General features: G+C 39.4%; 2 protein-coding genes across 3 annotated transcripts; both read left to right on the top strand.

Moving 5' to 3' along the window:
- The first annotated feature begins 34,631 nt into the window (after positions 1–34,631).
- Positions 34,632–37,260, top strand: RIPPLY2 (ripply transcriptional repressor 2). Its single transcript, XM_058019501.1, has 3 exons — positions 34,632–35,072; positions 35,182–35,246; positions 36,978–37,260. The coding sequence occupies exons 1-3, from the start codon at positions 34,764–34,766 to the stop codon at positions 37,141–37,143; spliced, it is 540 nt and encodes a 179-aa protein (XP_057875484.1). The 5' UTR covers positions 34,632–34,763; the 3' UTR covers positions 37,144–37,260.
- A 1,012-nt stretch (positions 37,261–38,272) lies between these two features.
- Positions 38,273–68,865, top strand: LOC131080878 (cytochrome b5 reductase 4). Of its 2 annotated transcripts, none has more exons than XM_058019499.1 (16): positions 38,273–38,374; positions 39,630–39,783; positions 42,602–42,702; positions 44,713–44,797; positions 48,842–48,883; positions 51,152–51,206; positions 53,172–53,229; positions 53,338–53,431; positions 53,989–54,021; positions 54,789–54,911; positions 60,846–60,986; positions 62,171–62,323; positions 62,933–63,083; positions 65,694–65,780; positions 67,193–67,357; positions 68,258–68,865. In XM_058019499.1, the coding sequence occupies exons 1-16, from the start codon at positions 38,300–38,302 to the stop codon at positions 68,310–68,312; spliced, it is 1,572 nt and encodes a 523-aa protein (XP_057875482.1). In that variant the 5' UTR covers positions 38,273–38,299; the 3' UTR covers positions 68,313–68,865. The 2 variants fall into 2 exon arrangements, with proteins under 2 accessions (XP_057875482.1, XP_057875481.1); XM_058019498.1 differs by lacking the exon at positions 38,273–38,374 and adding an exon at positions 38,719–38,814.
- Positions 68,866–70,661: the final 1,796 nt, after the last annotated feature.

Here is a 70,661-nt window from a genome sequence, read left to right as displayed (position 1 = left end):
TGTTTTCACTGTCAGGGCATAAACTTTAATAAGTATTTTACCTTCTGGATTTTTTTTTTAAGTTTGAATCATTGACTAGTAAGGCACATATTTCAGTCCATGTTTCTATAATAAAACTGACTCGTATTTGATCACCAGCTAGCCAACATTCTTGCCACAGATTTTGAAGCCACGTCTAGACATAATACTAATTTTACTATCAAAACCAATTATGGAACAATTTACCACTCTAAACCTTTAACTCAGTCCCATCTGTGCACGAGTGGGAGAGGCTAATTTTTTTCCTTTTTTTTTTTTAATTAAAAATTTGTAAGGTCAAGGAACACAGTTAAATATGACATTTATTTTTTGTTCTTGTTCTCTTGCTCACTTGGGATGGCAGTGTTCAGAGCATGCCAGGCAATACTTGTTTAACATGATTCACATGTTGCTATTTTTTGCTGTAAAATCCAACTCATTCTGTCATTGGTAGGACTGAATATCAAAAATATAAATCAGTGCAGTAGTTAAGGGTATAATATATTTAAAGAGTTTTAAAATAAGCTATAATTTAATTCAGCAATCTAACAATCAGTAAAGGCTAAGTCTTATTTTCCTACTTATACGGGTTACTACATTGCAATGAGATTAGTCACCTAACATGAGTAGGAGTTGGTTCTGTAATAAATCTGCAAACACACGAAAAATTTGAGTTAATCCTGAAATACCATTTTTAGCTTGCTCTCATTGTGTCTCTTTAATATTGTAGAGGTCTCCTAGTAGTGACAGTTTTAACCTTGGCTCTCCTGCTTTTTGAGAGATGAAGCCAGCCCTTCATCTGAAAGGTTTTTTCATAGTTTAATATCCTCATCTGTTTAACTTGAAAGCTAGGCTAAAAAAATGAATAATAAATTTGATGAGAGCTGGTTAAAGAAAACATTGCATTGAATCTGGATTGCTCCCAGCCATCTTAATTGAACAAAGGGAAATTTTCCAAACACACCTTCTATATTGGCTGACTGCCTTAGAAATTCTCTGAAGCTAGAAGAAAAAGTCCTTCCTCTCAAAATTAAAACACATATTGTAAAAAAAAATCCCAATCTATTAAAATCTGCAGTATGAAGTTACACCAGAAGTAATATAAACCAGACTCTTTCATTACAAGCTGAAACTAGAATTAAGCTGTCTGGTTTGGTGCTGGAACAGATAACAGTTTTCTAGTTTTTAAGATTGTGTAATTTTGTATATTGATAAAAAAACTGGGTTTTGAAAGAAAAATTTCTCATTATATTTGTATAGGTGAAAATTCTTAAAAGTACCATCACTATTCCCTAGCAATGTGGAAGTTGCTCTGCAAGGTCTGACCCCAAACTGAAGCTGGGGAGCCAATACCTGAAAGCAGTTAAAGAGAGACGGCTGGTGGCATCAGAAGACTCAACTGGAGCATGGGTTATTTGAAGATTAACCCAAAATGCAGCGTTTCCTCAAGGCACATCATCCCTTTGGTATATTAGCCCATGGTCTGCTGTGGTCTGCACAGGCTGATTTTCCAGCAGCAGTTGGAGGGCAGTGCAATGGGTGAGCTGATGACTGTCAGTGAAAAAGTTCCAGCTTTGTTATACTGGTGCTTTCTGGCAGCAGGATGGGGTTTCTTCAACGTGAAGCTGCCAAGAAATTCCTTCTAGTAGTGGGAAGGGACTCTAGGAGAGGCAAAGCCAGGCTGGTGGTGGCAAAGCCTCTCAAGGGCTTTTTCTGGGGTGGAGGAACAGCAGCACAGGGCTTGTGAGCTTTGGCAGCATCCCTCGGCCGTGAGCACTTTGAAATACAACATCCATGCATCCTTTTGCAAAAATCCCTTTTAAATTAGCAGGTTCTGGTTTTTGCCTGTTATGGCACTCCCAGGATGGGGTCTACCAAACCCCATGTTGGTGGCATGTCCAGGACCTTACGCCTTGCTCTGTAATGCAGTGTTACAAGGCAGCACGTGTGGTATTGAAGGCAGTGGTTTGTATGTCGTGTCTAACAACAGCCTGTGCTCCCACCATGACACCAAAGGCTTTTTACACATGGAAAGTGTACCTGCTTCTCCTGCTTCTCAGGAGCAGCGGCAATATGTGATTTTCATAGCCTGAGCAGAGAAGGAGAGCAAAAATATATATATTTAAAATGAAGGGGAGTTATTGATTATTAGCTGTACGTGGTATTTCTGTCTGCTCACAACAGCAATCTGCCTTGTCCTCTCTAGACATAATTCCCTGTACTTGTCACATAAATTGCAAGTTCATGGAAGCTGCAATTTACCATCGGGTGTATGGCAATCACAGCCACATTATACTGAAAAATTAGTATACATAGAACTTAGCTTGCAGAGGCATGTAATAAAAGAATGCTTTAAAGAGCTATTCAGGGTCTTAAGAGTTAGGGAGTGCCAAATTTCAAAGACAAACTGGAATTCAGCTCAATTTTTGGTAATATCATACCAAATGGCACAGTCACATCCATTTCCCTCAGTGTTCCTGCCTTGTTTGTCTGAAGGATGGACAGACCTCACTGAGGGACAAGCAATCAAATGTTCCACTTTCAGTAAGCTCAGGCATTACTTACACATTTTTTAACACAATTATTCACATCCTCTATTGAATTATTAATCTCCTCATGAGATTTACTATGATGATCTCTTTGCAATATTATCACAGTTTACCAACATTATTTAATGCGTTCTTACAGCTCTGCTTTGAAGTTACTCTTCCCATAATTTTATGTCCAGGGACCTGAGACAGAGAGACCAGAAGAACAGATGTGAAACCCAGAATTATCAAGTATTATCTAAATTTGAGAATGCCCAATTTTAGAAACTCAGAGCCTGACTTTTTTTTTTTTTTTTAATCTGTTCAAGTTGCAGCTAGCAATTTTAAGTGCAGCTGTGAATGTTGAGCCTTTTTCTAATTTAGACCCAGATGTCTCCAATTGGGCCACAAGAAAATGAAAAATGACAGAAGCGGGGATAGCATCAATCTCTCCAGGGCAGCATTCAATTGCCTGCAGTCCCCTGCCTCATTTTCTGCACATTTTATAACTTCTGGAGCTTGTGAAGCAGGAGTCATGCTGAAAACAATGAGACCAGATATATGACCCTGAAACCCTCTTTAATTATTTGATTGCAGATAATTTTTTCCCAGCTTATTCAGTGCAGAAAAAGAATGAACTCCAGAAAAACACTTTAATGAAAACAGAGCAGGTTGCGTATGAGCCTCACATTTCAAACTCTGCCTTCTCTAATAAATCAATGGGGATATATTCATGCAAAATATTGAAATAGTTTCTTAATAAAATGACCTTTTATCTTTTTTTTTTTTTTCTTATCACTGCTCTGTTCTGGAGAGAAATGGCCATGTAGTGAAAGCCTAAGGCAAGAAAATAGGAAATTTATTTCCAGAATAAGTTCTGCCATAGACTTTCTTAGTGACCTTGGGCACTCCTCATCCTTGCTGTCATTCCCTTTCATCATCTTGAGGCTTGGACTAGCACAAGGGCTGCTTCAGGGTAGTTTTGTGGTGCTTGACTCATTATTCTTGGTAGAGGATCAGATTCTTAGGTGCTATGAAAGTGTGAAGTATTGTGCAACAGCATGCTGCAACAGAAGTGTCCAACACAAACTGTTGTTATGAAATACTAATAATGGCATAATTGCATTAGGAAATAAGCCCTTAAAATTGTTTGTACAAGATATCTTTATTAATATCACTATTTTGTCTTGGCTTGAGCATGATGGTTAGGTACCAAGGTCCATATGACAAATATAAAATGTGCAGCATCACTGCCTGGCTTCAGAGCTGTCCTACACAGAAATACAAGTAAATACACACTGTAGGATGTACTGGGCTGTCCTACTCATTGATCTGAAGTACTTGGTTACCTGCACCAAAATATATTTTGACATAGTCCAAAACAATCTTATACAAGGAGCAAAAGTACTCAAGCTTGAGTAACTCACTCAAGCTGTGTCTTTATGAGGGCCATGTGTTTGGGACAGGCAGCTCTCCAGGAGAGCCCAGCACCACAGGATGTGCTTGAATGGGGGTGCAGGCAGCAGAAGTGTGGGAAGATAATGCTGTAGGTGGAACTGATGAGATGGATATTGAAATACCACAGAGCTCTTTGATCATTTTAGAACATAGGGGAGAATGCAGGCAAAAAGCACAGAAGCAAAATTTCTGGCAAAGGGTCAGAAACCACAATTGTTAGTTTGGGTGGATGTTAAGATTTTACAAAGAGATTAAATTCCTCTAAAGTGGTATCTTTCTGGGGAAAATATGATAGGCGGGATAAGTCTCTTCAATTTGAGAAGGAAAGCTATAAGAAAAGTCAGTGCCTGGAATTTTAAACTGGGTAAGCTTAATAGGATAAAATTCAGGGGGTTTTTAGTGAGCTGATAACTAATAATGGGAATACATCCCCACCAAGGAGAGTGGTGGATTTTCTGTCCTTTAGGAGTCACAGTTTGGATGCCATCTGGAGGATAGGCAGTAGTCCAAGACAAAAACATCGATATCAATGATATGCAGGACAATCTAATGATCCCTTTTGGCCTGACACTCCAGAAACTGAAGTTCACAGTTCTGCCACTGACTTGAACGAAGGCAGGATTTCATCTTCTGTTCCCAAGGCTTTAATAATAGAAAAGGTATTAATTACCTCTGCTCAAATGAAAGGAGTCAGAGTGATGTGCAATACCATGAAGAAAAGCTGCCAATAGAAGCAGCAATGATGTAAATTGAAACCAACTTTTTTTTTTTTGTTTTGTTTTAAGTGAGTATTTTCTGCATTTCAGCTGCATAGTCTCTTGAAGCACATCTGTGTGGTCAGTTCTAATTATAGAGCTCTTCTGGGACATAACCCTGCACACAGTGGGAACCAGAGCTGCATCGGCGACTTTGAAAAGCAGCAGATGAGAGGGGAGATCCCAGTGATCCAGATTTTGCAAAAAGAATGGATGCAATTTTGGTAATTGAAGGCAAGGGAGGTTGTCAAAGATGGGTCAAATTGAAGGTCAACTACATTCTCAGTGATGAGAAGCAGGATTAACAGCACTGGATAATTCTGGACTCTGGAGATGACTGCATCTCTGTCAAAGAGCCAAGAGAAAAAGATAGATTCTTCTGCTTCAGTGGGGTTGACTATTGCTTCAACTTCAGAAACTGGCTTATTTGTGTAGCTGCATTTAGGTGCCTTGCCAGAAGTGAGGCTGCTGGCTGTGTACTAGTTTCTGTTAATAAGACATATTTGAATGTTACAAATCTTCACATTTTCTATTTCTTTCTGTCTCTGTTGAGGGCGTGGGGGTGATGCACCATGGCAGCAGCATACTCTGCTCATTAATGACTGATGAGTTATTTACCTTCTCCCATGGAAAGAAGAGCTAGAAAACTTTCTATAATAAAAAAATATGTCTGGTCTAAAAAAAGATTTGTTAAAGGTCAAATACAGGAAATACGCTGATGATACTGAAGATATTGAAGGAACACTTGTGATTTTCCTGTTTTCATTTAGATTTGTGTTTTGATGCACTGGTTAATGAAATGCAAGAGATCCCTCTAAGGTAACAGAATCCAGTAAAGCATGGATGTATATCCAGAGTGAGTGCACACCTACAAACAAAACCACAAACATGTAATTGATCAAAATGTCTGTGAAGTGTCCTGTAAAAGAATTTCAATATCAACTGTTTTTGATAGTGAGTATATACAGTGAAGCCATCAGCACAGTCAAAGAGTAATGGCTAATGCTACGCTTTAGATCTTTGAAAATGGAGAGAAAAGAAAAGCATAAATAAATGGGTTCCAGTTTATCAGCTCTGCCTGGTATATGCCTTTCTCAGAAAACCCTGAAATTCCAAGCTGAGTTTGTAACAACCTCCTTCTGGAACAAAGATTATGTGCCTGCTCCACTGAATCAGTGCTTCACTGAATCAGTGATTCACTATCACATTTTATTTGCATGAAGTTGCACTGTTTTTTTCATGATAGTTAGAACTAGGACATATGAATTTTGCCCTGCTCTTTTCTGACATGACCTATGAGCTAAATAATTCACGTAGTCTCAGTGCTTCTTGATCTCCTTATCCAAAAATACAATGCCAGTTAAGCCATACCAAGAATCACTTCAATGGAAATATTTGTATTTTTAAAGTTCCTTGCACCTTGCTTTTCCCTTTTCTGCTTTTTTTCCTTTCTCTCAGGTGGTAGGAAAATGACAGCATGTCAAAGAAATCTGGCTGGTCCAGCTGTACTTCTGCCTCTGGGCTAGATTGGAAAATAAGAAGATAATTGAGTAAAAGTCTTCTTAGGAAATGTCTATGATTACTAGATTATTACGGGATAGTTTTACCATCACTGACCAAATTCAGACATGACAGTGCCATATCCAATCCCATTTTCTGTTCTTTTGATATTACAAAAACCATCAAAGTCTTTATAGGTACTGCTGAAATGTTATATCAATTCACCATGAGAAGAAAAGGTCCCAGTACTGCAATGGTTTTTGTCATTTGACAGCTTCATCACATTAAAGTTTCTCTTTCAGTGTCCCTGCACCCATTTTTGCTGTATTCTCAGTTGGCTTTTGTTTCTCTTTAATAGTCTATATATTTTTCTTTTATGGTATGTTTTGGATATACATCCCTTTTCTTTTCCTCTCTTGTTTTTTTAATTCCTACTCCCCAGCTACACTTATTGCTTTCTATTACACATATATCTCTTACACAGCAACTAGCATTATTTCATTGCATTTGGTTCCTTCTGATCCTGGAATACTTGGAAGCCATAATTTTTGCTAAATATCATCATTTTCTAAAATCCAGAAAAGTAATTTAGGCCTTATTTGCAAAGCAAATGTCACAAATAGTGAGGAGCTTTCAAATGCTGAACCTTGAATCCCCAAGCTAGTGTTATTCTGGCTCTTGTGCAGTCTAAAGCAGTGTAACTCTCAATGTGACACAGCTGATCCTACTCAAAACACAGGAATGCATCTTCCATGCCCCTTCTCTGGTTCACACACAATATATGCAGATGTACAGCACCTTCACTTGAGTATTACCTCACTGATGTTGTCAGGAGATGTGCTGCATGGGTAAACATCGGATGACTGAAGCTATAGATTCAGATCTATAGACAATTTTTGAATAATTAGGCCATTTAAATAACCAGTTAAAATATCCCTCTTTTAAATTCAGTAGCAGTTCCCACAACCTAAACTGACTAACCATCATTGCAGCCATTAGTCATATCAGCAGAAATTATTGGTGCAATATTATGAGTAACTGGAGGAAATTCTGAAATCTGTTTAGTGTAGAGTGCACCGGCTGTTTGTGGTAGCTCAGAGAAGATGGCAACGCAGCCAGTGGGGTCCAGCTCAGGACAATACATCTGAATTCAAGCACCTATTGTTGCCCACACCCAGGCATCTAGAGCCTTTTGAACATCCCTTGGGCATCCTGCTGGGCCCTCAGCTCCAGCTGCAGGAGGGTTTGGATCTCCTGCGGGTCTCACTGTTGCACGTGGCAGCTCTGCGTGGATGAGTGAGATGCACAGGGGCACCTTGAGCAGCAAAAGCAGCTGGTGGGTGTGTGGGTGCTGCATCCCACTCCTGCCCTCTCCCAGGGGCTGTGGGAGTTTGGACAATGGTCTCACATGTGGACTTTGATATGCAGACATCTATGTGCAGGTGTTTGCCTCCTTCCCTGTATGCCATTGAGGGAGAGAGATTCATTTCAAGAGGTTGTTTAGACATACCTAGGGCTAGTCCTAGCTCTGATGATACTCCTAAAGTATCTGTGGAGCACATTTCTCCACAGATACTTTAGGAGGTCTCACAAATTCACAAGCTGTTCACAAATTCCGAGTCAGACCCTGGGACTGGACCAAGAGGGAGAAGAGAGAAGACACAGACTGTGGTGGTGTTCGCAGGGGTCCCAGGATGAGGGAAGAGATGAGAATCTTGACTCCATGTTTCCGAAGGCTGATTTATTATTTTATGATATATAATATAGTTAAAGAAAATTATATATTAAAACTATACTAAAAGAATAGAGAAAGGATTCATCAGAAGTCTAGCAAGGAATAGAAAGGAATGGAATGATAATAAAATCTTGTGACTGAGCAGAGAGTCCGAGACAGCTGGGCTGTGATTGGCCATTAATTAAAAGCAACCACACCAGACCAATCAAAGATGCATCTGTTACATTCCACAGCAGCAGATAATCATTGTTTGCATTTTGTTTCTGAGGCCCCTCAGCTTCTCAGGAGAAAAGATCCTAGCAAAAGGATTTTTCATAAAATATGCCTGTGACAACAGACCTGTGCCTCGGGCTGGGCAAGCTCTCCAGGCAGTGCTGGGCGGGTGCACATGCCCTGCCAGCACCACTGAGTGCTCCCCTCAGGGGAGCTGCTGCTGGGGCAGGGGTGCGTGGGGAGCAGTGCTTGCCATGGATGGATGTGCAAAGCACAGACACACTGCAGCACAGCTGGGGATGGGCTTGTCACCCCGTGGTTTCTGCATCTGGGAGCTGTCTTTGCAAAGCCAAGGGCATGGCCAGACAGCACCCCTAAAACTGCACAGGGGTCTCTGGCTGTGGCACTGAAGGCTGGCTGTCCTTGAGGATGCAGGGGAGGAAAAGGGGGATGACACAGCAGCTGCCATCTATAATGAACGCATCATTTGTGTCAGAGAACAAATGCTGTACCTTCTCTAGCACTCTGCTTCCTTTTTTCAGTAAAGAAGAAACTAACTTCCCAACTTCTGAGAAGTTTCCTAACTCCATACCCCAAATTCATGTTCTGTGCTTCGTATACAAAGGCCAATCTGAAATAATTTAGCCACTCCAGAAGGTACTGACAGCCTGTAGGAGCTCACATGTGGCATCAAACAGCTGGCAGAAAAGCGACACGTTAATATCCATGGACAGATACAAAAGTGCATTGTATATCAGTGTCATTGCTGGTCTCATTAAACTCATCCATAATGCATGCTTCTCTTCCTAAAATGATCCTGGGGTGTGGGAGCCAGTCTCCGGCCGTAGATGGCACCAAACAACCACGAGCGAAGCAATCCCCTCTTGCAGAGGGCGCCGCGGCTGAGGCTGCAGCCGGGACAGCCCCAGCAAACGCGCTGCCTGCCACGAGGGGCCAGGAACGGCTCGGCTTCCTCCAAGACACGGTTCTGTACATCCCCCCAAGTCAAATAACCTTTCTGAGTGTCATAATTACTTTTACCTGTTCAATTCTCCTCCCTACCCCCGGGTTATTTCTTTTTAAATACAGCAGCACATAGTAAGTCCTACTACAGTCACAGATAGAGAATATTGACACTTGGAAAAAGTGTGGAACAGGACCAGTGCTACCTTGAAGATCTAGCAGTCTGAATAGGTTTTTGCAAAGGGTTGAATGCCATGAAGCCTAATTTTTATATTTTTGTGCAATCTGGTAAAGTAATCCTATTAATGAAACGATGAAGCTGTATTTTAAAACCTAATCACTGGTTTTTATTCCAACAATAATTACTTGGATGTGTTACCTGTGTTTCTCCTGTGCCTCTCTGAAAATTAGAGAGTTTATAAATTCCAGCTCAAATTAATTTGTAATTATGCTCTTCTTTTTCATTTCTGCACCAATTTAGTCTTTTGGTTTAAAATGTTCTTCTCCCTACTCAGTATTTCCTCCTCAACAGAGCTTCCCACCGTTAGACAGTGTAACTTGCAGCCACGTAGCCACAGGCTTAGGAGGAAGACCTTTGCTCCTCTAGCCTTCTCTTCCATACCCTGAAGATATTTCCAAAGCTTTTCCCTCCTTGTCTCCCCACAAAATATCCGTCTGCCATTGGGGCTGGAGCATCACGGGCAAAGGGCTTATAAAGACACCAGCTCGATGAGGCCGTCTGGAGGGCAGGAGTCAGCTAAGGTCAGGGGAGGGATGAGTGAGGAATAATCAGGAAAGGGAAGAAGTGAGGGCATGGGATCTCTAAAGAAGAGGTGATGGGGTTGAACAGTGCTGCAGACAGCTTGGGCCAGACTCTCTTGACTAGCTTTGGAGGCTTCTGTCATTGCCTGCTGCAGGCATACCAGGGAGACTGGAAAACAGACATTTTGGGCCACATGTGAGGCCTTTCTTAGCTCACTATTATCTGTTGTCTGGAGTCTTGCCTTAGGGTCATCAGCCTCCTGCAGCTCACTGGCCTGCTGGTCCCCTGACCTGCTGGTGTCTCACAGCTCTGTGCACCTTGGAGCCCACCCGTTCCCCAAACCGGGCCAGCAAATGGATCCCAGCCTGATCCTCCATTATTTCTCAGAATACACTCCCTAATCATTTGCTTGCCTTCAAGCACGGTGTGCCATTATTCTCCATCCCTTCTCCTTCCCTCAGTTATGGCCACTTCCCTCACAGTGCCCTCCTTGCACAGCTGTGCTGACAGCTTTTTCCATTTGGGAGGCTTATTACAAACATTGCAAGGGCAGAGTCAGGCTTCTCTCCTCTCTGAAATAGGCCATTGATTTTGAAATTAGAAAAGTTGGATGAAAATTAAACAGCAATCTGATGAGCAGGCAAAACTGGGGACTCATTTACAATACTTACCCAGAGCTGGGCAATTTGTGCAGAGCTGCTGTATTTTGGTTAGCTCTCTTTGCAAACTTAATTGCATATATTGAGTGAAGCTTTGTGTATCCTTAGTTAAGAATGGAGGCTAGAAAGACTGCATATTGCTAAGTCTGAATGTCTGCTTTCATAATCCTCAACTTCGATGCCCAATATTATATTTGGGAAGACTCCTTTCATTTTAGTCCATTTCATTTTAGTCAATTAGTATTGACTGATACTGAATTATTGCTACTGGGACTAAAAAGGGGAAAGTACTACATGAATATGGAAACAGGATAAGCAAATTTTTTTTGCAAACACAAATTTGGATTTTTAAGACTTTGTTCAGGTATATCATTAAACAATAATAACAATAAGTTCCAGAGGTCAGGGGGTTTGTGTGTATTCTGTAGAACACCTTAGCTATGGAATCAATTATAGTGTCATTGTGAGTTTTGCCTTGGTACATGTGCAACACAAAGTGCAGAAGTAGAATATTAAAAAGGTCCAATTGGCTTAGCCCAAACATTTTGTATTAACAGTGACTCCCTCTGAATTAAGACAATATTTTCAGCTTCAGCTTGGAATTTATTTTCCATAAATTCCTTCACAGAAATTATGTCCATATCAGAGTACAAGATAAATTCCCCTGCAGATCCCAGGAAACCTAGGATCAAACTTCTGTATGTTAGATAGGCTGAATATTACCTGGTTTCCAACACCTAGGAGCAGGTTTTGTATGACCTCAGGCAGCAAAACCATCCCCACATGCACAGGCAGGTAGAGTGTTCCCAATGTCCTCAACATGCCCGAGCTCATAGAAGACGAAAAGACTCCCCTGTCAGGCCCCAGAGGTATTTGGAGCATGGAGGCATGGAGGGTGTTATTTATTCCTGACCCTGAAGCTTTCAAGCATGAGATTTGATTATAATCATTGTCCCATTGCAGAGCTGCAGAGAATTTATGAGTATGAAGAACATAGCAGGAAGTTTCCTTTTCTCTGTAGAAGACCACTGGTGGGTATATAGGGTGACCCTCACATTTCAAGTGCACACACACAGACACACACAGAGCTTTCCCTACCCCACCCACAGGCAGGAGGGGGACAGCTAATTCACCTGAAAGCGTGTAAGCAGCATCTCTTTCTCTCCTGGGTGAAGCATTCAGGCATTCACTCCCCTCTCTGTTCAGCTAAACCCAGAGGGAAATTCCTAAATAATATTTCTATTTCCAAGAGTGGAACCACTGTGTCTTCTGCATATGAGACATGGCTTTCCAAACACCTCCCACCTTTCTTTTGTGAAAGGTTTTTCCTAATCCCTGGATTACTTGTGGATCTCTTCCCAAGGCTGGTGCAGTGTGGGGCACTCTCCCAGCTGTGCTGAGTGGGGGACAGGTTTGCCCTCTCCCTTGCAGCCACCTTCATCCTGACATGGCCTCTCCTTCCTTACAGCCCCATGTCTTTCTCATTTTCTCATTTCTTCTCGTTGGAGCTGCTAATTTCCAGCATATTCTCTTACACTGAAAATGTGTAGAAATATGCTTTTCCCCCCAATAACTGGATCTTTCTTTTGTAGATGTTAGAGCAAACCCTGCTGCATTGGCACCGTGTACACCGCAGATCCAGAGTGCTAAGCAGCTGATTCCTGGTACACATTACCAATGCAATCTTCTGAGATCCAAAATCTTGCCAGCAAAGTCTTTGTGACTCATCCTGTGAACCATCAACATAAATGCTAAATAGCCTTGGACCAGAAACTGAGTATTGGGAGACCTATCAAAACCTGCCCAATTCATTAGAGATTTCCATTCTCATCTACCTTGGGACCTGTCTGTAAATTTCTGGATTTCTTGTCTTCTTTCACCAGATGAAAGCTTTTAGATCTAAACATATAAATAAATAATACAAATTAAATATGTTAATATATATTAGATACATATCAATATACTAAATATATAAAAATACTTTGCCAAAACCCAAGCAGATGCTATTGACATATTGTCACTATTGTCCAACCTGTAGTTAAGTCAAAGACTGTGAAATTTGATTTAAGATCTATCTTCCTTGAAACTGTGACATTGATTACCTGCATATTTCATGAAATCATAGAATCATTGAGATTGGAAGACACTTTCAAGATCATACAGTCCAACTGTTCACTCAGCAATGCCAGTGTAACCCCTAAACCACTAAATCACATCACCCAGCACATACAGACACATCTTGAACACATTTCTAGCCTCACCTCTTTGATACTACATCCTTAGAGAAACCATTCTGTTTGCTATCAGGTTCCGAATATTTTTCCATCTTTTTGATGTTGCAAATGAATATAATTAAATAGTTCAATATACTGAAATATTAGTGCTAGTAATGAAAAAATCTCTTTGTTTATTTCCTTTAAAATCCTAGGTGTGACATTTCTAGGATGGCATATTTGAAAGAGTGTAAATTTGATAGGCACTGCTTTGAATTTTCCCATGTTAATTTTATAAAAATGGAAAAGAAAACTTCTGAGGCAGTTGAAAGTTTGTTGCTGTGGTTTATATTTTTCTTTTTGCAAAAAGAGGACTGAGTAGAGAACTGGTCCTTTTATACCACCAAGGTATGCAAAGGAAATCTTTGCTTCATGTGAGAGCTTCACTCACAGGCTTTTAGGAAGTAGATTTGGGGACCCTCTCTGCCACTGTGGTGATGAGTGTTTGGGGCTGCCCTCAGTTCCTCAGTGCCTGCCACACCCACCAATGCCCAGAGCATCCCCCTGGCTATTTCATCTTCAGCTTCCTCTTGAGAAGCCAACACAAACTAAATACATTTCAGCTACATGGCTGGCAGGGTTTGTGTTTGCATCCTGATCGCATGTGGTTCAACAGATGATTTTTCTAAGCATTTAAAGAGCTGCAAAGAAAGCAACATTTCTGGGTTTAGTACTTTAATCACAGTTTAATGATGTACTGTGCTTTTACTGCTCCCTTGCTCTACAGTTTTTCTTCCCCAACACTTATTTCTGATCTTCAGGGTGTATTTAAGCACCACAAAATGTGGCAGATTGCAAAGCAGAAGTGTATCTTGGCACTAATTGCATTAGCAGTTCTGTTTTTCTCTCCACAGTTATTACTTATGATACTTATATGAGGCCTTCCCCCAGATATCTGAATTGATATTGATGTTATAGATGACTGTGGTTTGAGAACTCTTGCCTCTGTTGCTGTAGGGCATTTTGCTCTCAGATTGCACCAAATACTAGTTATCTTTTTTACCGTATAGTATTTTAAACCACATAGACGTTAGTGGATTATTTAAATAACTTTTCCTTCAGTGTGGAAATATGCTTCCTGCAGCTAGTTTGAGCTCATCACTCCAGAGAAGTCTGAGAAGATATCACAGTATGGCCACAGGAGCCCTGGGAAGGCGACTGGTGGGGAGGTTCAGGATTGCTCTGTGCACTCCAACATTTACCACAGGAGCCACAACCATCTTTGTTGTTTCTTGTCACATTGCACAATGACAATCAGCAGCTTTTTTCCTCTTAACTGTCACAACTAATGAAAAAATCCCAACAAAAATCTTGCTGCTTTATAGAATCACGTAACAATTTGCATTGAAAGGGACTTTTAAGGGTAGTCTAGTCCAACCCCCCTTCAATGAGCAGGAAAAGCTTCTACTAGATCAGGTTTCTCAGAACCCAATCCAACTCAACCTTGAATGTTTCCAGGGATGGAGTACACACAACTCCCTGGGTAACCTGTTCCAGAAGTTTGAGACAGCCTCACTTAACCTGATTAACAAAATTCATGCCATGATATAAAAGTTCCCAGAATTGCTTTGGTTTTGTTCTAGCCGAAGCACCAGCTGCTTCTACTGAAGTATTAAAATAAATTGTAGAGAATTTCTACAGTCAGTTGATTTTGTAAAACTTCTGATGCTTTACCAAAATTGTCCACAAGAGCTGAACATGCTGGAAAATTCATCTCCAGCTGAGATAAATTCAGATATGCTTAAATATTACATTATATTATTTTGGACTTCAGTTGCTTGACAATATGTTTCTAAGATAACAGAGCTTTGGAGGCAATTGTGTGTGAGTTTAACTCATTCTTCCTATGTTTGAACTTTTTGTGTGTAATCTCTTACTGCTGTTAATTGAGACAATCAGTTCTCAGGGAACTTACATAATACTAAGTAGAAAAACTAAAATAAATTAAAATGTGTCCCTGGTACACATCAGAAATGCTAAAATATGTTGATTAAATGCTGGTATGTGTGAGCCAAGCATGTGAATCAGGTGAAGAACAATGTAAGTATAAATATGTAATTAAAGGTGAATTCTTTTTCCTAAAGGAGCCAAGTCAGCCCTTCAAGAAACAGCAAAACCTGAGAAGTCTCCCCAATGCTGGAGCCATGCACGAGTTGAGAGCAGTTACAAATCCTCCATGAGAGACCAGACTTGGGAATTACTCCTCAGTGGCAGTTGAGGAATTAACCTGAATTAATGATTTGGTTTTAGTATTTAAAAAAAAAAAAAAGATGTTCACTTCTAACTTGTCTAAGCTAGTTGAGCAGAAAAATAGAATAAACATTAAAATACAGGACATGCTCAAATGAAATATTATCACTAAAAAGCTTTGTAAATCAAGTGCCCAATGTAACTAAATCTGCAGTAGAACAAGCTGAATGGGCATTTCTGAGACTTTCTGCATGGCTGAGAAGGTAAAAATATGGTTCTTTATTTGGGCCATTATGGAGTTTCAGCTTCAGTTTTTGTTGCCTTAGATGCTCCAATATCCCTGTGAGTACTGGTCTCCACTGAAGTTAAGTAGAGGAGATTTATTAAGGAGATTTAGTTACACATCTAAGACTTGTATTTTTTTACTTCTATCTTAGATTCAGTTACTAAGTTTCTGTTTTTCAGATTTCTTATTTCTACTTATTGATATAATAAAAATATTAAAATGTAAAAAGAAATTATAAAAATATAACACATATAGTTGCGTTTGCACAGCCTGCAAACCACAACTTTGATGCTTTAGTGATTGTCACAAATGTGAAATAAAAAAAATCTAGGATAAAATGTCTGTCAGGTACGCCTCAAATTGAAATTCTCAAGAGTTTGCTTTATTTTTTGGCTGTTAAAAGTAGCTGGAAGAAAACAGGACCTTTGTTTCCTAAGACTTTATTTCCTTCCACTATTTCTTTCCTATCCTAAGCCACAGATTGTAATCCTGTTGTCACCACAGTCTGTCGTGGGAATATGATATGATGCTGTTCTCACTGCTGGCAAAATGTGTCTCAACTCAGAAACACAGGGAACCACATTGTATAATCCCTTTCCTCAGTTTATATGACATAGAGTCTAGTCAGCCCTAACGTATCAAATGGGTAATGAGTAAAGTGTTGAGATAAGAAAAAGAATTAGAAAGAAGAATGTTCTGGGTGTATGAGAAATAATCTCAAATTAATTTCTTCAAAAGTGTCGGTACCTCTTAGTTACTGAAAACTAGCTTGTGCACCAGGCTCAATGGGTTCAAATATCTTACATAAGTCTCCTCAGGCTTGAGACACAAGGTCAGATATTATGAACAAAAATTTCATCCTGAGCTCTACCCTTTCTGCATAAAACTGTGCAAGTTGTCTTGCAGAATTACATGATGCGCAGTGGCAGGATCCCCCAGTCAGAAGGGCACCAGCACTGCTCAGCATGGCATGGTTCATGCCAATGCAAAGGGATGCTCTGCAAAAGGAATGAATCCTCAGGACCTGCCTTATGTCATCTGTTCTCTTGCCAGGGTGTGGCTCCAGGTTTTGTATTATTTCATCACAAAGAAGTCGTGACCTCTTTCAATCCCAGCTGCTGTTTTCCTCCACTTCCCTCTTGTTAAATCAATACTAGCACAGGAAGTGAAATTTGACTCGTGAATGCTCACATCTAATCCTAATCTGTTAAAATTTGAAAAGAAGAAAAAAACCATCAATAACTGTACAGATAATTTTTTTATTAGACACAAGGATCTTTATCAGAAAAGGAAGGTTATATGAGAAACAACATATAAGAAATTGGATGCACCACAATGATCTGCAGATTTCCCACTCAGCTTTTTGTGCACCTGGAACAAGGAATGTACTTAGAATCTATTTTTATTTTTCATTATGGAAATGTGAAAATTATGAAGAATGTTACACGAAATCTCCATGGGTTAGGACAGAAGATAAAGATCATCCTCTAAAGAACTGCTTACTTTGAATCTCTCCATAGGTTCTGGTCAACAGGAAGACAAGAAGTCTCAATACTTACAAGTAATCATAGCTGCAAACTCTGTATTTTACTTGCCTCATTTTGTGCACTGAGTTGATTGAAGGTAGAGCAAGATCTGCTCAGAGGATTGTCAAGGTTTTCAAAATACACTCCCAAGGTTTACAGCAAGGAAGGAAAATAATGAAAGATTTCATACTACCAGCACAGTTAATGAGGGAAGAGATACAGACAGCACACATCAGTTTCTTTTCTCTGCTGATCTCTGAAGAAAAGCCAGGCCATTCTCATCTTGATGAAATGCCAACAGGTGGAGTTAAAATTGGAACTCCAGGAAGAAGCAAGACATTGTTGGAAATAGATCTGCACAAGGAAGTCTTGAAAGCAAAGGAAAAATAGGTATACATATTTGAGTTACAAATTGCATTTTAACTACCTAATCTGTGAATGAGGATCTTGAGCATAGTGTGACTTTCCTACTCCTAGGATAACCCTTCCCCAGCTGCATGGCCTGGTGTTTCTTGAGAGGCCATTTTCTGGGGAAGCTGAAAACCTGAGCTTTAGTCCTTTCAGTCTGAGATAAGTCAAACAGACACATTCAGGTGCAAAACACAGCTGAGACCTCCCATATGGTTTATAAGGATCAATAATCCCTTTTCAACTGATAACTGTGGCAGATGAAATGGACATATCCCAGAGCAGATCACAGTCCACCCTGCCTTGTCCCTGAATTTAGCACTCCAAAGGCAGTGACTTGTTTGCCTACTCAGTTCAAAATACACAACTCTGTGAATATGAATAGGAAGTTCCTGTGCACGTTATGTCTAGAGCATTTCTAATTGTAATATAATTCTGAGTTTCAGGAAGGCTGGTCAGATGTGAAAATGTAAAGGGAACTGATCCTGATGATAACGATAAGGACAAAGGGGCGTTTGGTGTTTAGCTCATGTTTTCTTAGAACAAGGCCTGATAATAAAAAGGAACAAAAGAAATGTGATGAATGAGAGTGGGGCTCCTAAGAGGAAACAAAACACAGTTGCAAACAAAGATAGTGAAATAATAGGGATCCTTTAAAACAGTTGGTGCTTTCCCGCAGAACCTAAAAGACACAAAATTCACATAGGCCAAAAAGGCTGGTTGCTAAATATTTATGTGTTTGTAAAAGGTGTATTTTGGAGTCAGAAGGAGTCAGGGCTGGATGATGTGCTGACTGAATGGGACATTGATTTGGTCAATTGAAACTTCAGTGCTCATAAAACTTCAAAGGCTTGTTTAAATAATATAGCTATCCTGTATTTCAAAAGAAAAATAACCTTAGACATGAGCATTTCTCTGTTTTCAGATTTTGCAAAATGAAATTTGGCACTTAGCAGTAGAATACAAAATGGCAAGCATAAAAACTCATCAAGTGTATCTGCATTTTTTGGCATCCAGTTTAGATGAAATGGAAATAATAAAAAGTATTGAGGCAAGTAACCAGGTCAAGACCTGATGCCTTCCAGTGCAAAAAAATGCAGGTGCTTTGGTTTCCTTTTACAGAAATACTGACAGTATATAAACCCCTTCAGCTTTTTTTGTCTCCATTGTAGTCAAAGACATAAGAAGCAACAATAGAAATCACATTACCATATGTGCACTGCCAAGTTTAAACATGGATTAATTCAAAAGCAAAAATTTTTGCATTTCTGATGCATCACTGGGCCAGTGCGCAATTCATTCATCCCCACAGTGCCAAAGATGCCTGGCCTAAAATCCCTCAGGAAGCACCTCAGATACTCCAGCAGGCCCCCAGGACCTCAGCCGTGCTGCCACTGGTCAGGCAACACTTCACCACATTGTAGCTCCCAAATACTCCTCTCATGGATGAGTTCATGGCTGTGATGCTTTCCTCTCTGAGTCTGGCCTGAGCAGAGCCATTCTTTCACAGGAGATCCAGGAGCTCCAAACATGTGAGGTCATGGGAGACTTCCACAGAATGAGGATGGATAATTCCTGTACAGCTCCTCTGCACTCCCACCTCAAACACCAGTCAGCAGATAAAAGAACAACTCAAATGAAGGGAATTCTGGAGAGTGGAGTGTTACACAGCCCCTCAGATGGAGAGGAAGGACTACTGGGGCACACAGAGCAAGTGGCTGGCCTGGCACAGGGATGCAGTCAATGCCCATGTGCCAATGTTGGCCCCTATTGACCAATATCCAAACTCACATCTAACCATGCACATCTGCATATATGTGCCTTTTACTTCTCTGTGTAAGATGTAGATTGGGCTGATGCACACTTGGACAATAGTAACTTCACTTTTCTAGACTTTGGTGGTGAAGCTGTGAAAATCTGACCTTCTTCTTGCAGTGGGGAATAACTGCAGATATAATTCGAGTAACTTGAGGTTTTGGGATTTGTTATAACTATTTTTTTTAGCTATGGGAGGACTACCTAGAGCCCTCTTAGCACAGATTCCCCCCCTCCTGATCCATTTACAATAAGTAAATGGTTTCACTTATTGACAAGAAAGATTCTGCTCATAAGATACAGAATAACTTCTCCTAAGTGAGAAGTGTGATCAACACATGCTTGAAAGCACTTCAGGACCATTTGTAGAAATAGCTGTAGTTGTGTTGTTTGCATTAGCACTCTGAACTATTCCCAAGCTGAGACCAGATCTTGGTGTTTGCTCAGGCATAAGGGGAAGTGTTAATGTTTACTGAGACAGAATGCTGTTGCTTAAGGAGCTTAATTAAATTTATCTTTCTTGGCCTGTGGTGTCTCACACACAGAGCACCAGAGAAAGGCAGATAAGGACTACCCCATTTTCTGTGTTTTTCAAGTAACTGTGAGAAGTGGAAACATCAGTCTGAAAACAACCCTATGCTATTAACAGTTTTTCTTACCAAATCCTCATTATGGAAGAAGAATGTGGAAATGGAAATCACCAAATTATGCATTGAAATAGATATATTTCCTATGAATTAAAGATACTTATCTTCATTAAAATAACCTGACAGACAGCTGCTGTGCTTCATTCAGTTAGAAAGACTTGGTATTCATGTTTATTTTCTATTTACAAAAGAGAACCCCTGGGATATGATAACTTCGCTGGAGCTGTTCATCTTGAAATTTTTATTTGGAATCCAGCCTGGTTTGCAATAATCAAAAGTTATTATCTGATGGGTAGAAGTGGAGAAAAGAATATCTTAGAGTTTTTTTCTTGCAATTTTAAAATTACTTTGGTTAGAAGGTGAGAACAGCAACCTGCAGATAGGCAGGGCACTGGTCCAGCTCAGCCTCTGACACTGGATGGTGAGAAGGATGTGATGGATCTGCCTTATCTATGTCTGGTAGCTTTTAAGCTTCTCCATGCTTTTGGTCTCTGTGAAACCCTGTAGAAGTCCATCCGAAAATCCTTCATTTTTTTTTTGCCTCACAATTGTCATGAGAAAAGACTACCGAAGGGTTAAAGCTGCTGAGCCGGTTGGGAAAGAAAGTCTCCTGCTTATCTACTGTGTGCACAAGTGATGTTTGCAGAACACGCCATGCTGTACTCGAAGGGGGCATGCTGCCCTTTTCTGGACAATTGAACTGGACTTTCTTCCAAACTCCTGAGCTGGCTGGACTGAGCTCTGGGGTGGTTCCCCTCCGCTCCATGAGAAGACCCCTCTTGCCTGTCTTCAACCACCGTGACAGACCAACAGAGATGCGAATCCCCTTGTCAAGGAACCAAGAACCCCTCTGGCACCCTATTGACACCCCCATGGCACCCCCATGGCAACCTCCTTCCAGAGACTGGGACTGTTCTCCCTCCCAACTCAGGGAGGGGGAAAACTTAACGTACCTGTGAGCATTCGGCCATGAAAACAATGGACTTCTCCCCTCCATGGAAACCTAATTTCAGTTACCTTCCCCCAACCAAGAACAGTATATATATTGGGGTTCGGTCCGACTGTCCTTTGAGTACTCCCCAAGACGTGTACCAGCGAGTTTCGGCGGCGGGACCCCGAAGACATCACGTTTTGGTAGCTATACCCCATTCCCTGACCTTCTTTCCTCCCTTTTTCCTTGTCTTACCTTTCTCTTCCCCAGATCCCTTAACCAAATGCATATTTAGCTGTGGTTATAATCAATAAAACTGCACCTTGTTGATTTGTTACTGCAAAACCCCTGTGCCTTGTGTTGGCTATTTTTGCACCCAAAAATCATTCGTCAACCGTTTATTTCGGGCGGACCTTCACAAACCCTCTAGCAATAAGTTTGTAATTTTAATCACATATTATATGAAAAAGCATCTTCTGATAATTTTAAGCCTGGGATGCCCCCCAGCTACGTAAAAATAGCTATTTACATTCTATATCGTTAATGCTTTATGGATATCCAATAAAATTCTTTTGGCCACCTATTTTTTCTATGCTGAAGAGTAACATAAGAGAAAATAGTCTGTATTTTTTTCTCCCCTTGCCTAAGTGTGGTTCCCATCCTTTGATCCTAATAGCTACCTATCTGTACCTTCTTTTAGTTATAGTGTATCAGTGGAGCCAAAAGTCCCTGTAATACTCAAGATACAGTTTCACCAGTGGCTCAAAGGGTGGTATAATCATGGTTTCTGTTTCATTTTTATGCCTGCACTTAATGAGTTTGATAAACAATGTTCAGTTCATTGATGAAGTGTGACTTCATCCTCTACTCAGGCTTACACCCTCACTTATAAAGCCATATTAACTCATCTTTAATTTATTTTTTTTGATTCTTGTCATTAATTTTTGACTAATTTCACCATTTGCAAGAAGCTCCCTTTTTGAACTTGGGATGTTGGTGCCTTTTCCATTTTTTGTAGGAATACTGTATTTGAACACCTTAGACTGCTCCAGTGCTATCCTTCCATAGTCATATGTAGAAATGATTCCTTTAAACTGCTTAGGATTAAATCTAGAATGGCTTTTCTTCTTGTGGATCATCTGACTAGTTGGGCCAAGAGCTGAAACTATCTACACCGGTTGTCTCTGAATAATAGCGTGCTCTGAGCTCTTCCTAATCCCCCTGCAGACAGCTGCAGTCCCCCCTTGCACCTATGTGACCCTTGCAGCCTTTAATCTGAGGGTGCTTTGCAGCTGTTGTCACTCTCTGTGTGAGTCACCAGAAGCACAGCCTTGACTGTCAGCTGGATTTATCATGCTGAACTTTACCCACTGAACAGGTAAATATTTTGTCAGGCAGACTCCCACGCTTGTCATGGACAGAGAGGGACAGGCATGCACAGAGTGTAGCTGGTTCTACCAGGTTTGGGATGGAGGGGCTGTCCTCTACATTGTCCAGGCTGACTTCCCAGTATCTAAACAGAATAATTATTTTGTGTCTGAAGAAAAATCAGATGATTATAACTGGTTTTTAACTATTGTTCCTTTCTGGGTAGGGAATTCCAACCTGAATTGATTTTACAGCACATATTCTTTCTGTTACCAATGTGAAGCTGAGCTTTCTTTTAACAAACACTACTGCTCCTCTGATGGTGTAGGCTTCTCTGTTATTCAGATGCATTTGAGCTCCACTGTAGTACAGTATCACACTGATTATTTTCAATCAGATTCTTACTACTATAAACATTTAAAATGAAATGTTCCTGTTCACTAATCTCCATCCCAGCAGTCACACAGAGCACTTCCATGTGGAGCGCTGATCTAACCCATTTATATGTCTGACTCCTTTTGAGTGTTTGCACCAATCTTTGTTCTCTGCTGTTTGGATTTTGTCATCTTCTCTCAGGCATGCAGAGTGTTTTCAGATTTGCCCTTTCAATAATGAGTCACTCCAACTGGCGTGCTCTCCTGCATCTGTCACCTTGTCTTCAATCCTCCATTTTAAAGCACTTCTACATTCTCTTTTTTCTTTTAATCCTGAATGCTAGCAGACCCTTTCCCTTCTCCACTGAAAGCTGGGGTTTTCACACATTCTGCATTTGCCTTTATTATATTTACTGGAACGATAATATAATATCTTATATAATATAATATGATATGATATGATATATGATATGATATGATATGATATGATATGATATGATATGATATAATATAATATAATATAATATAATATAATATAATATAATACAATACAATATAATATAATATAATATAATATAATATAATATAATATAATATAATATAATATAATATAATATAATATAATATAATATGGAAAGATGGGTTATGGAAATAAAGACTGTTAAACACAATACTTGAGATGTTCAGGGAATAGAAATCTTAAATTATAAATATGAATCTGTGTAGTGTCCTCGTGGGATACTCAATCATAGCAGCCCAGTTCAACAAGAGAGCAGAGAGATGGGGTGAGTCTGTTGATCTTGCTGACAGAGTTCCTTGGTACACATCAGTTTGGTTAGAAGGAACAGCAAACACAGTTTGTGCATAATTAACCAAAAATGGAGATCTATGTTTTTAAATAAGAAAACAAAATTCAAGTATTTCTCCACCTGCAAATACTTATACAACAGAAATAAAGAAACAGACACATTTGCACGCACAGAGATGAACCTTTTGAAGTAAATGATTTATTAAAAATTATATCCCTGGCTCAGGTGCTCACTGAGGCATGCTATTCAGCTGAGCTAATTTCTTGTGTCTGCCTTGGAAAGCCATTACCCCAACTGTCACCATGGTTTGCATGTGCAGCACAGAGGAAGACACAAAACCTGTGTCCTCCCCCTTCAGGGAGAGCTCCCAGAAAGCTTTCCAGCCCTGAGTTCCATTACAGATTTGTCCTGCTACTTGACCTGTAGGGAATCCCATGTCCCTGTGAAGCCCATGGAAATAACACAGCCTTGTGCTGCACGTGCTCCTCCACAGTCAACCTTACATGCATACTTAAAGGGTGTGCTGGGGAGGCTGATGCCATTCATAAATCCAAGCCTTTGCAGAATATTCACCATGCTTCCTCTCATTCCACAATACCAAGGGCACCTTGAATACAAAGGAGGATTAAGCTTGGTCAAGCCAGTACTTTCAGGGGCATCTCACTCCTAACACCCCTCCTCAAACACTCCCATTCCCCTAAAAGTGGAATTCTCCAGAAAATTAAAGGTATTTGTATTTATGACTGAGAGCAAGAAACTGAAAACTCCATGTGGAACATCCTGTATGTGTTGTGCATGCATAAACCCTTGGGTATTTTACACAGAAATGTTGATTATAATTATAGTACTAGAACATTTCTATCTGCCAAAGCGTCTGCCTTGCACCTGCTCTCCTACCATGGAAAGAGAGCAATGAGAGAGAACAGAAGCTGCATCAGGAAAGGGAAGAAAAATAGTAACCTCTTTAGAAGAGCACCATCAGTTTTTATTCAAACAAATTTCTTCCTGGCTTCCGTGTGAGGAAAAAACAAGCATGGATCTTCCACTCTTTCCCTGCTCATGTTATAAGAAAATTCATGAAGGCATCTCAGATCTACAGTTCTTTGAAGAATTGAAATGACAGGACGGATCCTCAGAAGCTGGTATTTTCTCTTTGTCTGACTGAACAGTAACAGGTCTTGCAGTGTCAAAACAGGTTTTCTTTCCCTGCCTCTGAATGTTGTGTTTGTTGGCACTGTGACATCACGTGAGAATTCATACAGCTCCTTTGCAGGTCAAAGTAAAGTCACTGCAGGTCTCAGAGGCAGCCAGGGCAGGATTTAAAATTTCCTTTTGAGGCATTTTTTTTTGAGGCCACTGAATCCTTTTTAGATTTCCAGTGTGCTGCCAATCAACATATGGGTTTTTCTGATAAAAGCAAAATGTGCACCTGGAAATGAAACTCTCAGTTATTCTGAGTTAAACATAGTGCTGGGTTTCATTTCTAATGAAAATTATATGTTAATATACATACTAACATATGTTCAAATGCAAAAAAAATCCCCAAACTTGCTCTCAACAAGGTACTTAAGAATGTTTATGCATAAAAGTTGCTTTAACAGAGCATTCACTTAATATTTTTTAAAATTATGCCTATCACTCCATATTCATGTCCCCTTAATCCTTTCTATGTATCTCAGTAAATAAATAAATAATAAACCCACAATTAAATATATAAGTTTCAATGTATTTAAAATATTTATTGTAAACAGAAAGGTACTTGGTGCGCATGAGAAGTCATATTTTATTATGGAGTATTTGCCAACATTATGAGACATCTCTTGCAATACTGAGAGAATGAATATCTAAAGAAATAATTTCCAGGATTAGCTCTGCATTTCAGATGGAAAACACTCTTAAAATTTTTTGTGTTTTAAATTTCCTCTAATAACAGCACCATTTAAAAAATACATATTTTTTGCAATTTTTATTTAGAAGATACATCTGGCAAAGTTTAGATTTCCTATTTTTTCAGTTTCCAACTAGGCCATATATATTTAGGTAAAAGTTAATTTAATATGTACTTCATCCATATGCAAAAATTCCATATATATTTCCTGGTGTATATATATATATATATATATATATATGAAATGTCAGTATTCTTGGATGGTAAGAATATATATATATATATTCTCCTATATAATGTATGTTTTATACACAATATATTTTTACAGTATAAATATAGCTAGAGATAAATATAAATTCTGTAAGGGTGAAAAACAGAGAAACAACAACAATAATTTACAATGTCTGTTATAGCTACAAAGTATTTCAGTAACAAAAAAATCCCCAAATTTGTTATGATATGAACTGCTATTTTGAAGAAAGAACCAGTTTAGGAAGATGGAAGGTAAATGTAATGGAAAAATGTCAGACTCTTTTTTTATACTCATGCTGCAGCAATGCCTGGAGGCCAGAGAGATACTTGGCTGACTAACAAAATGCTAATTATCCAGAGACTTCTGTTTCACAGAGTAAAGCCACATCAGTAACTTGGAAAGTGGAATCTGCGGAATTCTTAAAGCATACTAATGAAAAAAAATGCCAAGAGAAAATTTAAAGATGAGACGGTAAAAATTATTAATAATGTGATATCACACTTATTGTTATCCTGTATTTCTTATTGTGAATACCAGGATGTGCAGGAATGCAATGTCTCCTAATGAGACTGTGGCTGTATCTCAAACAGGAAAGAAATCAATAAAAATGTGAGCAGAGGAAGGTGATTAAAATATTGAGGATGCAGCTTTAAAAACATTTTGATAGTGCTCTTCAAGGTCTTAAAAAATGACAAGTTTATGACTATGAGAGAAAATTTTCAATTACCTATTTTGAAAGTTTTACCTGTGTATAATACCTGTGTCTAAGTATCTACATTCATGTCAAAACCAAATATTGTATCCCATAGTTTTCTGCTTGATATGAAATATATTGAATATTTTGATAAATTTGGTGGTGAATAGTATCTTGAATATTATGTTTGGGCACATAAAGGCATGCACAAAGGCTTTTGAGGGAAATTAAAAAGGGGAGGATCTCAACAAAATTTCCAGCTGGAATACACCACAGACAATGTCTTACACTCACAGACAATTGTGTGTCAAAACAGCATTGTAAAGACTGTGAGAGTGAGCATCAGAAAGTTAGAAAAATGCCGGGATTGTGGTTATCTACACAACCTAAATTCAGCTTGCATGTGTCTATGCATTATGGCAGTCAATGGCACCACCACCTCCTGTTTTTCACAAGTCCTTTTCCTCTCTCAGTGCTCAGAATAGGTGATGAGAAGGTATTGATTGGCTTTTCACAAATCATTTGTTCTCTGCTCAGCCTGCACACTCTGATGGCTTCCTTTCTTAGCAAAAACAAGACAAGATTTCAAAATGCTGCTCTGATGGCCTGGGAATTGGACCTAGATGATTTTTAAGGTCCCTTCCATCCCAAACCATTCTGTGATATTAAGATTCTGCCAGTAACCATGGTGGCTGCAGGAATTAAACAAGACTCCACAGAGCCTTTAGAGACTACTGCTGCCATTTTATACCAAGTGGCTAAAAAGGCTCTTTAAACCTGGCTGGCCAGTTTGAGATAATTAGGACTTCATTTTTCCATAGTATTATATAGTACTGAATTATACAGTACTGCATTAAAGGCATGATTCTCATTAATTTCAAATGCACTCAGGAGCCTCAGATCCATAGTGTTCAAGCTATTTAGGACACAAAAATGCAAGAGGGAATTTGCACTTGCAAACCCTCGGAGGGACAGACTTAAGCACTTCTACAAATCTTACTGCAGCCTCGTATCAGACAAACAAATACAGAGATATGTCATTTGGATTCACATTACCTAGCCTGAGACATCTAAAAGCTATTGTCAAGCTAAACTAGGCATTTCTAAGTTAAACTGGTCATCTTTCAGAGGCAGTAGAGACACAGATTGAGCCAGAGAGCTTGTCATCTTGCCTGCCCATTGCATTTTTGACATTTTAGGACATTTTTAGGAGACATTCTCTTCTTCTAGGACACAATCAGTTGTCTGAAGGTTTCTATTGAACAGCAATCTGAATTCATGTTAGATTTAAATAAAGAACTATTAAACACTTATATATGATGAGCTAAAAGTCATATGTGAACCTCACCGAATTTTTTTTAGGTTTCTGGTTTTCTGGGTGACTGACTGCAGAATTAAAATTGTTCCACATTACAGTCTAGAGGTGAATTACTATGTTATACAAATACAAATGGAAAAACCAGGTGGGAAAAATCATCAGGTCATGCAATATTAGGACCTAGATAGAAAAATGTCACAGACATCTCTGGGACAGAATCAGAGAGAGCTCCTTTGTTTATTCATTCCTTTTCTATTCTTTGCTAGCAAGCTTCTGAGACTTTTCTCTCTATTCCTTTTAGTGTAGTCATAATGTAGCATATATATCATAAAATAATAAATCCAGCCCTCTGATCATGGAGTCAAGATTCTCACCTCTCTCTTCACCCTGAAAGACCCATGCAAGCCCAGCAACAGAAAAATTCAGGCCTATGACGCAGGATTTTGTTCTTTGAGGTAAAAGAGTAACTGTTAGTGTTACTAACTTGGAGCCTCTCTAGAAGACTATGGGACCTTTGCAGCAGGTTTCTCAGGCCTTGCTGGAATGGAGTCTCCTGAGGTCCACACAGGCTTTGGAAAGGTGCACACTGGGGCTACAACTCCTACATTGATTTTATTCCCAACTCAATTACCCTCTCCCTTCTCCTCAATGTACCAATATTTTAGACATGTATCTTCCCAATTTTGACTTTTCATCTTACTTCTTATTAACCAGTCCCAGGTTCTAGCTTTCAGACTCTCCTCAGATTATGTCCGGGAACAAAACATCCAGGCTCAATGTCCTTCACTAAGACTGTTTTCCCAGTATTTTCCCATTTGTAAGCACTTGGAGGTCTTCCTGTCCCCAGTCCTTCACCTCAATCTTCTTACCCTGTTCTGACATCAACAAGTTATAATTTTCCAGTCAAAATTGTCCTTCCCATGCTAAATGCCTTCTTTTGCCAGCTCCTATTCTAGTCACTCTTGCTTTGCTTCTGCAGCCTTGCTCTTTGGTGACTGTCCTGCCTCTTCTCTCTTCCTGTTCTCTGATGCCTATCTGGGACTTGGATCCAGTCTCCTTGCTCCCACATCTTTAAGATGACTTTCCCCATATCTACTGAAACCTACTCCTCTCCAAAAAAAAGGCATCAGAACTTTTTCATATTGCAAGATGATCTCCCAGTCCCCAGAAGTGTTCAAGCCAAGATTGGATGGGGCCCTGAGCAACCTGATCTAATGAGTGACATTGCTGCCCCTGGCAGGGGGGTTGGAACTAAGTGATACTTAAGGTCCCTTTCATCCCAAAACATTCTATGATTCTTGAAAATGGCTCAGTGATTTGAGCTGTCTTGTTTTGTTTGCAGTCTCCTCCACTCCCACATTCCCTCCTGCACCCCCGCCCCCAACTAATTCCTCTACCACAGGAAAATTTAGCTCAAATAAAATTTGGAAAATTATAAGCAATGGAAATTGTGATTTTAAGGGTACTGACAAGCAGCCTGAAATACAAGTGATATCAGTTTTTACCCTCGGTACCTTTGGCACTTATCTGCATCTTCATTAATAACAGACAGGCTAGCAGCCTATCCCTTGTGCTCAGGATCCCTGGGAGCATGCTCAAAGAAGTGCTGAAATTCTGACACGATGGAATTGGCAGCCTCATAACATCAGTCACAAGAAGCCAGTGAGGAGCTGCAGGCTTAGAGGGTCCCTGTCAGCACCTATCTGCAGGCACCTGAGTAAGAGCTCTGACATCCCTGCAGTGCAGTACGAGATACCGAGTGTGCGCCTCGGGCTGGCACTGCTTATCTTCAGGACTCACATTGCCTTTCTCAGGTGCTTGCTTCTCAGAGGTACAGCTCTGTTTCTTGCAATTCATTCCCTCCTGACAGAGGTTAAATGCTCCATTATATACATCATTCTGCATTATATACATCATGCTTAGTGGCATGCATCTTTAAGGGAGAGTTGATGCTGTGCTGATAGCTTGGAGAGACAAGGGAAATTGAAAAACAACCACTCTGCTTCCATCGCTATCTTTGTAGCTAGGAAAGCAATATATCTGAAGAAACAGTTAATTGAATGGAACATTGTGAGAGAGGAGATGACATTGCTAGGGACTGTATTACCAGAGGGGTCAGATCAGGACATTCCAATGATTATCTTAATTTCTTCATCTCTTCTGTCAATAGCTGTTGACTTCATTTCATTTGGCTGCTTCTCACTTATTTCCAGAGGCAAGAGGGCAAATCCTGCCAGTGCCACACTGCAGCACTCTGTGCTCCAACTGCAGCAAACACTGTGACATTATGCTGCATTATGCTGAGCCAGCCAGACACTTCTGCTGAGCCCTGGCATCAATGATATATCAATGTTTCGCTGACTCCTATTCTATTAAAAGAGGTTAACAAGATTGGTGTTCAGCACTGAAGTCTCTGTTCCTTATCTGCATGGAATTTAAAGTGCCCATAACTCAATAGCAAGTGATACTCCTATTTTTTTTAAAAGATCCCTGTAACTGGTGACTGATTCCATTACACATTCTCAGTCCCTTAATGTGCTGCTTTCCCATGTGGATACATTATCCTTTACCATTTGCCAGCCTGGGCCTGGGAGCGGAGTGCAGAGGGGGAGGGAAATGAGGAAGCCCAAGGTGCTGTGTGCAGTCACACTTTGCCACTTGGACACGCGGGGCTCGCTCGTGTGCCATGAACACACACAGCACATTGCTCGTCCCCCAGCAGACTGCAGCGACCGCCCCAGCACAAAGTCTGTAACAGCACCAGCTCTGGCATAAACCTGAGGAAGTCTCATTGGCAGGATGAAATGTAGAGCTGTGCCCCTTCAAGTGAGGCCATTCATTCCTGAATTACCAGCAGCTGGTTCCCAATAGCAAAAAGAGGGTGAAAAGACATCCTTTCTTGGAATTGCATCCCTCCGTTTCACAAAGTTTTCTTTCTGGTGTTTCATTTAAATAGAGGAGGGGGAGAATAATTTTCTGCATAAAATGAAAGAATGATGTTTAATACTAGTACAATCTAGTCAAAATCCAGTGAAATGAGGAGAAGTGGGATGGATATGTTCATGAGGGAGGATTTCATCTTTAGATCTCCAACATACACCTCTGTGGGAATCACCAGGCACTTTGGTTTAAGTGGAATGACTCTGTTTGATTATATACTGCGTTTTTGTATATAAATAGGATGGAAAAAATACATACCAGCAATAGGACAAGCACCACCTTTATTAACCAAGCAATCATTTTATAGCCATTGGTAACACTGGTAATGTGAATAGACTGGTCTGCTGACTTAGTTATGTTCCTTTTTTTTTTTTAATAAAAAGGTTAATTTGTATTTATTTTATTTCTTGGAGTGTAGTTTGGATATCATATTATTTATTGACAAAAATAAATCATTTTGTGAAAATGCTGAATGAAGCCCACTTTCAGGTACATTAGGTCTATTGAAAATACTGTATCAAATCCAAATAGTGGTAAGGACAAAGGTTGGTAAACACATCTGTGGTGGTCTTTTTGCTTTGCAAATTGATGTTTTATTTTCAAACTATAGCAGAAAGAATGCCCTTTGTGTCATAAGCCTCATAAGACACCACTGCAAAGTTTTCAGTAAATTGTTATTGCATACAGATGAACATCTACCAAAGTTGTTCACAAATTTCCTGTGTGAACTTTGCTTTTAGTGTGAAAAAAGATATCAGTTTATGAGCTAACAGACCAAACACATAAACAAATGACATATGTATGTACAGTCAATACCTATATGCAAATATCAGGCATAGACTTAATTTGAAAACCTGGTCCTAAAGTGCTGCTAAAAGTGGAAGCATCAAGATGAAGCTAGGCTATAAAATAATCAAGATCAAATTTTGTGTGTTAATCAGTTTTCTCAGTTCAGTCTCAGTAAGCAGAAGAACAGTTCCACGTGTTTGACCTTGCTTTTGTCACTAAAACAAATTCCTGACTAGATTGAGCCAATTCTCTCCCTATATCTACTCATGCAATAATTTTCATTAAATGTCCCTGCTTTACTCATAAGTGAGATGTATTTCTGCCTTAAGGGAGGTGACTATGAAGCCAGCTGACTGTCCTCTGTCCAGATATTCCCATGCCCAGTGTGATTAGCACTGTCTTGTCAAATTTAGCTCTAAGCCATTTGTGAACACCTTCTTGTTTATAGTAGCACACTGAAATCTGCACAGATCTCTGTGTTTGCTTTTCTGTGTATCCTATTAACAGTGCACTACATTTCAAGATGTCACACTGCAGAAAGCCACAAAATCACTTTTAATCAATTTAAACCAAATTTTTAAAAATTACTTTCATTCGGGAAGAATACTACTTGGTATAATTCTGGTAGAAGAATCACTGTACAAGAATTTTTGTACTCCATTTGAAATTCTTCAATTGCAATTTTGTACAAAAATTCCTATAAAAATCAACGTATGGCTAAGCAGGATTGAACCCTGTAAATGACTGGCTATGATCTGCTAGGAAAATGGTATAAGGAAGTCTTTTAAATCTATGACCTTGAGAGAAATTTTCAAAAAGCACAGGTATTTTTATTATTGCACAAGAGTAAATAAGACCATAAACCACAATTTTTCAGTTTTCATTCCAGTATAATAAAGGACAGTGTATTAATCCTGATTAGCATCCTTCCTTTCCTAGAGGCAGTCTAGTTATGTATGTACAACCTAAACTCAGGACTTGTACTTTTTTAAAAACATGGAAATACAAAAAAGCAGGAACTAAGGCAGACAATGAGAAATATTGCTTTAGTTAGATGAGTCAAGAATGCATGAGGGAACTGCCTCTATTGGACTTCATGTTGAATTCAGAGCTATGTATTCCACTACTGTATTAAAAGAACCAGTTTAAAGAGTATTCCATCACTCCCATTACACCAACTATTTGTTCAGCAGTGGTATGTAGCTCCTACCTGAAGAGATTTTAGCATGATGAAACAATGAACAATGCACTGTTACTACACAGTGCACAAATTGTAGAAGAGACAAACATGACAAAGCCTCTTCTATCCCTGATTTATCAGTTTCCAGTCTGTATTTCAAGGTCAATGGGAAGATAGCAAAATGTTAAGGATTTGGGGGTTTTTTTTGTTGGTGGTGTTTTTGTTTTTTCTTCTTGTTGTTTTTTATTTGTTTTTTTTTTTTTTTATGATGTCAATGATAACAAGTTATTATTGCAATGACAGACTTCTGTATTTCTCTCAACAAACAGGACTGCATTACTGAACTGAAAAGCCAAGAAGACTGACACAGTGTGAAAATATGCAGGGGAACAACAGCTGTTAGTCATTATTTTCTCCTTATCCTTTCAACACCTCTATTTCAATTTGCTCTCTAATGGGTAAATCACACTTTCTCCCTAGGATATTTTCTCATTTCAGGCAGGTACTAAAAAGAATTCTGAGACAATTAAAAGTCATTGGTCAAAGACACCTCATCTTTTGTTGCTTTCACTGTAGACATTAAAATTAATTTTTATGCTTTACCAAACAGATAAAGCTGATGTTGTGTTCTCCTAGGCCTTTGTCACTACTAATGCGATGGAGGATGTTTCTGCTTTTCTTCTTTAGACAATGAACCTTGCCTCTTCTTTTCCCTTACGTAGCTTGTGTTAAACTTCTCAAAGGAGAAATGTGAAATATAAAAATTACTGCTTTCACTTCATTTAAGCCAAAGAAGAATCTAGTACCAGAGAGCTTTTAAATATTTCTTTTATGCTTTACCTCACCGACAAGCATCACAGTAGCTATTTGGAAAAAAATGTAGAAACAGTTTTGCTTATGATCACATTTGGTTTATTGCACAAGTTACTATACTTTGCTCTATCCTCTATTTCTTAGCTGTGAGATGAATATGAATTGTAGTTTGAGCCTTTTGTTCACTGATTTTAATGAATCTCATTCTAGGTCAAAGTGAAAATGAGGCAAGGAAAAACACAAAGGGCTACAAACATCACGTCCTACTAAATTGGATTTTCACTGGAAAATACCTTTTCCTTTATTAACTCTTATAGTCATAATTATCAAATTTTCCAAGTGGCCAAATGGCACAAATCTCCAAAATGACAGAGTATGTCCACTGATAAAGTTGGAATGTATCACAGCGCACACAAACTTGAATGTGTGCATTCTTCCAACTATTTCTTGTTCAACATAAGTGGTCGCTTTCCTTCAGAAAGGCAAGTCGGTCTACATCTGGTTTTGACTTTAGGATGTGAAAGATTACCCTGATTACATTTCCCACACAGCTTCTAACACGTAACATTTTTTACAACTGGTACTGCTGGTACTATTTGGTGAAATGGATTGTGCTGAAGATGATGTGGAGAAGGCACAAGCCTGTAGCTACTCTTTTTAGAGCAGCAGCTACTTGCAGTTACTCTTGGGCAATGCTAAGGTAGACACATTCCTTATGCCTCAGACAAACTCGAGGAGGCAAAATACTATTCCAAACAGTGCCTCAGTAATGTGGGTCTTTAACGGGACAATAAATTACCTGGGGTTCAAGCCCTCCTTCAGCATCTAGGGCAGCTCCATCCCACCAACCCTCCTAGTCCTTAAGGCTGATATTATTACTGTTTACCAGCTCTTATGTAACTTGTTTCTGCTCCTCTCACACGCATCACTGATTGCAACCTCAGAAAGAAAAGGGGATAATAAATAAAAATAGAAACAAAATAAAAATAGAAACAAAAGTAAACTCCCTTGGTACCGGGGAACATGGAAACGGCAGGAGCTCCACGTAAAACCTTGCACCTGTAGTGACAGCATCCAGTGCTGGCAGCGGAACAAAGTATTGGACCACAATAAAAAGTAATTAAGGCAGGCACGATAAAAATACCCTATTAAAAAAAAAAGGTGTGTGTGTGTCTGCATATATTTAGATACAAATATATAAAAAGAGCCACCACCGTTGCCTGAGGGGGAACACGTCAGGGAGCGCACTGGGGCTGACGCGTTATTGAATAAGAAGCCCTCCGAAGGGCGTCATGTCCCCCGCCACCCGGGGATGGGATGTCCGTGCCTGCCATCCGCGGTGCCCACACGCCGTGACTCGCCGCTCCGGGGCATAAACAAACACGGCTGGAACAACACAAGGCCGCGGTGGCGGAGGCCGGACCCCGCCGCCGGGGCGCAGAGCGGCCGGGCGCATCCCCGGTGCCGCCGCCCCCCGCTCCGTTCCCACAGGGCTGTCCCCGCCCGCCCCCGGGCAGCTGCCATGTGTCTGCTCGAGTGCGATTAACACCGACTCGCCAAATCCCCCCCGCGCCCGCTTCCCCTCCCCGGGCCATTTGGGGCATGCCCGCGCCCCGTGTTTACACGGCGGCGCCTTCGCGCGGGGCCTTTCTGCGGATGGCGCTGGCAGATGAGCCGGGGGAGGTGGGGGCTCCGCGCCGCGCAGCGCCCGCCGCCGGCTATAAAAGCCTCCGGGCCCGCGGGCGGCGGCGATAAGCGAGCGGCCGCGCACCGGCGGAGGATGGAGGGCGGCTGTCCCCGCCCGCTCTCGGCGGCGCTGCCCCCGCAGGGTTACTCGCCCCTCTCCTCCTCCCGGTGCGGGGGACGGCCCGGTCCTGCGCTCACGGCCCTGCCCTCGCCCCGCAGCCCTGCGCCCTTCTGGAGACCGTGGGTGCCCGCGCCGGGTGAGGCGGCCCAGCGGAGCCCCGGCCCCGCCGCGGTGAGTGGGGAGCGGCGTGGCGGAGCATCTAGCGCACTCGGCGGGCGGGGATGCTCGGGGAGGGCCCTGTGCCGTGCCGGCGGGCTGACCTCTGCTCTCTCCTCCGCAGCCTCACGGCCCCGGCGGGCTGGCGGGAGCCTCCCGAAAGCTGGCGCAGTACACGCACCCCGTCAGGTAAGCGGCAGCGCCCGGCCCCGGCGGCTCTCGCGGGGCCCTCGGGGCGCCCCTGGCGCTGCGCGGCCAGGAGAGAGTCCCTCGCTCGCCAGTGTAGTGTCGTAGCATTAGCTCTCCCGCCCCTTTTGTTTCCACCCATGTATTTATGTAGATATTAAAGCGCCTTGGGAATGAATTGGCCGTCTACATGTTTTTTTACTGACAGATCCTTGGGCAAATGATTGCCAGGATTTGTGTATTTAATATATTTCAGTTGTTGATGTGCCTCTGTGGTTTGAGACTTAAGACGTATTACACAGTTATGTGGGTGTTTTTTGGTGGTAGTGGAGCTGGCTGAAGCACCCTGTTACTCATTCCCGTGCCCACGATTAAAAAAGGCACGGGGCTGTAGTTCCTAGGCTGTGCTGCTGCGCAAACATCCAGCGCCCTCCCACAGCAAAGAAGCAGGTGGAGGCGTGGGAGAGAGTGGCAGGATGAGAAGATATGCACTGGCTAAGCCACCATTGCCGAGGAAAATACTTGTGTAACTGCTGCTTTAATGATAAAGGCAATGATAGTATCTGTACTGTCAGTTCTGAAAAGGAAATAAAAGAAACTAACAGCAGTTGAATCTGTAGGAGAGTCTGTATTCAGAAATGCTGCTAGGTTTTGCAAGATGCTTAAAATAATTGTACAGGTAGTTTTTCCAGACAGAAGTGGCTTTCTTTCAAATCTAGGCTCTCATCCTTCAAATAGTGATGCACTAGCTAAGCAACTGTACGGGCAGACTTCACTGTGACTGCTCCAATGCTTAGGTTTGAGTGAATGCTGGGAACATTGGGAATGGCGACCTGTTACAAAGCCAATGTCAGTGACTTTGTGCTGCCAAGGAAGCAGTGTTCTGTTAAACAGTAGCCTAAAAAGTATTTCTTGTAATTGCTAGAAAGCTGTCTACTTCTGTTTCTTCATGCATTTCTATTTTAAACAATCTGCAGTCAGCATTTCATTACGTTGTAGTGTGCTAGTCTCTTGGCTCTTGGGACTTCCTTGGTCTATTCCTTCTATCTAACTCCAAACTGTAAGCAAAAGAGGACACTAGTTGAAAGGGAACAGGAATTTGGAGTATATCAATTGCAATATATTGTCATTAGCTGATAGCCCATGCTAACTGTGATCTTATCAGCATATTTTGTTAATTTCTGAATACAACACAGACGGCTTTAAAATCTACATCCATGGGACATCTTCCTTATGGAGCCTGTTGATTGTTTTTGGAAAGACAGATGAAATACCAAGGTCTGATCACCCCTAGATGTTTATCATTCCTTTGAATTTTACAATGGTGTGAAACAAGTATCAACAACTACCTAGGCTGGGGACCTTCAGTAAGAAAACTTCTATTTGAGTCATATGTTTTTTTTATCCTGTTTGATGCCAATTATATTCCCTATGAATAGTTCCAGTAGGGGTGGTACAGTTAATGAGGTACTGGAGTGGGAAGTTCCAGATGCAGAGTCTTGGGCTTTCGTGGTTTTGCTGCAAAACTCACACTCTAAATCATCTTTTTCTCTTCAGATGGAGATAAGATTTTTTTTTTCTTAATTGAATATAGAAAGCAACTTAGCAATTGAGCTTGTAAGGAAAAGCTCTATAAGATGCTTGTTTTAATAGAATTTCACTTTGTTTTTTTGCATGTCCCTCCATGTAAAATACATAATAACAATAAGCAAATCTATTGTATACTTGTTTCAGACTATTTTGGCCCAAATCAAGGTGCTATGATTACTTGTATCAGGAAGCTGAAGCACTTCTGAAAAACTTCCCAGTACAGGCTACAATTTCCTTTTATGAAGACTCGGATAGTGAAGATGATGAAGATCAACTGGAACAAGATTCAGGAACAGAATCAGATTGCTGACTGCAGCAACTTCTGACTTAATTTAAACTTAATATAAATATGTATTATAGTATTTTTAAAGATAATTTATTTCTATGTAAGTTATTCTTAATAAAACTGAGATGCCTTGTAATTTTATACTTTTTCCTTGGTTCCTTTCCTGTCCTGGTTTAAGTGGGGAAGGTATTGATTAGTACTTTTCTGTCTGAGGTCCTATAGTTTGTAGATCATAAGCTGAACACCAAGCAGAGAACAGATGCCTTATTTTGAAGGGCTCTGTGGTTGTGACTTTCTCAAAGTCTGAGGACACAAGGAAAGCTTGTAATTGTGATTTAGTAGGCTCCATATGGAAGTGTATCAAGGAATCATTGGATTAAGTATTCCAATTGTGTGGTGCCTGCTGTTACAACGGTTTCAAACATAGAGAAGAGAAACAATACAGCTGTTTCTGAAATGGAGAGAAGAGTCCAAATTCTAATCTAGTTCTTATTGTGTAGAAGAGTTTGCCTCACATCACTTGTGTTCTCATGTATATGTGCTGTGTTCTTATACATAAAAGTAAGTTTCTGCATTTGTTTGTAAAGTGGACATCAAGAAACAGATCTGAGTTGTTATAATAGTGAGATTGGTTTTAATAATTGAAACAAAGTTGGGTCGCAATCATCGCGAAGGCCAAAGCCCCTAAAAGAACAACAGAACAAATCCAAAGCTTTAAATTAAAGGCAGTGCCTCTGTCAGGTAGCGGCTGTGTACTTACCTGGACCTGCCCTTGCCTTGTGTGTGCAGCTGCAGGCCGCGCTGGCTCAGTGTGCCAGCACCATCCAGGGAGCGCTTGGCCCGTGCTCCCCGGGCCCTGCAGCAGGATCGGAGCGGGTCCGCACCCGGAGCCTGCCCACACTTAACCTGCAGAGCGCGGGGTGCACCGGCCTAAGCACCTGGCGCTGGGACCCCTGGACGGAAAACCAATCCTAGTGCAGGGGCGTGCACCCCCTCGCCGCCGGGGTGGGTACGCGCTGCTCCGTGCCCACAGCGACGTCCGCTCCCGGCCGGTCTCCCCCGCGCCGCTCCCGCTCCCGGCCAGGCCGCGGCCCCGCCCGCCGCGGCGGAGCCTGCGCACTGTGCCCCAGCGCTCCGCCCGCCCTCCCGCGGGGGCCCGGCTGCGGCCCGGCCCGGCACGATGCTCAACGTGCCGCCGTCGGCCTTCCCCGCGCCCGGCTCCCAGCAGCGAGCGGCAGCGGGTGGCCGCAGTAAGGTACGGGCGGCTCTGCCGCTCTTGGTCGCTTGGGGGGAGGTGAACGGGCCCACGTTTTTCCCGCTGCGGCGGCGGCTGCCTGGCCTGGCCCCGCCCGGCCGAGCTGCGGTGGTCTCCGGTCGGTTCCCGGCTGCAGCTGGGGCAGGGCTGCTGCCGGCCGCCCCCCTCCAGCGGCCGGGTCTCGGGCGAGGGCCCGGCTCGGCTGCGGCGCTGGAGAACACTTGGTACTTCTGGTTAGAGAGGGCGGCGGTGACAGCGCTTCCGGCACTTCCTGCCCCGGCTGTGCCGGCTGTGCCGCGATGGAGGCTTTCACCTTGGAATTACTGCCTGCAGCTCATGCTTTAATGTTGGATCTTCGTCTTTGGAGGGGTTTTGAGAACACTTGTTGTCTAGAGACCTTGCTTGGAAAGCAGACTTGGACTAAAGGAGCTTTAAGAAATGTTAGTTTATGTACGCTTCAGTTTTTTTGCTTCTGTTTTTCCTGTGGTTTTGTAAGACCGCAGTTCTTTAACCCTGTTTCCTGTTGTTAAAGCTTGGATCAAAAGGGTTCCCAAACTGTGGTCTTACTTGTTTACTGTTTCTTCGAATGCCTTGAAAATGCTTGGAAAATAAAGGTTCTGCAGCATGGGTGTGCTTTCTGCAAGGTAAACATGGTGTTGTAAATTGTGATTCACCGAGTCGGTATTTTTTAGAAACAGACAGTGGGTCTCCATTACTCACTAGGTGCTGTTGAAAAGGAAGGTGTTAGATACCCTGAAGATCTTGTTCTGCCTTTTAGGACAGGCAGGCCATGGCAATACTTCTCTGGAAAGCTACTAGTTCTGTCCCAGCTTTCTCTGGGTCAGGCTTCCAGTTGCTGTAGGGCTTGTGGAAAGTCTTTATGAATGCTGTGAAGGCAAAACTTGTCTTACCTGACCATGATTTTTAAATTTCCTTTCTTTATTGCTCATAGTTTTCCAGACAGTATCTCAAATGATTTGCCACCACAGGCAGACTTGGTGTCTTCAGCTTGCTTTGGGAAGAGTCAACTGAATGTTTGTTGCTGTTCAGTAATTTCTGTGTCACTACCCTGAACACTCCCTTAAGCACCCTTTCTACTGAGTAGGGCTCCCAAATATTGGTGAATAATACGAGTTGGGTTAATTCTCTTTTGTTTTTGTCTCAGCCCTCCTATGGAGCTTAGAAAAGTGTATTCTTAGAATGGCTTTTTCTTCCTTTAGAGGTTGAAGTTGTTTGTATATTTGTTATTTTTCAGGTACCTTTAAAACCAGGAAGGAGTCTTATGGATTGGATTCGGCTAACTAAAAGTGGGAAGGACTTGACTGGTTTGAAAGGGAGGCTGCTTGAAGTCACTGAAGATGAGCTCTCTAAACACAACAAAAAGGAGGACTGCTGGATATGTATAAGAGGTTGGTTGCTGTGACATTTTTTCTGCATTTTTTACCTGGTTTCTCTTTTCTGTACCTAAAGAAGAAGCAATAAAACTCAAAAAACAAGAATAAAAGCCATGCTCCGAGAGAAACTATGCACCTCCTGTGTTTAGGCCAGGTGTAATCTTGACATACTTTGGCATAACTTCAAGTAAGAGATTTTCTGTTACAAAGATTTTCTTTGCTTTCAAGCCTTTCAAAACAAATCTTCCAAATTGGCATGTTTTATACGTATTTTATAGCTGCCTATGAAAATAATAAAATACAAAATTTTAGGCAATGTATCAAATAAAAAGGACTTAGCAAGAAAACAGGGCTTTGAAAATGTTGACATGTACACTTGTCAGTCTCGGACAGTTTATTATTTTGAGCAGTTGAGTATTTTTAAGGATTGCTTTAGAGCATCCAAAAACATAAAAATTAAAAATACTACTTAAACCTGGAGAATGGTCTTTAGGAAATAATTGTGAAAGCACACGTACTACTCCATAAAACTTAGTAGTGCAAATGACAGTTGCCAAACAGAGCAAATGTAATCTCTGACTACAGTGACAAATACCTGTGGTGACTATGCAATTCTATTTCTGTTATTATATTAATGAAATTTTAGCTCAGAAGTTGAATCATATGTTATATGTTTAGCATTGTGTGAAGGTGGTCTGGAGCAATAGCTGTGGCTAGAAGAGTATTTTTGGAGTTGGAAATGAAGTTCCTAATTTTCCTACAGAAAGGAGCAAAACATTTGCCCTGCAATTTAGTCATTTAGATGCTAAAATATACTAATATCACTGTAAATTTATTAGGAGGTAACACAAATTTCTATGAAGATAGAACCACTCTTTCTACAGATATGTCCCATTAGTGTCTCTGATCTTCTTAATCTCTTAGTGATAACATTGATCTGGTAAGGAGCAGCATTGATATTTAATAAAATGTCATATCTGAACTTCAGCAAAAGAAAGCTAAGAATTTCTATGTGAAAGTGATTGTATTATTGTTGGGTGTTAAAGGTGATGAGGGTGAAAGTAAAGGTAAAATGTTATTCAATACTGGCCTTTGACCAAAATAATAAGGTTGTTAATTTCCTGTGCTGCAATTTCATGTGCTAGTAAAGCTACAGTAGGAGGAGAGATAAAGAAACCTTGTCTGCCATGTTCATTGGTTCATTTTTCACTCTGAAAAAGGAACATCTACTGCAGACAGAATTACTGCCTAAAGATGCTTCTGTTTTCTTTTTAATCTCATTTTACCTTGACTGCATCTCTGAGGCTGGGTATTACAAGAACTCCATCAAGTTGCCGCTGTATCTTTCCTTAAATTTTTCCAGGTCTGCCTTTTCTGTGTTCTCAGATGACCAGTGAAAAAAGCATCATAACCGAAAATGAGAGTAGCCCTCGTACGTGGACACGTAGTAAAAGAATATAATTATGGAAAAGGCTAAATTAGGTCTCTGTGTTGGTAGTTAGACTATCTCTAAAAGAAAGAGCAGAAACCCATGAGAGCAGTGTGAAGTAAAAGAAGAACAGGAACTAACTTGGTTCAAAACCCCAGTGTGATCAAAGAAAGGTGTCATATAGGGCACAAATTTGTACGTAAAGGGGGTTCAGGGGAGTTAAAAATGCATGAAGGGTGTATAAATGATACATTTCTTTTGCTCCAGCAAGTTTGATGGTAAATTTGAGTAATATTCAGGAGGCCATGGCTATGCAGAATCTTATAATTTATTGTGTGCAGTAATCAATGCTGCACACAAGATGGCACAGTGAATGCAGCCATCAGAAGAGCAGGTTGGTAAAGTGTGCAAAGATCCTTCCTTTGTTTTTGATGGGTCTTTGTTGTTGGCTGGGATGGTTGTTCTTGCCAACTAGGATTGCTCCAAATATGTCTGCCCCAGGCTCAGTGCTGAATGCCTTTCTCTTCTTCTGAAGTAATTAATGTACAGTTCCTAATGTCTTCAAAGCTTTTCTTCAAGCACTGGCACAGTTCTGGTTTTGGTAGCTTCCTGTTTTGATAATGTTAAATATCTTCAAATGTTCATGCAGGCAGGGATGCAATGATCATGTTAGCAGCAATATGTCTGCAGTTAAATCTGTTTATAGGCGCATTCTTCAGACTCCAATAAGCCAGTTGCCTAGCAACAATAATTAGCCCTCATCATTTCAGACCTATGAAGAAACATTGTTTTATGTTGCTGGAGGTGTAGAAACAATGCTGAGCCCTTTTACTGGGACAGGTACAGCCAGACTTGTAAGCCTTTAATGAGCACAAGCTGGGTTAAGTTTCTTATATTGCTGAATCTGAAGAATGGAAGTTTTGTTGCTGATGGTATTTCCTTGTGTGGGACAGTTCATTCCTGTAGGCATTTCATCCCATGATGGTGGGGTGGTACCGGAATGACTATGACAACACTTGAGGGAGAACTTAATTGGAAAGGAAACTGAAAAATTTTATACACTAGCTGGTTAAATTTTGTCTCTTTTTAAATCTGCCTGTGGTACTTTTACCCTCTAGCTAGGGTACATCATAACCAATTTCTAGGTTGAAGTCTTAACCCAAGGCAAGTGGTGTGGCATCTGCCATCTGTTGGGCTGGCATCTTCATGTAATAATATACCTCTTGTGCTCTATACAATTGTGTCACTTATGTTTCTGGTTTTGTGAAGTCATACTGTCTGTTCCAATTATGCCTACTGTTTGCTAGTACACTCTTTAATTTGTGCTATCCTTTCCATTATTTTTGGAGACAGGAGTGGTTGTAAAAATGCTGCTCATATGCTTTTATATTCTGTTTTCTTCAGGATTTGTATATAATGTCACGCCGTACATGGAATACCATCCAGGTGGTGAGGATGAACTAATGAAAGCAGCAGGAACTGATGGTACAGATCTCTTTGATCAGGTGAGAGCAACTGGCAGCAAATGACACTTGTTCACCATACTTGAAAAATGGATGTTTTGCCATTATTTTTAGGGCATTTCCGTGGAAATGGTGATTTGAACTTTTTCAGTCCCAAGGAAAGGCAGCAGGTAACTGCTCAGAATGACACTTACATGTGCTGGAAGAGACATGTAGTTTAAACTTTGTATCAAAAGACAGTAATGAAAATGTTACTTTATGTTGTTAGAATTACACTTCAATTAGCTTTTTTTTTTTAACAGAAATAGCAGTAAAGCTAGCAACAATTTGAGATACCACCTTCTTAATACATTGCTTCAATGACTACTGTTGTTGGAGAGACCTGTTTTTCTAAGAGCTTTCACTTTTTGACAAAAGCTTGTAGAATTCTTTGTCTATTTACTTGGCAGATGCATTATCAGTAAAAATGCTGGAGCTTCTATTAACTTTAACTGGTGAGCAACTCACAAGATGACAGTTGGTCTCTTATTTGTTTACTATTTCTTTAAATGCTTTGAAAATACTCAAAGGCTCTGAAGCATGGGTGTGCTTTCTGGAAGGAATTGCAAACTTGGTGTTGTAAAATGTGATTCACTGAGTTGGTATTTTTTAGACATTCTGTGGGTCTCCATTACTCACTAGGTTTATCTGAGAAACTGCAAAAAGAGCAGAAAAGAAATCGCTGTTTCAGAAAGGAAGTATGTTACCTCTTTACATGTCATGCATCAGAATATGTTGTGCCTTCATTTGCAAATATTTTTAACATTGTAAATAAAGATGGATAATGTTTTAGCTTTGAGTCCTTTGTTTTGTTTTGTTAGTCCTTTCACAAATGAAATGTTGGTTTTGGGCATAATTCTTTGATTTCAAGAAATCTCTAGTATTGAGTACCCAGTATCAAGTTGGGGCTTGGAATTATGTTGCTGGGTCATTATATGATGTCCTTGAAAGCAAAAGTCTTGACATCAGGAGTATTTGGGGAAGCCCCTGTAGTTAAGTTCAGATATATGCTTGCAACTTTTTAAATTTTTGTGATGGGAATGGAAACAGGTTTAGATCCTGAAAATATGCTTTTCACTTTTATTGTTTCTGGCTTATGACTTTTATGTTACTGGAGGTGTTTGTTTTCCCCTCTGCTTTAGCATTCTATGTCTGTCAGATAGTATTTTTTTTTAAGAGCTTGGTAGATTGCTAGTGTTCCCCAAATTTCTGGAAAAATTAACTGTCATTCATAATCCTTCATTTCTTTCTGTTACCTGTATATGAGGAAACTGCAACTTGTTGATGGGATTCTTTATCTCATCTCCTTAGCTAGTCCAGTTGAAAGTTTATATTTTTGAATCTAGGTACCATTCAAATTTGTCATGCAACACTTTGTTTCCTTTTCTCTTCTTGTGATGTTATCCTGGATGCCTTATCAGAATTCGCTTTTCTGCCATCCATTTCCTCTACAAGTTCTCCAGTTCTGGTCTGTAAAGCTACTGCTTTTTCTTCACTTTATTTTACTTTCTTAAATAGGGAATTTCCAAATGATTCAGTGATAGTAAGACAGAAGCAAACAGAAATACACCAGCTTGGTAGGAGGTGTTTAACTATTATTTTTTTGTTTGTTTCCTTCATCCTTTTTCCCTTTACTTGTCTAAACAAGACTAATAAGCATTGTGATAGTGACAAGGTCTTTGTTCTGTTAGTTGTGTAGCATGCATAATAAAAATGCTCTTCTGAAATATATTCTGTTAAGGTTATGATGTTCAGATATTGCAAACCATAAATGAGTAAATTAAACTATTGTTACTTTTTTCATAATCCTATTGTTTCACTTAATGACATGATATCTGTAATAGTAGTAAAAATAAGTACTGACTGATGTGATAGGGACTTCTAATGTATTTAAAAAATAATCTGCTAAATGAATTATATTAGTCAATGTACAAAAATGAACTTTTCTATTTCAGTGCATAGAACAACATAGTAAGAATCCCAAATTTTATGAAAAATATTTTGTTAATGTAGGTTCATCGTTGGGTCAATTATGAATCAATGCTGAAGGAATGTCTTGTTGGGAGAATGGCTGTCAAGGCCACTGCTGTTCCAAAAGGTGAGTTGTTTTAAGAAAGAAATATTGTCTATTATACTTCATTCCAAAATTATCTGGAAATTATGAGAAATCCTAAATCACCTCATATTTATGAGGAGAGTCTCTATTCTTGTGTAGAGTTGAAGGCTTTTGCGTATATTACTTTTTTTACACCAGATACCTGTAGATGAAATTGTTGTATAATTCAAGACTTTTAGTAATGTACTGCTATGTTTCTTCTTTTGTTTTTAGTAATTAGAAAACAGCTGTGCATGTGTGTTATATGTTTGTGTATATAGAAAAGACCTTTTACTGTCCTGCCATCTCTCTTCTTCTGATCCCAGGGGGAAAACTGTCATAGGCAGCTATCATATTGAAAGAAAAGTCAGTATTTTCAATCTGGTGATTTCAGCCCCTTAGAAACATCTGACAAGTTGCATATGTGTTGAGTTATTTGAATACACTTTGTGGGCAGTTGTTTGTTCCAGAGGTCCTTTCATTTGAATTTACCTTGAGAAAATTTTGCTAATACAATAGACTCCTCTGAGCCAGGAGAGCAAGAAATGTTGTATGGTCTTATAATGCAGGTGTGCAGGTGTTGGTTTCCAGAAACTTTAATCTTCAGTCTGTTTTTTGGTTTGTCGGCCACAGCCAAAATTTCCTATACCTGGGAAGCAGACAGTGTTACTCAGTATTGACCCTTAGCAAAACTGCAGTGAAAACATGAAAGGATTAATGATTACAACTATTTTTCTCCAATTCTATGACATACTTCAGTTCACGATTTCAGCTATCTTGTTGCTCTTCAGCTCCTGAAGAAGTGCACTGCATGCTTGCTTAATACTTAGATAACATTGTCTTAACAGTTGAGTTTGGTCTTTGTGTGAAGTGGAATAGTATTTTACATCTCCATCATGCTAAGTAGCTAATTCCAGTGTGAAAGTTTTAAAGTGCTACAAAGTATGGAGAAACCTCAGCAGCATAGCTGCCTCACTGAGTTGAGGCATTACAGAGACATTACTGCTGCTCTGTCAACTGAGTCAGAAATTTAAAAATAAACATGCATTTTGTTGATTTTATTAATCTAACTTTTCTGCAACTGGAAGGAATTCTTGTTACAGCCAGTCAGTAAAACATAAACACATCTTCACCCCTGCTGGCTCTGGCAGTCCATTTTCTGCTGTTTCCTTCTTCTGCTTTGTTTGCTAATAGGACTGTCTATTTCCTGTAGTAAAATTTGCAGGATAAAGGTTGTCAACTATATACAACCAGTTCTGTTACCTGTGTCGTTTTTAACCATTTCAGACTTGAGAAGACTTAATTTTGTTAATAAAGAATCAAACTGGTAACAGAACTACAGAGTCATTTAGGTTGGAGAAGACCTCCAAGATCGAGTCCATTTTTTGAACAGTCACCACCTTGTCAACTAGACTATGGCTAAGTGCTGTGTCCAGTTATTCCTTGAACATATCCAGGGATGGTGACTCCACCACCTCCCTGGGCAGCCTGACACAATACAATACTTGACAGCTCTTTCAGGGAAGTTCTTCCTGATCCCCAACCAGAACCTCCCTGTGCACAGCCAGGAGGCTGACCCCCACTTGGCTACACCCTCATTTGAGGGAGCTGTAGAGAGCAGTAAGGGCCCCCCTCAGCACCATCTTCTCCAGGCTAAACAGCCCCAGCTCTCTCAGCCACTCCTCACAGGATTTACCCTCCAGACTGCTCACCAGCTTTCTGGCCCTTCTCTGGAACACTCCAGCACTGGACTTGCTGAAATCCTTCACTCTAAGATTCTCAGTGTTTACTTTGATTCCTGTGGGGTTATATATCCTCCTCTGAATTATCAAAAAGTGATTGACTTACTTCACTATTAGCCAGCAATACTAGTCTTTATCGTTTGAGACCATATTCTGCAAACTTTGCATTTCAGAATAGAAGAATAAATTACTAAGTTAAGGTGCATGTTTTTGAATAGAGGATTAAATGGGTCCCATAAGTATAGAGGGAAAACAAGACTTCAAATTATGGATTACATTGCTTTCTTTTTGTCACAGAGAATGAATGTTCAGCAGTAAGATGAACATTAGTATTTGCTGTTTGGTGCAGTCTCAGTACAGAGCAAGGAAGGCAGATGTAGGTTCGTTAGGGCATTGCTGGAAGATTTGTGGTTTTTTACCTTAGGGTATTTTCCCTGTGGTGTGGTGGTTTCTTGGGAGATGGTACAATGGTTTGCTTACTGAACTGCTTAAGGAAGCTGAAGTTGTCCTTACACACTCTAGGTTGGGGATTTTTGAGGAAGAGTCTTTTGAAAATGCTGGTAATAGTGTTTTGTAAACTTGTATTTTGAGAATGCTGCTTCATGCTGTGGTGGTGACTAATAGGAAATTCTGAGGTGTCCCTTCTGTAGTGTTACAGTGGATCTTTGCTCTGAAGCATGTGGTGTTTGTACTTGCTGAGAAGGCCAGTGCCATACCTAGGTATGTAAAGGATGATTTCAGAATCTCCTGTACAGCATGAAACTGCTTGCTGCCCCTTCAGGGTGCTCAGCTGTAAATATTAGCACAGTCTGAAATATTTTAATACTGCTGGTGTTTCCAGAGACACTGGTTAGTGTGTATAGTAACATAATCCCTGTGTTACATTAGTGGTTACTTGGGAGTCAGAATGCATGTTGTATTATTGTTAATTCAACAAGATTAGACTGGGAGCTGTGATGTCATCCAAGGAAGAGAGGTAGGGCTCTGCCTTCACTGTATCTCATGTCATCCTTAAAATTGCAGTGCTGATTTCTGTGCAGTGTGTTAAAATATAGTGAAATGAGAATAGGCTTCTAAATACAAAGAATTACCTTTCATTAGGACACAGTTTTTGTGAACAACTTGCCCATCCTGGCAGAAACCATAAAGTGGTGCATAGCAGAATATGCAGACAAATGTTACCTCAACCAAAAATTTATGGAATATTTTCTTTTTACCTCAGCTAAAAATGTGTGGAGTATTTTCTTCTTACATTGAAATGGCACAACATGAAAGTCTCTGAAGGGTGTTCTTAAAGAGCTCGCAAGTAATTTTGGAATACCATTTGGTTGGTGCTTTGCTCTCTAAACCTTTCTTAACTTCTCTCTAGCATTTTTTCTCTAACACTCACTGGTGTGATGCAGAGCACTGGGAATGATATGGAAGACCAGGGAAGAAACATTCCTGTTTTGGTTTTCATAAAAAGGAGTAGGAAGAACAGATTTGCTTCTCCTACTTCCCAAACTTGGCTCCTGTAAGAGAGAATATAAATGGGGCCTTTCATATAATGACATTCTGAGATGTGCAATGTAGAGAAGGGCAGAAAGGGGCCCCAGGTATAGCCAGAGGTCTGGTTTCCCCACAGATTTACTGTGAATGGAAGGACATGTGGCTGAGAGGTGCAGTGCCTTTCCCATCAAGGTGAGCACCCAATAAAAGAATTGATGCTGTGTAATTCACCTGCTTGGTTTCTCTTTTTTAAAATTTTCTGCTAGAGTCAGTTGGTTTGGAATAGTTGTAGCGTACTGTAGAATAAATGAAAAACTGAGATAATAACTTGAAAATCATTTGGCAGAGGAAGCTTATAGAAATATTTCCTTTTTCCTATGTTCCTGCCAAGGATTGGCTTCATATTTCTAAGGATTGGATTGGTCAGATTTGCAGTCTATTATGTGATGTTGTGAGACAGGTATCGTTGGAATTCTTAACAGATTCAGTGAGCTTCTTAGCTATGAAGTTTATAATTGCACAAGATAATCTGTGATGATTTTTTTTGAAGTGTCAGAGTTCCTGCATTTCCTATCCTTTGGAGCTGTGCAATTTTTGGTGCTTGTAATGTAACAATTTTTTAATTAGACATGCTCTTTTGGAATGGTCATCAGTGCTGCATTTTTTTGTTGCTTCTTGATGTCTGAAGCATCCTGGTCATTCTGTTAAGACTTTTGGAATGTTTACTCAGAGATCCTTACTTTGGCTAATTTAGCATGATGTGGGGAAATACTGCAGCTTCTTAACCATTGTGCTTGTTTTTTATTAATGCTTGCAGAGATTTCTTCTGCTGTGTCTGAAGACAAGAAACAGCTTAATGGTAAGTTCTCACCTGGAGCAAAGTTGGGAGTGAATCTCAAACTTAGGTGAATATCATTGAATGAGCAGTATTTATCCACACTTCTCTCTCTTTGCATTTGAATGCAGTAGTCAGGCTGTAGTGATTTGTGGAAATTCCAGAAGGCAAAATCCTACCCAAGTATTGTGAATTCTGTATTCTAAAACTGCAGTGGAATAGTGTAGATAAGGGAGATATGAGATGGACAAACAAGGTCATCTTGTCTGTGAAATGCCAGGAAAATTTTCTGCTCAAGTCTTTTCTATCCAGTCAGGTCTTCCACTTGTTTTGCCAGATCTTTTTTTTTTCTTTCAAAGTGCAAAATTTTGCATTTCCTTGTGAGCTTCATGAAGTTTTTGTCAGCCCATTTCTCCAGACTCTCTGCATCCCTTAATAACCTTAACTTTCCATGTTTGCCTGTTTGCATGATTTGTTGTTGTTCTGACTGGGAGAATGAGTGCCCTGTAGATTGCTGGTGACTGTGTGAAACAATATCAGCATTCCCGGTTCCCTGGGGAGTGCTAACAGTACCTGCCCTCCAGCTGGACTTGGTATGCTGATCACACCTTTTGTGACTGGCAGTTCTACTCACTTTCTGTCTGTGATGCAATCTACCAACCAAACCCAGCTCTTTCCAGGTTGGCTGTGAAGGTGGTGTGAGAACCTCTCTCACTAGCCTTGCTGTCCCACAGGATTGTGTAAAGCAGTCCTGTGATGTGCAGGGTTATAACTCTGCTGTTCATCTGGTCACATTAAACTCCTCATTTCATGCCTGCCATCAGCCTTTGGCTTCACCCACAGCTTTTCTTTATTTGTGATCACCATGACTAATAGAGCACTTTGCTTAATTGGTTCACTGATCACCTGAATCATTGTCTTTTTGTTGCAGCATGAATCACTGTTTTCATGTAGCATCTTACAGTATTTCAAAATAATTCATAAATAACTTGTTTTGCCAGAATGTTCTGTTTTATTGTGGCTGTTCATTTATTTCTCTGGACCTGCAAAAGCAAATAAGAGTATGTATGACCATGGATTCCTGTTATCCCTGGAGACCAAGCAATTCATATGTGTGTCCTCAAGAAAGGCTTAGCCCTTGAGAAGGCTTTTATCATTAGGTGATTGGTTTTCTTTTGCAGTGATCTGACTGCTCTGACATTTAGCTTCCTTGGCAGCTGCAGATGTTGTGTATTTAGGAGTAATTAAGGATCAAAGAATGAGTAATTCGACTGAGTTTTAATTGCTTTGGGTTAATTCTGGATGATCAAATAGTTTTGACAGATTGGGTTAGACCAGAGTGGCTCTTTTTGTTTTTATCTACTTCCCACGTGTTAGAGCCTCTCAATTATGTGTTTAAGCTTTTAGTCATACTAGAAAATTTACTGGCATTTAGAAGATAATATTCTGGGTAACTGAGAATTCATGTGCTAATTATTTAATGCATAGCCATTTCAGGTTTGCAAGGTTTGCCTTTGAATGGGCTTGAAACCAGCACTTACCAGCTGTTCAGTCTGCAGCTTCCTCCATCATCATTCTATTTAGCTTCTTTGTGTTAAAACTGATGCAGGATTGCAGTTGCTTTCATCTATTCTCTGTCCTCAAGCTTTTGCCAAATATGTTCAATTTCTATTCTGTCAGAGATTGGTACAGCTGACATTTTGAAAGACTGACCAACTGTTGCTTCCCAGCAAAAGCTGTTCCAGACTGTTTCATGCAGTTAAGTAGTTCAAGTGAATGTCTGAATTCTGTGAAAATTCCTAGCCAAATGCTGTGTAGAAAGATTTGGGCTGCTCTCTTTGCTTAATTGACTGACACGAAATGTTACTTGCAAATTAGGTTAGATCAGACATCTCAAATTGAATTTATTCATCTGAATTGTATAAACAAATAGTTCTGATAAAGGAAAATCATTCAGATAACCTTTTTGTGCTACACTATCACAAAGTGTTAAAACACAAGCTACTAACAGATGAAATCGAGTACAACACAGGTACTGTGGTGTGTAGAACTGTGTTCTGAAGTAGACCTCCATGTTCTAGAACACTGCTCTCCAAGAGAAAGTGCTGAATAAAAACCAAGTACAAAATGTATATAGTCTAGCTGTGGAAATAAAGCCACCAAATATTGTTCGAGAACACTTAAAACATTCAATTATAAAAACCAAAACCATAAACCCCAAACATACCTGAGTATTATTTATATTAAGCAAGCATCCCAGCAAATATTTTAATGACTGTCTGCTCTTTGCAGGTGTGCTTCCTGAGAAGAAAGTACTGGCTTCTTCTGCTAAAGATTTAAGTCCAAGGTAAGCCTTTGTCTGTAGTTGTCTGTTGAACATTCTGTTTAAGAATTCTGTGCAATTCTTAGTAAATACAAGGCAAGTTCTTCCATGGGTAGCTCTTGAAATTTCAGTTAAATGAGTGTATTTCATTACCATCCTTGTATAAGTAGGAAAGTTGAAGTTCAGGTTTAAAACAAGTTGCCAGAGGTCATAGGGGCAGATGATGGTTCTTTACTTGTTCTGTTGATTCCTAGATCTTGTGCTGCCTTGATTGTATACAAATGCTTGGCTTATATTTGCAGGCTCCTCACCTTTGTTTCTTGGGAAAACTCATGGAAAGTGATTCTAATTGGACTGATTACTTTCTTGACTTTAATGAATTTGTCCATAAACAATTGCTGTGCCTTGAAAAAGGGCATAATTTCAAGCTGGAATGTATTGAGATTGATAGCTGCATTCAAGTTTCTACAGTATGTAAAGCCAAGCAGGCCCTGAAATCTCACTGTGATATGCCTGCTGATGTCACTGATGCATCATTTTACTCCATGATACCTTTGGTCCTCAAGATCTAGCTTCCCACCTGGCATCAAAATCCCCTGGAAATATGTGTTCTCTGGGCTAGTTGCATGCAGTCATGAAATACTATGGCTTGTAAACAATTGGAATGGGGTTTATTTTCTGAAGTGCTCTCCAAACCTTGCTGCCTTTCTTTCCATGTGTGTCTGGCATATTCTGGCATGTGACTGGAAGGTGTGCAGCCTAAGATGTGTTGGCTGTCAGGAGTATTTTCTCCTCCCTTTGTCCCTGTTTTTCTGGTCCACGAGTAGATGGAAGTTACTTCCTGACAAGTGTAAGGCCATGCAAATAATTAGCAACTGAAGGCTTTCTTTTCTTTTTGTACTTTACACTGGATTTATTACAAGGTTTGGACTTGGGAACATAGGAATGAATGCAAAAACTTGATTTGTGGAGGTGAAAGGAATTGTGGTTTTGTGGCATGTGCATCAAATCTTTAAGTCTTGGAAGCCACCCTGTCTGTTTTGGCTGTTTGTCTCTGCCCGGACACGCGTAGGATGGCTCTGGGGCAGCCCGCGCTTCAAAGGACGAGTCCGGACTCTTCAGATTTTCAGTCTTCAGATTGTTTATTATTTCTTATCTACAGAATTTTCTTTCAGCCCGACTGAGGTCTGACCAGCAAGGCAGCCAAGGGCACTCTGACCTCCCACTGGGTGGTCATCTATTTTTATACTAAAAACCACGTACATCATATTTACCTTTATTTCTCAATACCTTTCACCCATATTAGCAAGTGCACCTTCACCATGGACTAATCTCAAAGTGCCAACATCACCACAGAAAATGGATGACAAGAAGAAGAAAGAAGGACAAGACATGCCCTGGTCCCTCCATCTTGTCTCCATAACCCCCCTGTAACAAAACCCTAAAATCTATATTTCACTCTGTAAATACATCATTCTTACACCATTCATTCCCAAGTGACTCTCATGTCCTCAAACAGGTGGCACATCCCTCGAAGGGTCAAAGTCAAGCCACCAGATGCTTCTGGCAACTCCTGGCAATTCCAGGATTTCTGAGCCCCCCAAGGGTTGTCTCGGTAACTCTGGACATCAGGAGTGATGTGCTGAGTTCCCACACCACCCTCCCTATTTAATGCTTTTGTCTGGACTTAAGATTTTAATCATCCGTATGCAAGGTTCATATACTACAAAGAGAATATATGTGCTTTTTAAGTAAAATTAATGCCATACAATTTTAACTACACTGTACTGACTATAAGAATACATAATTAGATAGTTATTTTAGTAGTTTTGTCAGAATTACTGTGAACTTAGTCTTCAAAAGTAGTAAGTAATATGTTTGGCTTGTAAATTTGTTATACAAGCTCTGTTTGAAGGCTTGGGGTTAAATATGTTTTGATATGCTCAAATAAAGTATATGTTTTTTATTTATTTTATTTTTGTTTTACAGTTACGACTGGTTCCAAACAGATAGTTTGATCACAATTGTCATATACACTAAGCAGAAGGTAAGTATATTTCATGAAGGAAGAATTACAAGATCCAGTTGTGATCTAGCTTGAATTCTGGGAGAACTTCATAAAAATTTTTGGTTTTTTTCCCCTTGGCTATGAAAGGACATGAATGCAGACTTGGTGATAGTTGACTGTCAAGACAAACAATTAAGGGGAGAAATCATCATGGATGATCACTCATATCTTGTAGAAGTTGGTAGGTACTGTAATTTTGCAATTGAAAGTATTGTATTTTCATTCTACTCTATTAAAACCTTTTCATCACACCATTAGCATTTTACATGCACCAATTAGTATTTTATTCCTCTTTCATTAGAGATGGTTAAAGTGCCTTGATGTAAAGGAATTACATTGTTTATCAACTCACATCTTCATTTTTTAGTATGTACTAAATTTCTTACATATGGACTAAAATGCAGTAAGAAATTGATTTTAAAGTTGTGTAAAATTTTTCTTCAAATGTGTTTTTTATGATTATTAAAAAGCCCTCATTCACAAGGGCAAGTGCAATAATTGCAGATTGGTAGCTTTGCCTGAGCCATTATTAAAAGTAATGGGAAAAATAATGCCTTCATGCATGAGGCTTGTAGAAGTTATGAGTCAAATTTCAAGGCCAAATAAACATGCATAACTTTTTATAAGTATTATTAGTTCACTCAGTATTCCTAGACTTACCTATACTTTTTGTGTATATGATGGCTGTAGTAGAATTTCTTTAATGCTTAACACACAGTTTGTTTGTTTTTATTTCAGACTTGGATCATGCAGTTTCCGAAGATGTGGCTGGTAATTTCTGTCTCTTGCAGCACTTCTGTATCTCTTCTAGGATAGTCCAGTCAGGAGCTGAACTTCCATGATCCTTGTGGGTCCCTTCCAACGCAAGATATTCTATGATTCTGATACCAAAATTCAATTTAAATTGGGAATTTCAGTTTATTTTTCTGACTCATCAGATACTTCACAATTTTACTTACCACCAGGTCCTGACAGAGTCAATCAAACCAAGTCATAACATGAAATATTTTTTCTTAATTGTGGCATTTGGGCCTGTGAAAGTAATAAGCTGATAGTGCTCTGATCCCTCTGAGCATGACTGAAGGCTAAAAGAGCTAGAAGTTGGTTCTGTTGTGTATTTTTAAACTGTTCTTTGCTTGGACTGAGACTTTCTTGTATTTCATTGTTAATTCAAATGGCCTTGAAAAGAAGGTAGTAAGTTGTGCTAACTAACAATTTCCAGTACATGAGGACTCTGGGTTCATGAGTATTTTTCTTGACCAGATGGTCTGTGGAGCTGTCCTGGTTCCACAAACTGTCAAGCAAATAATGTGTATTAATTATGCATATCCAGTTAGTGCTTTTTTTAACTGCACTCTAAAATATTATAGGGAGATAGCTGGAAGTACTAATTTGATTTGATACTCTGCTTTAAAGAATTAATTACATGTGTCTTGAGAAATGAGTAATTGTTCTGAATTTCTTTATAGTTTATGTGTGAAATTTTTTTTATACAAAGTGTAACTAAAAGTAACAATATGAAATCTTTTCTCTTTTAGTAAATATTGCTGAAAAAGTAGGGAAAGTAGAGATTATCTTAAAGAAAAAGGATAATGTTCATTGGAAAAATCTGGGCCAGCCCTCTGAGGGTCATAATACTTTTATCAAACGCACAGACAGAGGTAAGCAATTTTATAGCCAGCTACCAGCTATTTTAGGACTTCTTGGAGCTTGTCAGTGATATTTGTGTTTTTCCAGAATTTCTTTTTCTGTTGTTGGACCTTTACTTCTTTTACAATTTGAAATTCTGATCTTGAAAGCTATTCAGGAATTTTCCTAGAAAGGGTTTGATTTGGAGGAGGGTTTTTTGTTTTGCTTTAGTTTGCCCGTTTGTTTTGTCCCACAGTGGATTTGAAGGTGAACCTAATATTGGAAGGGGAGCACTGCCTGAGTGTTGTTCCATCTCATGGTTGCCTGTGTGCTGGGTGACCTCTCTGTTCCCATGAAAACATCAGTAGTCCCTGAGGAGAGCGTGCCTGGACATGTGTCAATCATTATGAGAGTGACTGGAGTGAAGTATCAAAAACCTTCACTTGCAATTGTTACTGTAGATACAGTAACATCTGTCAGTGCTGCAAGGTTGTTCCAATACTCTGCGTCTTTGTAACTTGAGCTCAGATTAAATAAGGGACTTGAAGTCATGTGTAGGTACTAAGGCCACCTCTGAATAAGCTGTGTCTACAAGAAGCAGTAAATGTTATATATGGATTCATTTTGTAGTAACAGAATAGTATGAACTTGCTGCAGCACCAAAGTATGTTAGAGTAATAAGTGTGGGTTTGGGTTTTTTTTCAGCTAAATTAAAAATTTCTGCACTATTACATTGTGTAATATAATCACACTCCTGATGTTATTGCTGTCACCTAGTTTCTCAAAAACCCTCTATCTAATAATGCTCAAAAATTGACTGTTGGATTGTAGTCTGTGTTACTCTGTGTGAAAGCAAAGCTGTGCATTTTTAAGAGCTAATAAAATGTTGCTCACCCTATTGTACACCTCTTACTGGCCCTCAGTTACACTACATGGGCCTTTAGAGTTGAGAGATTATTGTGGTACAAAAAGAAAGACTGCAGGAAAGCTCATCTCTCTAGCTACCTTTAGTTTATGTGGAATGTATTTTTCTTTTTGAGAGTTTCAGAAACTGTTGAGTCATCCACTTTAAAATTAGATTTTTCAATACAATCCTCTGTATCTAACGGGTTACAGCCTGATCTAATGTGTTGTCCACTGTCTGCTGGTCATTTTCTCCCTTATCACTTTTTGTGATTATAGAAAACAGAAAGAGAAGATAATCTAAAAGAATAAGAGATATAGGATATAGTGGCTTTGTAGATCCTTTGCAAATGAGGAAGGTTAGATGCAAATGACAAAATACATATTGAGCATTAGTAACTAATGCTTTCTAGATTGTTATCTTGTTACACTTTTTTTTTTGTAGTTTATTTTATTCAATTTTTGTGTATTACTTGTTCTTTTGGTAACTGTGCTTTCTAATATGAGTGATCATTTTACCCAAAATGATTCCACTTTGGTGGCAAGGCTGTGAATAGTCAGTGCTTATGGGAGCAATGGTGTTTAATTAATTAGGATTTTCTTGTCTTTGAGTTTTTAGTATTTCTGTGTGTATTGACCAGTTAAAACACTTCGTTGTATTCGGAGCACAGGAAGAAGGGCTGAAAACCAGCCAAGATTGACACTTGATGTTGTGTCTTTATTACTTGTTGATAAGACAGCATTCATAAATGAGTTTGTAAAGGATGAGTGTGTGACCACCACATGTGCAGAGGCATCTATACTTTATAAAGTTATTTAATATTTATTTTTGAAGCAGGCATGTTTAAATTCTACAAAAAAGTGATAAAGGTCTTCTTCAGGAACAACAACTTAATGCAAAGATGGTACTGGAAGCCTATGGAAGAAACAATTAAAATAAGCCCCTCCTTTTTTCTTCATAGACTGGGAAAGCAATACTCCCAGATAAATTGCCTATGTACTCTCAAATTCCTGCTGAGTTTATACTAACATTTTGTCCAGTGTATTTTAGTTAATGGGAAGGAATGAGCAGAATTGTTGAAATTCCTCAAAGTTGAAGGGGATTTTTTTTCCAAAATGACTTCAATTTCAGTTAATTGCATTGTGTCTTAGGATGGTCAGGAGACATAGAAGAATATTCAATACTGCTTCTACTCCTTAAGAAGGATTAAGTGCTTAGTTTTCTGGAGAAATAATTATTTATAATCCACAGTATTCCATAGAAAAGAGAATTCAGTATAATTAGATTGTCAGTATAGGGGGGTTGGTGACATTACTTTTGGGTAGGTATTGTGACACTGATCATTAAAAGTGCAAACAAAAACTTATGGTCATAGGTCTGGCATCCTGTGAAATTCAAATGCTGTATAAAAAATAAAATAGAGCTTTCTCATTAAACCAAACAAAAAACCCAAAACCCTAAAACCTGACCCCTTCCAACCAACAAAAATATCATACAGCACAGTGATAGAATGCAGGTTTTCATGTAGGTATTAAGATGTGATTTTCTTGTTGCTGCTTTTTCTGGGAAATAAGGTGTGGAAGCCCACTCATGAGGGAGCATGCACATAAATGCAGTAACCATATGCAATTAAAAATTATGTGTTAGTAGGGATGACTTGGAGGTGTGTGTGTATGTTTTTTCCCATGGAGAATAAACTGCATCTTCCTTCTGAAAATGATACTGAGCTTTTACTCAGACTCCTGTTTTGGAAAGTTATCTGATTACTAAATTCTGCTGTTTTAAAGAGTGCACAACTATTGGCAGATGTTCAGTAAAGAAACAAGGTGCAGCTGCCTCTGAAGGCTGAAGCAGGATCCAGTTTTCCTTGTTTTGTGCCGTGGTTTTTGTACAGATCAAGTGGAAGATCATAGAGGTTTTTTGGTTGGAAATACCAGAAGGGAGCAGAGTGCTGCTGCTGCACTTACTGTGTATCAGCAAGACTGACACTTTCACAGAGTGCTGCATAACCTGAAAAAGTTTAGAAGGTGTTGATTCAGTGGGAACTCTATTTTGGGAGGGGAGAGAGGCCATCTAGGAAGAGCATGGCTGGCCTTCTTGGGTAATATCAAATAGCTTGTGAAATCTGGTAATTAACTGAAGCATTTGAGGGTACTGATGATTTGATGGTCAACAGTGAGGGGTCGTGGTTGTCTTAACTCCTAAGACTGGGCTGCTGCTGGAAGTGGTGGGAAGCCACCTTCCTTCAGCTGTGGTCTAACCTCCATTAGCTGTTCTATCTCCATTAGCATTCTCCATTGGCAGGAGTAGTACATGAGGCTCCATAACCAAGAAACCTGAACAAAATAAGGATTAACATTGGTTGGTGGGCATGTTTGGGTGGTAAATGCTTTCTGAGAATAGGGTGGAATTCCTCTGCCTGAGATGGAAGGGTAGTGGAGCTATTCATTTTTTCCCAAGCCAACAGGCTAATGTTGCCACTGCAGCATCACTAGGATTATGACTAATAACTAAGAAATAAGAATTGTCACTGAAGTTTTGTCATTGAAGAAAAGCAAAAAAACCATCATTAAAGAAAAATTCTCAAGCTCCCTTTCATGACAAGGAAGAACATGCATTATGCAGAAGGGTGATACTCTCCAAAAGCTGTCGTTATCTGTACAGCAGCTCTGTTACTAAAACTGAATTTGTATGCCTATAAATCAAGGTACTTGAATCCAGCAAAGGTGGAAGATGAGTTTAGAGACTGATGTCTCTAGCCCATGATTGTATTGGTTTTTTGTGGCAAGCCTTTGGTAGTGAGAGGCTGCAGGGCTGCTTCTCCTAGATCAGGAGCTGCAGTTCTGCCACTTGATGCCTACAAAGTGTTTAATTCAACCTAATCTGCTCACTAACTACTTTGGTCACGTTGAAAAATTGAGATTTGCTGCTAGACACTGACATCAAGATGAGAGAACAGTACTTTTTGCTTCTGTATAGTAGTAAGTTATAAATCTTTGGCATCTGACAGTAACATGGCTTTGTGGGTTGACAAAACCAACTGGTTGGCTTCAGCTTGCTACTAGGGGCTAGCTCCTTTTGTTGAAAGGCTTTTCTGCTTTGACAGTTATTTTTGCTTGTGGCCACAGATTTTATAGGAATGACTGATAATGAACTAATTTTAGTTAATGTAGCAAAGACTACAATCTAAAGTAGAAGTTTACTTAGAAAGTTTTCAAAAGTTATATTGGATGAATCAGGACGAAAGTTCTGTGTGGCAATTGTGAAAATATGTGTATTAAAAATAGGGAGATAAAGGTTATTTATGAGGAAAAGGCTGGAATTAGTCAGGTTGGAAAGGTGAAAAAATTGTCAGGGAACAGTGAATCAGTTGATGAATCAGTTTTTTAACTTCTTTCTCCACGCCCAAATATGTGTAAGAGTATTAGCTGATGAGTGTTAAGGGTTACATTACCAACCTCACACATCCTTTTAAGCAATTTTTAAGTCTGCAGAATTGACAGCAGTCTTGGCATATTTATTTGACTACTGTACTTTGCAATCTTATTGTGTATTGTTTCTCAAAATAAGGATAGAAAACAAATTTCCATGAACTTTTCATAATATTTCTATAGCTGGAGAGATGATGTTTTGTTTTACTTCAAGATTGGTATGAAGTAGAAGTACTGACTTCCATTTTTTCATGGCTTTAGCCATTCTTTTGATTTATCTGAAATGCTTGTTCATTCAAAAAAAGGGATTTGTAGGATGTTAGATGAAAGATGTGAGAAAATCTTAATAAAGAAATATTTATTCCATTTCAGAAGCTTTACATCGTGTTTCTGCAGGCATTTGTAGTGGATAACTCACTAGTAGCTATTTGAATAATTTAAGAAAACCAGAGTATGCAGAAAAATGCCAGTTGTAGACTGACTTAGCTGAAGGGGAGCTCTGGAAGTCATCTGCTCTGACCTCGTGCTCAAAGCTGTTCAATCAAGGTTTAAATACCTCCAAGGACAGACTCCCTCTGAGCAGCTGTCCCAGTGTTGGACCAGACCATCCTCATGGTGATGCCTGGTTGGAATTTCCTTTGCATCTTATCCTGTTTCATGAGTAGCTCAGCTTTTCATGTGAGCAACATGAGTATTTTTCAATACCATAGAAAAAAAGGGAGAATAAAATGTTACTTCACTGAAATTGCTCCAATGTAGAAAGTGTTGTTAGAAGGGTGTCATGCTCAAGTATTCTCATACGTGAACCTGCCAAATTTTGAGAGCCTTTACATAAAAATATCCACTGGGATTGAGTTACAAACCTGTTTAGGCAGTGTGGTGCTGTCATCACACTGGTATTCCAGGTTGGAGCTAAAATACTGCAGTGCTGAAACAAAGACCTGGCTGAAAAATGCTCTCCTAAAGGTAGAGGAGAGAAAATTACTCATGATCATCTTTTTTACTGGAGGCTCCTATAAGCTCCCTGGAACTTTCTCTTCTGCAGGTTGAACAACCCCAACTCTCTCTGTATCTTCACAGGAGAGATGCTCCCGCCCTCTGTTCATCTTTGTGACCCTTTTCTGGACTTGCTCCAGCAGGTCCACAGCATCCTTCTTATGTTGGGGACCCCAGAGCTGAACATGGTACTCCACATGAGGGCTCACAAGAACAGAGCAGAGGTGCAGAATCACCTCCCTCAGCCTGCTGGGTGGCTGTGGGCAGTCTGGTGCTGTGCTGGTTTCTGTTTCATTTGCATCCCACCAGCTGCTTTTGGTCTGCTTAGGTGTGTACCCATGTTGTTCTTGTATGGGGAGCTCAGTGCATGTGCAGTGTGGTACAAATGGTTCTGGTAGTTTCTGGTGCTTTTCTACTTATTCCCAGTCAATAACTCAGAGGCTCTTAAAATAACATTATAAATGAATCCTTAGTCCAAAATTATAAAAATTGTTATAAGTAATCATACAAGAAGCATCTGTTTATTGTCTTGTTATAAGTATATAGTGAAATACACACATTTGTTTCTCTTGTTGAAAGATACATAATTACAGAATGATAGATTGAGACTTAACTAACAAATAAAATGTTTTTAGGACTGTTCTACAGAAAATGCAAGTTGGTTTCTAAGACAGAAGTTACCCATGACACCAAACTCTTCTGCCTAATGTTGCCTAAGGGAACACATCTCCGTGTTCCTACTGGACAACATGTTTACCTCAAACACATTATTGCAGGTAAGAAAAATTGAGAATGTTGTAATGGATGTATTTACATTAATCCTTTTCATAGTGTTGGGAAAATGCCAAGTCCATGGCCACTAACTCCCTGATTGTCGTTAGCAAGTCTCTGCTTCCAGGATCACAGTCAGTACTTAATAATGAACTGACTGGATTAATATTAATGGAAAGCTAGTTATTGAGATGGCTGGCATTTACTGGTGACCCTACTGGTGGTCTCTACTGCCATCTCTTCCTTTAAAAAAAGCCAAAGCAGTGCTGTTCATCTTTGAAGTGTGGGAAGGTTATTGTATATGTATGCAGTGCATGTATATGTATCATTAGTCAGTTCCTTTTAGTTTGCAGCTTTTTTGAAGTGAGGAGGGTACTGTTGCAATTTTTTTTTTTTCTTCTGAGGGATTTATGGTAGTCATGGTTACTCTGCTTTACACTCCAGTTGTGCAATATTGATAATAATGTGAAGTTATGAGAGGAATGTGTCTTGAAAATCATGTGCTTTTCTTCAATGTACTATTCTTCAAAATTTTACAGAAGCTTAGAAAACAGGAGGTCAAAGAAATAGCCAATTTACTATTTTAAAGGGTACTTCTTAAAATTTGCATATTAATAGTTATACTGGTCACTGCACTTAGATTGCAATATACATGGTAAAGACTTCTCAGAAGAATTTTTAAACATCCATTAATTTAGAACTGTTATGACCTTCTCCTCCTCCTCCTCCCTTCCTAATTCTTTAGTGGTGTCCAACTCTTGAGATATTACTGTCATTATACAATAGCTTTTTGAAATGATACTGCAAGAAAATATACTTCTGCAGTATTAAAAATCTGCTGTTTAGATTTAAAATAAATCAAGCTGTGATACTTGAAAATTAATGAAAATGTTCAGATTTTCGTATTTTTTGGGGATGACTCAAGATCTTTTCATCCTGTGTCCTGAATTGCTAAGTAGCATGGAAATACCATAGTCAAGTTTTTAATTGGAAGTAGAAGGCTTCCAATTCTGTAATAAAAACTGGTGCAGTGGAAAGTAATAACTTCTGCAAAAGCATGGGATGGTTTTATTTTTATGGTATATACAGGTTATTTATTTACTCTTTGCTTATCTTGATATTTGTTTGTAGTATCTGTATGTAGAGTACTTTTCATATTATTTGAGCTGTATTTCTGTCTGCTCTCTAGGGACAGAGGTAGTAAAACCATACACACCTGTGTTGCCTTTTTTGCCACTGGATTTCCAAGAACCACCTTGCCATGATGGTGTGCATATATATTTAATGGTTAAAATTTATTCCCATGGACTGTTCACACAGGCACTTGACCACCTACAAATTGGTAAATATATGCTGGGGGGTTGTGTTTGGTTTTGCAACAATTGTATTATTTTTAAAGATTCAGTGAGTATTTGTCTGAGTCTTGTGATGTTCTGATTGTTTACCTGCTCAATCAGGAATTACTAAAAACTTCTTTTAAATCTTACTCTCCATTTCCTGAGTGTAAAGGCTTGTCCTCACTGTAAACAGGAGTTGTCCATTACAGAAGGCTCTCTCCTGAGTGATGTGTGTGAGCTGTATCACACATCATAGTTGATGGCTTTGATGTCATATGCTCTGAGAACAACTTCTTGTACTTTTGCACAAAGAAAGGAGGTCTGTTTTATGGGACTTAGGATGTACTTCCTTTTCTGTTTCAGATACCGAGGTAGATTTTTAATACTGACTTTGCAAATGTTTGTGTTCTCATTGTGTAAAATTCATCAAGGCAAAACATTTTATTTGTACATCTCTTCTTTTAACAAGAATGATCCTTATGTGTATAGTACCTTTCTGAAAGAAACCCTAATATTACAAAGATGAAGGCAATATGAAATGGCCTTTAAAAAATCAGAATGCTAATTAGCCTGTTTTCATCAAATTAATGTTTACTTTTTATTTTTTAATAAAGGAGACTATATTTCTGTCAGCAATCCTGAAGGCAACTTCAAGAAGTCACAAGTTCAAACTTCAGAAGATCTGCTTTTATTGGCAGGAGGCACAGGTTTCACACCAATGGTTAAGCTGCTGAATTTTGCTCTGACTGAAGTCAGCTGTCTGAGGTATGTGGACTTCTTGACACACAAGCTTCAGTGTTAATAAAACAATTAACACAATAAAATGGTATGAAAGCATTTTTCTGGCATGCTTTAGGGAAGAATCTGTCTGAGGCTGAGGCAACTTCCACTTATTTGCTTATTGGCTTCTCTCTGATACATTAGAATAGTTAGCTAATGGTTTTCACCTACTGCTAAGCAGCAGTAACACATTGTTCCCAGATGAGTTCCAGTTTTCACAGATTTATGTCACTTATGTAAATACAACATTAAGTATATTTGAATTCATGAAAGGATGTGTATTGCATATGCATTCTGTACTCTGTAAAATCTACAGAAGAAAGCATTGTTTTCTTGCTCAAGGGAACAGGTTATGTCTTGCAGAACTAGCACTTCTGCTTTTGAAACAGAGAGATTATTGTACACTAATCTTCATACTAAAGCTACAAAGGATGACATAGACTGCAAAAGTTTGATTCCAAAAAAACAAACCCCAAATCCAGACACTATTCTTAGATTGTTATATTTCAGCAGTTACATATATTCCTGTTTTGTGAGCAAAGAGACTTTGATTCTTGTTTGATTCTTCCAAAATGTCTTGTATTGTCAGCAGCAGATAAAAAGTGGTTGACTGGCTTTGTGAAGCCAAAGGAGAGTCTAGCATCTGACAGAGTGGGAACACATTTTTAGCTCTTTTCAGCACAATTTCATATGGGAATTCAGTGTTAGTTTAGGGTGCAGCAGCATCTGTTTCCTTACTAGTCAGAGTAAATGAATTTTTCCTTCTTGCTGTGGAGGCTGGTTAGGTGCTGGAGTGACTTGAACTCAGGCAAGTTCAATTTTTAAGGATTTGTTTTTCTGACTGTTCTAGGCAATTTGGTTCCTTGGCCTTACATTTGCTCTTTAACCCTCAATTTATTTTTTGGGAAAGTACTCCCAGACTGTCTTTAATATATGTATGTTTATCTGTATGAGATACATATGTGTGTATATATATGAGCAGTATTGCATAGAATGATCTTACTTTGCAAAGTAACTAGCCATAAGCTTGGTTTGTATATGCTAGGACACAAATTGCAGAAAGCTGAGGAATAATCTGTACAATGACAGACTTGACTCCTGAGGGTGCCAAAGCAACCTCTGTCTGGAGTGCTGGGTGAGTGGTGCTGAACCTCTGGGGCTGCACTGTGAATGCTGGAGAATCTTCAGCTTTCCTGGGCAGCATCTGCTGTAATGGGCTTAGACAATTGGATTTTCATTCTTACTGTCTAGACAAAGTCTGCCTATTGTCTTGTCAGTCTATTTCTTGCCTATTGTAAATGGGCAAAGCAATTTGTTCCCTTCATAGCTGCACTATCCTTTTGTGCATCAAGTCATGATGCATTTTCTGCAGCCTTGTTTCCTCTCTTACAGGCCAAATTAAATTTGGCCAAAGTATTATCTATAAAAGAATATTGGTCCTCTATGCTTCCTTTTTCAGATGAGGATTTTTTGCTCCTTTTACTGGTTGTATATAACTGCAGTCAGGTGGGTACATTTCTTAAAGAAGACTGAAGCACAAAGACACTAAACACTAGGTAGAGGGCTAATGCTCTTCTCAAGTATAGGATGCTGGTAATCTATTCTTGATTCTCCTTGATCATTGTATCTTTGTCTCCAGCTTTTCATTCCTAAATTACCCCTCTGTTGTCATATTCACTTTTAATATAGTGTCCCACTTTCATCATTAGTCTTGTTCAGAAGGTAATTTTTTAGCTTTCTATCTCCTTCCTCCATTTTAAAATCCTTTAAGGGTCTTCAACTCTTCTTTCTGAGCAGTCTTCCATATGACCTTGCATACCAGTGTTTTTAGTTCATTAAAATCTACATCCCTTGAAGTAGTTTCCAATATGTTAGATTCACTCTCTTTCCTTACAAAGGGTTGATGAAGCTTCTTATTTATTGTCTAAATTTTTGTTATCATTCTGTCAACCAGTTTTTCTTTACTGGTGGGGATCATACTAAATTTCCACTTCTTCATTTTAGTTGTGTTCTCCCTTATTTCCAGCAAGACTGCGACCAATTTATTCCAAGTTTGTAATTTTCTGTTCTTTATAGTGCTGAATACTGAGCAGAACTGCAGCAGATACCTTTGTCTACCCTGGGGAATAGGGTGTCTCAAAGCACCATTCTCCAAATAATCAATTTCTACTTTTGTGCCCATGAACAAAATGCATGGCTTTCCTATGCACTTTTTATTGATTTTCTACCACCTGAGTAACACTCAATGCTGTGGTGCACTGTGCCACTGTTTAGAGCACTACTTTAGTGTAATGGGCTTTATTTTCCATGTTTTCAGAGAAGTGGGCCCTGGGAAGCATGTAAAGGTTCTGGCACATTCCAGCTTCTGAATAAGATGATTTTAGTATTTAAAGATGGAGCATAGCTGATTTGGGACTGTTTTATCTGTACCAGGCAAGTTTTTCAAAGCTTGTTTAGTGAGCCTCATTTTGACTTATAATGCCTCTGGAGAAAACAAAAAATATAAGTAAAAGGTTTCTGTATGATGCATTAAGTTCTGATTCTTTAACAGAAACAATCTGCAGTTAATTTTAATTTTTGTTTTGTTTTTTTAAGGACAGTGAAGCTGATCTTCTTCAACAAAACTGAGGATGACATACTCTGGAGAAACCAGCTAGAGCAATTAGCTCTTAAAGATGAAAGGTAATTAAAAGTCTTGTGGAGAACAACTTGTAACATCTCTGTATACAGAACAAGTCCTGGGCTTAGACTAACTGTTCAGCTTTGGCACAAGACCAAATTCTGATTCTGTAAACTCTTAGCTAAGAATATGATGAGACTTAGGGAGTGGAAGGAGATCCATTGCTCACAGATGCATAGCAGAGGCAATGTTATATGTTCTGTAGGTCCCATGGGAAGCCAGGGATTTGATTTACAGTGTTTAATAGATGGTTATTGGAGATGATATGTTGGCTTGGATGATTTCTAAAATCATCTAATCATCTAATAAAAAAGTTGAGAAGCTTTTTGATGCAGAAAAAATTTGCCTTAGCCTTAACGATAGAAAATAGTTATGCAAAAAGGAACACAAAAGAGAGAAGGAGAATGTACCCCAGGAGAAACATTCTGAATTTAGAGAAGTCTTCTAAAAATCATATTGGTGTTACTGGTTATGAAAATGTTTATAATTCAGAGTTAAAATAGGCTCATTACTTTAATTTTTTTCTTAGTAATTGCTGCATTTTGCCCTCAATTACTATGTAATTGCAGATTAAAATGTAAGTAGTGCATGTGTAATGTTAAATTATTTCAGCAGGCCATAGTTCTCTGTCAGAAGACAGAGGGTTATCAGATTACCCTTTAATTTCAGTTCCCTTGATGTTACCACAAGATAAATTGTCACTGCTTAGATTTTATGTGATAAAAATATTTTTTGTTTATGGTTAATTCTTAGTTGAATTCTTCCTCAGTAGAAACCACTTGTTTCTTCACAACACTGAAGTGAAAAATCAATACTATTTCATACCCTAGTGATGTCTGGCACATTCAAAGCTTTGTAGTCTAGACATTGTGCAAATTTACAGTAAAAGGCTGCTCTCCCTTTCCATAGGAGCCTCAGATACAGAAGTGTTTGGTTTATACTCAGTTACTATTCTGTTAGTGAGTTTTTGAAACCAACGTTCAGTAATGAGTATTTTCTCATTACTGAAATTGTACTGACATTTTCACAAGCTTGGCCAAGCATTCTTATCTCACTGCTTGTTTACTGAGCTGCACCAAGGTTTGTGTAAAAGTGCTAATGGAATAGTAAAATCTGTGCTTAAGTATCTTAATTGGTGCCCAGCTTAATGGCTGGGACTTTTTGTAAGGTGAAATAGAAAGCTGGAATTTTTAACATTGGACGATTTGGCTAAATAAATACACAATATTGAAGGTGATTTGACTGACTAGATCAGTAGGAATGACTAAATATCTGTGAGATCTGATACTGTGGTGGGGAGCTGAGCAGAACAGGAAGGTAATCATAGGAAACATCAGTGTCATGGTCACTAGCATTTTGTGTAGCAGATTTGTAATTGGGGGTAATATTTATGAAATATTCTTCTCCTTACCAGGTTTGAGGTTCAGTTCATTCTTTCACAACCATCAAAAGACTGGGTAGGTAAACAGGGGAAGATTTCTGCATCTCTTCTGTCTGAGTTTGCGAAAAGAAGCAGAAGAGACTCCAAAGTGCTTATCTGCATCTGTGGTCCAGCACCTTTTACAGAACAAGGAGTACAGTGAGTATTTTAAATAATGAACTGGAAAGTGAGAAATTTTTTAGAATTTGATCACCTAATCACCTGTAGTGTTTCTGATTTGGTAGTCTTTAAAAAATGACATTCTGTTGTCTGCTTTCTAAGAAAATTTTAAAAATTTAAACAGACAAAAAAAGGAGTTAAAAAATCACCTTGTGCTGTACTTGAGGAGTATATTTATATTTATGTGTAGCTGAGTAAGTATCAGCAATGTATAAGTTTCATGAGTTTTCTTAGTATGTTGTCCAGAACTTTCTAAAAGCAACTCTTTAACAGTGACCTTTTTTCCCCAAGGTTTTAAATGCTGCTTTTAATTTGATGTTCATAGAAAAGTTGTAATAATAGGAGATAAGCTTTCTTTCTTGGTGTTAGCTTGATAAATTAAGTTACAGAAGATCAAAGCAGTTGTTCTATCAGAAGCATTTTTCTCAATTCTTTTAAAATTAATGCATTTATTTGTGTCTGTACCTAGTATTTTCCTTTTTTAATACATGTTTTAAGATAAAAGGTCCTCTAAATTTCTCTTGAAATTCATTGAAGCCCAGCTTCAAAATATTGAATATGATGTCATTTGCATTTCTGCAGTCCTACTGAAGTCAACGTGTATTGGCCAATAATTATGCTGCCTCTTGAGAAATCTGAGATAATTCAGATTACATCTGTATTAATTTTTAGAAATTGTTTTCATCACCCAAAAAGTTTATGTAGCATATCTGAGCTCCTGGGCATTGATTGTTTTCTAAACGTATTTGCAGGGATAAAGTAGAATGTGCATGTCTGAATAAGAACAAGGAAGTGGTGCTGAAGTTATGCTTCATCTGTGTCTGTGGTGGGTTTTGAGTTCCAAATATTAATATTGCCAACTTGATTTCTGACTTTCAGATATCTGAAGGACCTTGGATACTCTCAAGAAGAGATACATGCTTTTACTGCATAAACACATAGGAGGATATCAATGTTTGTTTGTATAATTCAGTGTTGTTTATTTATCTTCATGAATTTAAATAAGTGAGAAACAATTTTGTAAGACTTGTAATTTCACTCTTGGTACCAAACTGTTTCTTGGAAGAAGCATATCTTGGAAAAGAAGTTTTATATTGTGTTTTATCTTCTTTTTGTAAATATTTTTGCTAATATTTAAATCATCCAGGGTATTAATTTATTGTAGAGGCAAGCAAAAAAGTGTAGTATACATTATGTCAGGTGTTTCATGTTGTTGGGTCATGAGAATTCTGAAATCTGTGACAAGTTCTGATTAAGGTTATTATTTCTTACTGTAAAAAGTCCAAAGAGCAATACTGTCTGAAATTAAATATTGCACTGTAACTCAGGTAATCAGTCATTGAAAAATTTTCCTTTTCATCTGATGTCTCTTATTTGACTTGCAAGTGATCCAGATACATTTCTGGCTTTGTAAACAGAGAAGAAAAGTACCTTTGGTAAAATATAAAATTTACATCAAATAATAAAAAAATAATAATTTTACATTACTTCATGTATTTCTGCAATTTTTTTTAATATTTTCATTTAAGTGCTATAAAGAAAGGTTTCCACAAGCTTAGTACTCCAGCTGAGAAATCAAAACAGAGCCATGGATTCTTGGTCTCCCACAAAACTTCCCATGTGACCATTTGACTGATGTCAGGCATCCTTTGTTGTGACCCCAATCTGAAGATAAAAACATGACATCACAGATACCAGGGTCGGGACCACAGAAATATCTATAAATATTTGACAGGTTGCACTAGTATTAAGTGAGGTTATTTCCATCAGTGTGGTTTTTTACACTCCAGTATTAAGAATGAATTATCAGGAGGCAGTAATCTGCAGCCTAATGGTATCTGAGAGAAAAAAGCGGTAGAGCAGCTGTTCAACCCCTTCTAGATGTTGTCATTGTTTTATGTGGGTGTTGTTTTGTGTGACATCTAGTACTGTTTCTGTCTTCCTGTTGTGTTGAATTGATATTTCTTCCTCCTAAGAAGCAAGACTTGTAGTTGTGGCATTAATACATTCAAGAAAAATATCTTAATTATACCTTCAAAAAGGCTAAAATTGCTATCTGATAGTGACTGGCTATGTTTAACTGGACTGTCATCTCTTCAATAAACTGAGTGGCCCTCCTCAGTTTATTGGACTTGAAGTTAGAAAAGGATCTGGTTTTCAGTTGTTGCCCATAGGTCACAAGTGATTTCAGAAGACTGTGGTTGAGAGCAGTCATAATTTGGTATCTACAGTGCAGTTAAGTGAAGGGACACTTTTCCAAGTTCCAGAGTGAACTTTCTGCTGAGATAAGCAGAGTTGTGTGTTTTCCCCTGGACTGGCTCTCAAAACAGTAGGCACTTTGAGGATTTTTCAAATGTAATTTAGGATTAATTGTCATACTTCCAAAAGCCTCAGATGTTCTTTGGAGTTTTGAATAGATCTGTTATTACTGATAACAGATCTTTGTGTGAGTAGCTCAGCAACAAATGGTCATTTGACTTCAACTTGCTAATCCAGATATGATAGAATTTGTTAAAAATGCCTGAACTGGATCTTTTAAGTTTTGCTTATATTGTTCAAATACTTGAAAGACTTGTTGCAGGTCATAAATTTTATAAGACATTCCTAAAGTGATGGCCACCAGGCTGAGCATCTAAAATAAAGGCGAAATGTTTTTTGAAGGCAGCAGTGCTCATGGTCTGGCTGCTTGCATTAGGAATTATCCTAGCCTTAATGCTGATGTTAAAATGGAGCTGCTAGCAGCCAAGGTTTTTTTCTCTCTCTCTTGTAATTAACCTTTTTGTGATGAGATCAAACAGGCACAAAATGTTTTGACTGGAGAGCAGGCCAGTAAAGGATGTGGAGGTGCTGGTTGACAATGGCTGAACAGGAGCCAGCTGTGCCCAGGTGGCCAAGAAGGCCAATGGCACCTGGCCTGTGTCAGCATTGGTGTGGCCAGCAGGGCCAGGGCAGGGATTGTCCCCCTGTACTGTGCAATGGTGAGGCTGCATCTTGAGTGCTGTGTCCAGTGCTGGGCCCCTTTACTGCAAGGATGACACTGAGGTGCTGGAGCAAGTCTAAAAGAGGTTAACAGGGCTGATGAAGGGTCTGGAGAGTGCCTCACTCATATGAAGAACAGCTGAGGAGGGAGCTGGGGTTGTTAGCCTGGAGAGGAGGCTCAGACATTCTCACTCCACAGCTGCCTGAAAGGAGTGTAAGCCAAGTGGGGGCTGGCCTCTTCTCCCAGGCAGCCAGTGACAGGATGACAGGGCATAATCTCAGGCTGCACCAGAGAAGGCTCTGG

Source organism: Melospiza georgiana, chromosome 3, assembly GCF_028018845.1.
Source record: "Melospiza georgiana isolate bMelGeo1 chromosome 3, bMelGeo1.pri, whole genome shotgun sequence".
In the NCBI taxonomy this organism is placed as follows: Eukaryota; Metazoa; Chordata; class Aves; order Passeriformes; family Passerellidae; genus Melospiza; species Melospiza georgiana.
Note: the sequence above shows the minus strand (reverse complement) of the source record. Positions and strands in the feature narration are given on the sequence as shown.

Excerpts from the sequence above, each read along its gene's own strand:
- RIPPLY2 (XM_058019501.1), top strand. The coding sequence starts at position 34,764 with ATGAGCCGGGGGAGGTGGGGGCTCCGCGCCGCGCAGCGCCCGCCGCCG. Across the intron at positions 35,073-35,181 it reads GGAGCCCCGGCCCCGCCGCG|CCTCACGGCCCCGGCGGGCT; the intron begins GTGAGTGGGGAG and ends TCTCCTCCGCAG. Across the intron at positions 35,247-36,977 it reads CAGTACACGCACCCCGTCAG|ACTATTTTGGCCCAAATCAA; the intron begins GTAAGCGGCAGC and ends TACTTGTTTCAG.
- LOC131080878 (XM_058019498.1), top strand. The coding sequence starts at position 38,719 with ATGTTGGATCTTCGTCTTTGGAGGGGTTTTGAGAACACTTGTTGTCTA. Across the intron at positions 38,815-39,629 it reads CTAAAGGAGCTTTAAGAAAT|GTACCTTTAAAACCAGGAAG; the intron begins GTTAGTTTATGT and ends GTTATTTTTCAG. Across the intron at positions 44,798-48,841 it reads GGCCACTGCTGTTCCAAAAG|AGATTTCTTCTGCTGTGTCT; the intron begins GTGAGTTGTTTT and ends TAATGCTTGCAG.